Source organism: Puntigrus tetrazona, chromosome 7 (assembly GCF_018831695.1).
Source record: "Puntigrus tetrazona isolate hp1 chromosome 7, ASM1883169v1, whole genome shotgun sequence".
NCBI lineage: Eukaryota > Metazoa > Chordata > Actinopteri > Cypriniformes > Cyprinidae > Puntigrus > Puntigrus tetrazona.
This window is the reverse complement of record NC_056705.1, coordinates 20,606,943-20,679,031: the sequence shown is the minus strand read 5'-3', so window position 1 is coordinate 20,679,031 and position 72,089 is coordinate 20,606,943. Positions and strand designations below refer to the sequence as shown.

Genomic DNA, 72,089 nt, shown 5'->3' with positions numbered 1-72,089 from the left:
GAGCAGCTAAACAGCACAAGTCACAGTGCTAATACCGGCCAATTAAACAGGGAGGCATGTGAGCATATGAAACATAGGGAGAAGCAATTAACACGCTACCAAAACACTATGGAAACCCTCATGGAAATCAGAGGGAGATGATCAATCTACTTCAATTCTGGCGTGGTGTATTTCGACAAATAAAAATGGACAGATTTTGTTTTTTCACTAGTGTGATGAAACTGTGAAAGGCTCTTAAAAGTTGTTTTTTTGTTGTGAATTTTCTTTATGCAGACATTTACACATTTTAATCAAGATGTAGTCTTCACTGTAAAAGGTGGTTATGATTATGTTTTTGAAAGAGGTTATGCTCAACAAGGCAGTATTTATTTGATTAAAAATGCAGTAAAAACAGTAATATGGTAACTGTGATTCAAACCATCGCTCTAGTCTTTTTCAGTGTCACATGATCTTTGAAAAAATTGTAACATGCTGATTTGGTACTTAAAATGTATTTTTATTATCAACATAGAAAACAGTTGTGCTGGGTTTTTGTTGATACATTTTATTTCAGGATGCTTTGATAAATATAAAGTTCAACAGCATTTATTTGCAATAGAAATCAGTAGCTCTTTATTTTAGAGTACTGTTCCCCTCATACCTACTATACATATTATAGTAATTACAGTAACTAGGTAATAACTAGGTACTAACCCTGAACCTATACCCTTAAACCTAACTCTACCCCAAGTAGCTACCTTAACAGAACTTTCTTAAATAGGTACACTGCAAGTGCACTGTAAGCACATGTAAAATAAAGTTTAATCTTTAGAAATTTGAAACTTTAAAATGTTAATTTCTTTTGTTTTAACCCAGCTGAAATCAAACTTTTAAAGTGCATGTCAATGTTCTGTCTGATGGTTCGTGGACTGATGCTGGGTTCTGCAAGTGCACCAGCGAGGTTTCTGAGGTCTAGTTTAACTAGCTGGCCCAGTATAACACACATGATATAGCCATTGCTTATAATTGTATATGCATGCAAAAACACTATATTCTTTGTTCTCTTTTTCTTCTTTATGAACCAGCTGTGTTGAAAGATGAAAACACAAGTTGGTCATACACAGAGAGACACCTGTGCCAATTCAACAGTATTAACAGCCTATGAAATCTCATTTTCCAGTCTGAAGTAACTGTGCGTGTGTTGTTTACGTGCATTTGCCCTCATCCAGAGCATGTCCACTTGTATTAACACAGTTCTCCATCTACAGCTTGTCTTCTTCAGAGCACAGTTCTGCAGGACAGCTCTCACTCATATAGGAAATAAAAAAAAGGAAAATAAAACCACAGAGAGAAAGCAACAAAAAGTGAAAAAAAAAACGTAAACAATGTAATAAATATAAAAATACAGAAATGAATGAATAAACATTTGGTATATAAAACACAAACATTTTATGTGCATTTAAAAAAAAAAATTCTCCCTTCTGTTAATTCCCTGCCACCCTGTAATTTGATGATTTGCACGCATGTCAAGAGCTAGACCATCGAGAATACCGAGAACAAAGAAACAGACAGAAACAGAGAAAGACATTATAGCAAAAACAGAGGAAAGGATGCGCGGAGAGAAATCTTATTTGAATGTGAATACAGGCATTACCCACTTATTGTTTCTGTGTGCACATTTGTGTACAATAATTTTAAGACGCTCATGTCTTTCCCTCACCCGTATCTTCTCCTTTTCCGCTTCTTGTCAAGACAGTCTTGTGTGTGAGAGTGTTTGGTCTGCACTGACAGCAGCGTGTGTGCCATCCATCTTGCGGGCCACAGTCAGGGCAGTTGAACAGCTCTATCTGCTGTGGGGGGAGTTTGGGATAAGGGTGATTAGCTGCGGCTCACACATTCATCCAGCCCATTATCAACACCTCACTACTGCAATCTGTCTCTCTCTCAGCCCTGCAGCCCACGAATGCTTCCACCACTTCAGAAAGACAGAAAAAGACAGAAAGAGGTAATTAATGTATTAGCTCGAACCCACTGAGAGGTAGGCTCAATCTCAAATTTACAGAGGAAGAAGAACGGGGTCTGTCTCACACACAATTCCTTATAAATCTCTATGGGAAGGATACATGCTTCTGCTGCTGCTTGCTAGTAAGACAAAATATTGGCAGAAGACAATTTGGGCCTGCAATTAGATTAACTGTAGAAATCTGATGAAAAAAAAGACTGTTTAACCACTGCAACAATGTCATATGCATGTGTTGAGACGAAGCCATGTGTATGCATTTGTCTTATGTTTGTGTGTGTGTCAGCATTTACAGAGTACGCTTGTCACTTTTCGAATATCTAGTGCATGCATATGTAGGCTTTTAGCCTCAGGGCATGCAAACACATTGAATACAAAAATAAACAAACCACACAACTGCCGTTTTGCCCCTTTTTCACTTTGAAAAAACATGTAAATGACAGCAATGCATGTCATCTAGCACCACTTTGAATACAGCATATTGATAGATTAAAGATTTTACACATTCATTTTTTCTCATAGAGTCCAAATGTCATTGTTTGAAGATCTTGCTGCTTAAAAAAATATTAGCTAAAATTAATTTAACTTTTTCAGTAAACTGCACACAACAAAAATGTATTTAAAAGTCTTTTAATCTTTAATATATGCCACTGTGATAACATCATCCGGTAAGTACAGCTAATCACAAACTTTTGTATACATTCATATTCTTAAATATTTTAAATGAAACCCCAAATGGCTCACTACAGGATATCAGCCGCTATTTCTGTATTTATGGGAGTCTGAAGGTGTCATTAAAGTCTATAAAAGCTCCTCTTAAACCATAGAAAGGCATGTAACCATGCATGGACTTGAAAATGGCATTCAGTTCTGTTTAATGTTTTGTTCGATTTACCATAGTGCTGTACAATTTAGCCTGAGAGAGGGCAGATTTGAGTGTAATCTAGTCTTGCTTGATATTTTTGTTGTTGTTGTTGTTTTTATTGTTTTTATTTTTGCAAAACTGGGAGTGCTAGTGTTTATTCTGGACATAATAATTTTTTTAAATTATGTTTAAATTATGAGATTCTGAATTAAATCAGACCTACGATTAATCGTATTTTTATTTTCCAATAAACATTACACAACATAAAATATTTTAATTGTTTATAAATTGTAATGTCATATTTAATGTGGTGTAGTTACAGTTCATTTTAGGATGTATTCTGTACATTTTAAGAAAGCTAATGTTCAGTTTATTGGCCATTGGGATTGATTACACTTAAAACACTAGATCACTAAATTCCTAGACAGAGACAGAGGTCAAACACCTTGTGGATGAGCAGAGACCTCTTTCCAACTTCCTCAACCCTACTTCTAAGTGATACGGTAAAGAATCATCCTCTGATTCAGTGAAGGTGTGAGAGAGAAAGAATAAAAGGTAAAAAAAAAGTGGGATCTGTTATGGTGATCTGATCAATACAGAATCAGTTTCCATCTCTCCCTGACCTCTTATATTCCAACTGGGATTCTTCTTCCGTTCTTTCTATCCCTCCATTCAGCTCATCCCTTCAGGGCCATGACTGTCCTCCCACAGGAAGGGAAGTTCTGATCCTCCCTTTCTTTTTTTTTTCTTTTTCAGTCGCCCCATTTCCATCCATCACATATCCCTTGTTTACAACAGTAAGAGCTAATACACATGGGAAACACATAGTTACAGAAGCTCCACATCACTATTTTCCATGTGAAAAATTACCTTCAGTCATCAAATCTATATTTAACATCCAGCGTGGCTATTGTTTGGCGAGGTGAATGAGACTATCATCATTTAGCTGAATGGCGTAACTGTGTCGCAGTGACAATGAGAGGAAGTCATTCGTCAGGAGGCTGGCGGACGATGGAATACAGTAATACACATTAATACACTGATTTAGCAAGCATCTGGAAACAGTAGTCACCTTTAGAAAAAAAAATAGCTAAATAAATTCACTGTTCATTTTCATTTCTCTGAGCAATTTCACTAACATTGTAAAAATATACAGGAGAAAAAAACCTGACAGATGTGAAGACTCTAGTTTATCTTCTAATTATGTCCTCGTTGACCACTTCTTTTTCGTGATACACGTTTCTGTCTCCTCCTGCCCTAAAACCTAAAATAAGCTCGGAAAATGCAAAGCACTTTAATCACACTGTACAAGGCTGCTGGGTTAGCTTGATAAATGAAGCCATTGTCCCGTGATTATCGCAGTTATTCACAGCGCACGCACAACAGGGGAATCTTGCATTTGTTGCATTACATGGAAGGAGTCGCTGCTGCGCTCCTCACATGTTTCTCTGTCACAGCAGATTATAGCTCTGTGGTAGACATTTATAAATATGAGGTAATCTGGCGTTCTGCGTTAGCTGCTATTATACCGTCATTATTTCAGTGGTGGCTGGAGTTCACACATGATTCATTGAAAGAATAGTGTAAAGAATTGCTCTCATTCTGTAAAGACATCCTTAAAGTATGAATTAATCACCCTCACACTGAGTGTGAAATTGGCCTACTGCACTGCACCAGTATTGACACTGAATGAGTTAGTACTGCTTTGGACGTTATTGCTATTTAAGTGCACAGATTTCTTTTTTAAAACAATATAATTAAATGGATAATTCATCAATGTACAAATCTGTATCTTTGAATGAGCCAATATTTTTTAGATTCCAGCATTCTTCAAAATATCTTCGTTTCAGTTTGTACAGAAAGAAAGTCATACAGGTTTGGAAGTAACTACTCCTAATGGTCACCTCTTTCTTGCAGGATGGTATCATTTAGGATCCATTCTCTGACCTCGGAGCATGTCAAAGCAGCGTTGTGTGAGTGATGAATGGCTCTGATGCTCGTGTGGTGATGTGAGACGCTGTGGTCCGGCTGTGTGGCATTAAGAGGTTTATTTTGTTAGCACCGGCATAGAGACATCTGACTCTGAGTGTACACACAGACAGCATCTATGTGTGTTACACTTCTCAGAAATAACAAATTATGAGTGTACATGCAATTGCTAATAATATTAATCAAGCCAATGACATTTTGATAAAACAGATTAAACATACTTCACCTAACATCTAGTGGATGAGATGCATATCAGGGTGATGTTGTTGTTGTTATTATTATTATTATTATTATTATTATTATTATTATTAAAGACTAATTAGTCCATGCTGGATATATTAGATTGGTTAGTTAATTGATTGGTTAGTTAATTGTTCAAGATCATTTCCATCTAATTACATTACTGACATTTACACTATTTAATGTAATTTAGCAAATCTCATTACAATACTTTTTAGTACTGTATACTAGTGTAAAAAATGCTGTAATTATGCAACCAGTAACTGTAGATTTATATTCATCAAATGTAGTAGCAAAAGTTTGTTTGAGTCTTTTATCTTTGCAGAATAAAACGATTAAAAACAGCATCATATAAAGCAGAAATTCTCATCAATTTTTGGGTTTTTTTTTTATATAGATTCCCAGAAATGCTTTGCATGAGGCTGTTAATTAATTTAATATTTGTTTATGTTTGAGTAAACTGTTGCCAATAAATAATTATTTAAATCTACAGTAAGTTACAGGCAAACAGCTGCAAGTAATACTGAAATTTCATTAAAAAAGTTAAGTGATAATAAATAAAGCAAAAATCAATAAAGCATTGGAAGATAGAGTGAGTTTTCATTTCATGACAATTTTAGTATTGTGCATCCCCAAGACGAGGAACAAAGAACAAATACAGTTTTTGCAAATGACAAAGACCGTTCTGACAGTATTTAAAAAGAGTTTACTCTCATAAAGACACAGCACATTATGCATATCAGGTCCTCCTTTACCAAACTAATGAAGCCTGGTAGTTTAGACTCTCTCTGCTCCTCCTGGGACCCTGAACTGAATATCCTGAACCCATTAAAAGTTCTCTATGGTGTGATCTGAGGGGATTTTCTAAAGCAGGTCTTTGAGAGGGACATTAAACAGTCTTTAACAGAGCTTTCATCTCTAAAGCGCTATCAGTAGGCGCAGAGCAGGCTGGCACTGCCTGGCATGCTATGCTGGGCTACTGCCTTTATCAGTTCACTTTAATTAGGATACAAGCTTCTGTTTCTGTATCTGCTTAACCAGCCATGTGCCACACATATAGAGAGCATACACACACTCACAAACACACACACATAAACACATGGATACAGTCATTCAAGCAGTGAATTTAATTTATGCAAAAGAAAAAATAAAATCACACAAAAAAAGACCTTTTTATCGCATGTGTTCAGGAAAACAATAATGTCACTTCTGGGGAAATTACAAAATAGAAGTTGAAGTCACAGTGGCTCTTTAATAAAATGTAATATAATGTAAATGCAATGATTACATACAGTTTGATAAGCGTATCCAATTGTGTACTCTCATAGTCTCTCTCTCTCTCTCTCTCTCTCTCTCTCTCTCTCTCTCTCTCTCTTTCTTTGTTTGCAATATCCCAAACTTTACATGATTACGTGGATGAAAACTTTACTGTGTATGTGTTTTTTGTGTGTTTTTACTGTTTATGTATTTAAAATGACAGCATTTACATTACATTACTTTTTTTTCCTTTCTCATTATTCTTTCTAATCATTCTTATTTTTGGTTTATACAAGCTACCATTTACAACATAAATACTCTTCATCTCCGTAAGAAGCAGTGGGAGATGCGGAGCTCTAAAAGGGAGAGCTGAGAGGAACTGACCGACCTACAATCCCTGCTACACCCCTCAGGTAGGTGGGGATACTCCCTTTTTGTTACAGTGGATACAAATACCCTTCTTTCGAAATGGAAACACACATGGTTGAAAATAGAAAGGAAAAGGTGTCTTTATAGAGCTTATCCCTTCAAAAACAACACAGATAAAGATAGATTGACTGTGTGGAACAGCCTGTTTCCCAGCACAGGGTCAGAAAGAGCTTGAACTTCAAATAGGAATAAAATGTCAAACAAAAGAATCACACATAACTTTACGTAAACCAGTGACATGTTCCAATGCCCTCTGTGCAACTTTCTCGGCATCGACGTGAAAGATCACAGGAAACATGTCGAGTGTGACGTGACAATGTGTGAGAAAGAACACACAAACACACACCTACAGCCTGACGCACACAAACACGGATCACTATAAATGCAACAATGATGTCAAACTGAACCGCAAATACAAAGTGAGGTGTTTGTGCCTTCCTCTCCACCCGGCCATTACGCCGAATTGTTTTCCTGGCTAAAGTTCCCTCACGGTAAATTTCACAAGCTGACATTGATAGCACACAGTCTCGTTCCGTCTTTCCCCCTGTTCCTCACAGTATATACACACTATGTGGACTCACGGGATCATCTACATTATCCAGGGCTTTAGTACACCAAACTCATTTGCACTTCTTATGTGCAGAAGGGTATAAGGCCTTCAGAGACCAGGAAAGAGTTATTCTCACCAGCCTTCAAGGTTATATACGTCATTATGAGTGGTAGTAAAAAAAAGAACAAGTTTTCATGTTCAACAGTAGGACACTGACATACCATGAAAGAAACCAGAAGAGGCCAAATGTCAGGACAAGGTTGGGCTCAAACATATGAATGTATGACAGTTCATATGGTTTATCAATTACACTGAAGCGGAGTGACACCAGGAAATGTTTTAAGAAGTCCAAGCTCTGTCTGGGACTAAAGTTACCCGTAATTATTACGGGAGGAAGGGTTGAGAGAAGTAACTGATGAAGTAACTGACTCTTGACTTGAACCTTAATGTAACTCACACTCAATATTTCAGCCAAAGTGGAGTTTCAGACTAGTTACAGCTGAAATAAAAACAGCCTTTCTTTTTAACCTCGTGTCTGGTTATAAAACTGAGCCCAGCCGTAAATCAAACTCGTGTCCTCGGCAAAATGTCTTGAGTTGCAAACTGTAAATAGTACTTTGGAGACTTATATTTTTTGACAAGAGTACACAAAATAAATATCTAAATCATTTTACATTTTGGCACTTCTAATTCCCTAAAAAGGCAGAGGTCTATCAGGCAGAATTGTGGTTCGCTGTAAATCTATCTGCCCTGACTGTGGCCAGCCGAGGGTCACTGAGGAGTCAGAGTTTTGAGGAGGTATAAAGCAGTTACTTTATGGCTATCCCAATTGTTGTGCATTAGAGTTATGTGCATTGTATTAGCTCTAATGAAGGGCGTAAATTCTCAGTTTTACGAGCAGACCTTTACGAGGAAAGGGAAATTGTAAAACACACGCTTTTTGCGTTACCAGTGTTTGTCACCCTGCCTCTGGAGTTCACGCTGCACACACGCTGTTTTCATTAACCTGTGGATGGCTATGAAATGTGTGTGTGTGTGTGTGAGTGTGTAAGGACTGAGTCTGGGTAAGAGTCTAGTTCCTCATCTGGAAATCAGCATCTAGTTGGTTGATAAGAGCCAGCACATATGAATTATAATTCAGCACGTAGACTTTAAGGCAGACTGTGGTCCTGAATTCAGGGAGGCTGATATGTAAATCAGTATCAATCAAACCATTAAAAGACTGTAGTAAATTTGATGTATATTCATTTTCTAATAAAAGTACCTCAGCTGGTTTAGAGATGATATCCTCTCATAAAACTTTTGTAACTAATAACACTGCAGATGAACATCTTTCTCTCCTTAATTGTGGTATTTTGACCAAATATTAAAGTTATGTTTTAATTACATTTATATATATTTCATTATTTTTTTTATTTAATTTATTTTTGTTTGTCATGGAAGCTGCAATTACTGCTTTAAAATAATCTTTCTCTCTCTTCCTCCACCACAGCGTGGCGTGTCACAGTATCACCTCTCCAAAAGGTCAAACATCCTGAAACGGTACGCCTCTCTCTGGTTGATCTCACTCCCAAATGTGTAATTTCAGTTATATAATTTAGCACGCCTTGTCGCATGCTGTATAATTATGCATAGGATCAACATAATTTTTTGCAGGCGTGCAAACCCTTAGCCCTCTCTCTGTGGCTAGTTAAGAAAATGTAATGAAAGTGGTGATCCTGAAGGAACCCCCCCCCCCTTTCCCACCCGGCCCAAAATACAGATCCTCTCCTTTTACAGACTGACAAATCAAGCAATTATGTGGGAGTTGATGATGTCATCATTTCTCCGGCCCTGTCTTCATTTATAAAGGTCTCGGCACATTTCACATTCACCCGTTGCCCCTAAATGAAAGAAAAAGATGGGGTGAGAGGGAGAAAAAGAGAGGGAGAGCGACAGAGAATAAAGATTGAAATATCTCCTCGGGACATTCTGCTTACTATTTCAGAAGCTCTCTTATCTCTCTCCACTCAGCTCTGTTAATATAATGGTGAACAATATTTCATGAAGGGCAGCTGAATACTGCCACGCTGACACACAGCAGCTCTCTTTCTCCTCCCCGTGCCCTCATCTGTCTTTTCTGCCCCTCTTCTTTTTTCCCCTTTCTGTAGGAATCGAGGGACAAGGTTGGAAGGAAGGCTGATAAGCTCTCTTAGCGCCTCCGCGCCCCTCACCCCTCGCGTCACCAGTTTCCCCTCGTTTGCAAATATTTTCATATCAATAATCGGGCAATTTCCGTACATGCTAATCCATCAAAGCGAGGCCACGGGTAATCCAGCGCGGCTTCAGGTGAAGCGCTCTCTCAGGCAGACATCTGTTCCTGGGAGCGTCGCACAAAGGCCTTCTCTGTCAACCTTGATTGATCAGGGGAGGGTCTGGTAGCACGGAGGAGGCGCAGCGTGTATCAGAGATGCTCGACACCGGCACCTGAAGAGGTATTCTCTCTGGCTGAGAGCAGAAAGGGCTCCAATCAGTGCTAAACAGCTTTCAAAGCACCGCACTTTGTCTGTGCGTATCAGGAAATGCTCGCTCCTCTCCTATAAGCGAGAGAACAAAAGACACGGGAATGAAAGCAAAGAATATTCGGATCAGTATAATATCTATAAATGCTGACAGGGTGGATTTTGGATGCGGGATTTTAGATTACGGAGGTTTTAGAGCAGCAGAATTTGCAGAACAATGAGATTGTGTGTTTAATTTTAATTTCCCTATAATCTACTCAGCATGTAAAGGATATGCTTTCTCTCTCTCCCTCACTCTCACTGTAAGATCACAAACCTAGATGGAGAAAGAGAGGGAGGGGAAAGAGAAAACAAAATGAGCAAAGCAAAGCGGAACGGGAAATTGTGAAGTCTCATTAGTACCACATTTATCATCTTCTTTGTATGGTTTTAAACACTGACTAGGTCAGATCTTTTCAGGCACCTCAAGGGAAATCAGCATTTGTCAGCGCTGAAACCAGCTCTGTTCTACACACACTCTTAATTCATTCTGCTAAAGAGGCTCACCGGCCGCCCGTGGCACCGCTGATGATTTTACACACATCCTGGTGAAACCTTGGCTGACTGTCGCTCTCAATTGGCTGTCTGAACACACGCTTGTCCTTTTTAATCTCGAGTCGGGACTGTACCTGGGGTTCCGCACTGTCTAATGCAAATGATCTGTGTTGAGACAGCCATGCATGTGAGACATTGCAAATTATACTTCCTACGGCCGGTAATTACAGCCGAGAGCCTTACTGACTCCCTGGTAGCGAGAACACGATGTGAACAAGACAGATATTATATATTATAAATGCTATTAATGTATCCTCATGCAAGGTCAACATAGGACAAGATGTTGGAGGATGAGAATATGTGCGTGCTGCAGCAGGTGAATTCTAATGGCTTCTGCTTTGTGGTCACCTTCGCAAAGTTTTGTTAATCGAGCGTACGGAGCCGGTCGTAATTATTATCTTCAGCCGGAGGAGGAACGGCACCCCTTCCTTTTGTTTATCCCTTGATTTGTCTTTGTTTACATACGGATTCATCATTACATCTCGTTTGCGTATTTCAGTCAAATGGCACTGATCATCCCCGATACCAGTCAAACACGTCTGCACCTAGAAACTCTTCACGAGCCTCCGCGCGACACAGGGAGGGAAACAGGCTCTACAAAGAAGGAGATGACAAAAAGAAGAAAGAGGGAGCGATAAAGAGAGTGCACGACTCCGAGTGGTGATGTTGAGAGGGAGAAACGCCTTAGAAAATCTCCATTTCATGTGAGTTCAGACAGAATAGTCTGCCATATGTAAATAGTAGTTCAATAATGAATGCCCTATCGCTGCTTTTATTTGCTTTAAGCTCCGCACACACACACTTGCAGTGTGCGAGACACAAATTAGAAGGCATTTAAAAGGAAATATTCAAAGGCTGGCAAAGCCAGAGGAATATCAGTTATTATTTTTGATGTTGCAATTTCTGTCACTTTGATGCAATCAGTGAGTAGCCTGGGCGTGTAGGGCTCTCAGGGGAAGAGGACTGTCAGAGTGAAGAAGCTGGTGGGAGGGTAATTATCACAGATCAAACCCCGCTAGTTAGCAGGCAGAAACAGGAGGCAAATGCCAAAAACCAGCCAATGTTTCACAAACGCTTGTTCAAGGATATCCTAATTGCTATAAGTGGTTCCTTCAGGACTGACACATCAAACGCAGCCAGCTGCGTGATGTCATCACTGTGTTGCTGCCGTGATGCTCCTCAGCAGGCAAATTAAGGGAAGAGGGCAAAGCGAATGCACACAAGGACAGTTTCCTGCCATGTGCGTTGTGTTAGTACACACCCCCTCTCTCACACACACACACAAACACAAATGTCACTGACACATACCGGTTTTAGCATCAGGCCAGGCGTCAGGCCTAAACGACCCTGTTCTAATGCTGTATGTGACAGGAAATTGAATTGTTATATAAACACTTTATTTACTGCAAAATCTTTTGAAACTAAACAGTTTCGTACAGACCTCACACAACACGGAATGTATGAATCACAGTCGAAAACATCACAAAACACGGTATGTTTCTTTTCGACAACAGTAAATATTTTTAGTAAAACTTGTATTCTGTCTTTATTGTGTGTCCATTGAAGGAGAAATTGTATGAGAGACATGCTGAAGTAATATTTGAGGGTTTTAAAATGAAACTAAAATGAGTCTAGAGCATATTACAATGATTACTAGGCTTGTTGTGGTGCTGTCTTTTTGTCTTTTCAAAGACATACCGCTCAAAAGTTTGAAGTCGGCTTTTGAGGCTGCATTATTGTAGGAAATTATTAAAAAACAGTTAATAAAAAAGTCAAAAAACCTAATTGAGTGTATATTAAAATGCATTTTATTCATGTGATGGCACAATGTTCAGCATACACTACACCTTAGAAATCATTCTAAAACGTTGATTCAGTGATCTAGTAACATTTCTTATTATGTTTTAAACAGTTCAGCTTTACTGTTTACTTTACTGTTACTTAAATAAAAACATTTAATTCATTCTTGCTGAATAAAAGTGTAAGTGTAAGGCAAAGAACTCCAAATAAATCACCATTAAAAAAAAAACATTAAAAACAGAACAAAACATTATAAGTTCACCGGTCATAGATCCCCCTTAAAAGTAAGACCTCAGTGATTGCCTAGAAAATGAATTTTACTCTTCCAGTAGTGAAGCAAGAGAGACGGTAAGAAAGTGATGGAGAGACAGAGACAGAGGGGATTACTGCACACAGACCACTGTGTCATCCTCTCATTTTTTCCCTCGCTCGGATAAAAGCAATTTTCATCAGAGACGAACTCCAGCACGGCTTCATAAAATGTGAATTTGTCCTGTGTGTATGGCTGTATATCAGTATAAGTGAAGTAATAATCTGGTTCCTATCAGCTTTAAGTAATCACCCTTGTGGCGGCGTCTAACGACCGGAATCAGAGACTTTAATACCTCCCATAAGAGCAGATCTCTTTAAAAAAGTCAAATAAAACCCAGTGTGTCAGTCTCCCTTAAAACCCGAAGATAAACTCAATTATTTTTCCCCTGCCTCAGCAAGAGGACACAACACAGAGCCTCTGAAATGACTCGCTCGCTCGCAGGGACTGTAAAAAGGCCAATTTCTAGAAACACGCTGTAAATGTGACGGAAGGCGAGAAAAGAGACTCTAGCCGTCCGCATTGTCATAACCGAGCTCGGCGTAATGAGAGCGACAGAGACACGAGTCACTTCTCATGATAGCGAGGTTTAAATCAGGCCAGGCATCAGGGCCGAGCAGAAAGCAGTAGAGACGGAGAGCTATAACAGCTGACAAACGAAGCCACTGACAGGGGTAATGGATGGCAGGCTGTGGCCTATCTATCCGTCGAGGTGCGGAACTTCACGGGGACTCTCTGATGCACGAGAGAGCTCGTAAAGTAGCGCGGGGCACCTGACCTCTACAGCAGACAGCGGACTGGCAGGGCCTTTACGACCCACGCTGGATTTAATGGCCAATAATGACTGGAATAACCGCTTAAACCTTAACGGACCCCGCACGGCTTTGAGCGGAGAGGGAGATGATATATTTGGCCTGTGGAATGACAGGGGCAATGTATCAAAGGGAAGGAAGGAACACCCTGGAATATATTTGTGCATGTGTGGGTATGTGCGTATAGAGAAGAGCAGAGAAACAAGGGATGAAGCTTGTACGATAGCAACGTTTTCATACACAACAACAGTGTCACTCTCGTTCTGTGATAAAGTGGGCACAAAATGTGCCTGTTCAGAGCTACATAAATCCACCGAATATGCAATATAAGGCCTTGACACTTTGATACGCAGATTTATTTATTTTTCCCACCCAGACTTTATTCAAATTTATAGCACCAGCATCCTTTGGCCTGAGATCATAACACCAATTCATTAACTATTGGCACCAAAGTGTTTTCCGATTTTCAATAAACTCGCTCGCGCTTTCTCTCTCTATTTGAGAGCCTGGCGCGTTTTCAAGCAACATATGCTGCCATAATCTCTTAAAAAGCACCATCCAAGTCCAAATTTAATTATGTAATAGCAGGAACGCAGTCAGAGTGCAGACACAGCAGCTTAGCCAGGAAACAGCGTTCCGTCGTACCGCCACCGTTCTTTAGGCATCCACACTAAAATGTCAACCACAATAATGATGTTATAAACACAGCAATACAGAACAAAAATAAAATTTTGGATGAGCCAAAATATAACAGAGATGTCATTTCAGAAGAAAAAAGTGTTGTTAAAGAAAAGAAAAGAAAAAAGTGTAGCAAAATTCTTCTTAAAGGGACCGCATCATCCAAAAATGAAAAATCTGTGATCGTTTATTAACCCTCGTGTCATGCCAAAATGGAATGAAAAAACGAAGACATTCAGAATTTTTCTTCCTTGTATTAAATAAATAAATAATACCTTCTGTTGTGTTCCAACTCATACAGGTTTGGAACGACAAGAGGGTAAGCAAGTGATGACAGATTTCCTTTTAATATTTCATTGCAAAGTCTAGCTCTTCTTCTCTTTTAGAGTCTAATATCATTAGAGTGACATATTTCCAGCATTTATGCCACTAAGCCCAAACTAAATCCCTAGCATGCAGTAGTGGTTTCCCACATTCTCTATTCTCTGGTTTTGAGGATTGCTTATGTTTATGTGACGGTTTAAGCCAGGACTGCTGGGTGGTGGTCTAACCCCGGCCACACTGGCTCCGTGTTCAATGAATCACACATTGTGATTATGTTTTCGCATGCGTTTTATTGCTTTCACGTTTCAGCGTAGAGGCTCTTGTGCGATTTGTCCCTATTTTAGGCCAGAGGAGAGGAAAACACACCCGGATACACGAGGCTGGAAATGGGGGTACATCCAAATATATCAGTGATAGGGGGTCACCTTTTGATTTGAGTCCATAAAGAGCGTGAAGTAGATAAATCCTGTGAGCAAACTGTATTCTTTAAGCAGTTTCGAGGGTCCTGTTCGCATGCTGCCGTTACACCGGGGAGTCTGTGCTTGGCATGCCTGTGATAACGTTCCCTCTGCACAATAGTGTAATCTCCGTGGCTCAGGTAGTGTGTGATCTGCACTCTGCAGTCGGTTTGTCCCGGCATTAAAAACACTCCCCATTCTTTGTGCTTTTACAATGAATTAAGAGGATTCCGTCAGGGAATGCTTATCGGAAAAATTTTGCTTCATTTCCGAGATAAACAAATCAGACTAAATAAGTTTTGCGAGAGTTTCACTAACTCGTTCGCTTCCTAATCTGTAGGACTGCTTAAGATTACACCTCCAGATCATTTTCCAACAAGAGAAAAGAGGGCAAAAGTTAAGCTTGTGTGAAAAGAGCATATTGTTGGAATTGGCATAGACTTCTGCATGAGATGGCTTACTTTAGCTATTGTATTTATAGTAACAAATCAAGATACTTGTGTCGAATCATTTTTTTTACATTTTATTTTTGAGAAAAAAAAAAAATGTTGTATTGTTTGTAGATTAGAAAATCAGGTCACGGGTAAGAAAAAAAAAATAATTTAATTTTTTTAATCTCACACATGTTTGTTTTTGCCTGAAACTCCGAGACGCTCCCAGGCAAAACATAAAAAGCATTCCTAAGCAGTCGAGTTGCTCTTATAGAAAATACCTCAAAGCATTTAAGATAATACACAATCGTGGATTGAAGCTCAATCTCACTCCCTCTTCCTCTTCAGATAAGTGCTTCCATTGATGAGACCTGGCATCCTCCTCTTATCTCCAGAACACTTCACGGCAGGAACAGGGTGCTTGAATAAGACTTGCAAGATTGTGACGGTAATATATCCGCTTAATCGCGGCTCGCCAAAACTTCTACAACTCCCCATTTTGCCAGTAATAATAAAGGACTTATTTTATGCACATAAGCAAAATTATTTCCTAACTACATTAGGAAGAGGTTGTCTGCCCCCCTCTGATAGCTCCTAACTTGGAAAGCTTTTGAAGCCTGTGTTACGTGTTCTCTATGGGCTATAAAAATACATAGATGTTTCTATATGCATCTAGTGCCGTTAAAAACAATACTGTATAACAATTAATATTTTGAAAAAGTTTCTGCTGCCATACTGCAAATAGCATGTATTTTTCCACTCTGTTTAGTCGATCCCAGCAGGCTTTTGTGGCTCAGAAAGCAAGAGATCCACAGCACTTTTCCTCCGCACCACAAAGCGGCACTGTGCTGTGCGCTCCATCGCAATAATGTGACCCGGGAAAGAAGCACCTCCTTTTTGCTCAGACTGTCCCTGTTAACGCTGTCAGCACAGCTGTGTGTTTATGTTTCAGTCTGCCTTTCCACTCAGACTCAATCAAGCAATAGAATGTGATCTGCGGTCATTACAATTAGCCGCTTGCAGGAGCCAATTCATTTGCATTCTGCGAGGTGCGTTTAAATAATTACTTAAATGGCATATATATTTTTCAAATGCCTCCCGTCTCAGCTTTGCTCTGTAATGCTGATAGAGGTTTGGTTGTTCTTTCACAGCGAGGTGCTTTCACCTAATGAAACTCCAGATCAATAGAACTGTTCTTTACTGTCATATATGCCGCACACACACACAAGGGAAATAAGGTTCTATTTTTCATTCTCAAATGTATTATGGATGTCATTCTTTATTTAGTACTTTGTTCAGTTCCAAACATGGTACATCGGAGAGATATTTCCTTGGTCTGCATTGCCTACATAAGAAAACAAGATAAAGAAAAACAAAAAGGGAAACGAAGAAAAAGAAAGCACCAAGTCTAAGGAAGAAAGGAAGAAAGAAAGAGACAGAATCAGTGAAATAAGTGTTTCACATGAAACGCTAAGCTGCTCCCTGAAGGATTATTCAGAGTTTCTGTTAATCTTACATAATTAAAAAATGTACAGACATTTACATATTAATCTAGTCTCAGAACTGACATATTTCAAATCAAGTTCTCAGTCGCAGAGTAAAAAAAAAAACAGAGAGAAAAGGTTGCGCGACTGAATAAAAAGGGGAGATAAGGGCTGAAAAGAAAGAGCGAAAAAGACAGAGAGAGAGAGAGAGAAAGACAGAAAAGGAGAGATGAAGACAGAGCGAATGATGTCCTTCGTCTTCAGGTGGATGTCTTATCTCCAGTAGAGGACCTTTCTTATGTAATCAGTGTTTTCATTCAGCAGCTGTTTCAGCTGATTGTGCGGGGGAAGAAAAAGCCATTTGGAGCGGTGCTGCTCGGAGGGGCCCCTGTGAATGGATTCTCTCCACCGCCAAGAGCCCTAACAGGCCCAGAGCCCGCGAAGGTCAGTGCTATTATTTGAGGAGGGAGAGGCTGCGCTATAACAGACAATGATAGGGCCTTAACCCTCATTTAGAGGTGCCATTTCTCCACCTGACCCCCTTGCTAAAATGTTATTTTTCTCATGTTCTGAAACGTGATAGCACCACAGAGTAACAGGCCCCTATCATCAGAGTCTAATACTGGTCTGTTCTGTTCTAACAGCTCTTGACATTGATGAGCTTCACCCTAGACGTCCAGTTTATCTCGTCAGTTGACCATGCCTGTTTCCACGCTCACAGTTCAATCGAGATATACGTTTATTATTCTGGTGATGGTGTCCAGATAGAGAATCTGCAGCAAACTCGCCACTGTTAATCCAGGTTTTGTAGTTTCGCGTTTTTTTATGCGCGTTTAACAATGTTAATCTAATAAATTCATATTAAAATACACCATAAAATAATATTAAAAAGATTTCCACATAAAAATGTCTAAGTGGTGTAACTGTATGGAGGTTAAAAAGAAAAGGCTTAAAAAGAGATTCTTGGCACAAGTATTTGTAATAAGTTGTTAATAAGCATTTCAGTTTAAAATATAATAAATATTTTTTTAAATGTTTGTACACCTAATCACTATTAATATGCAGGAGAAAAAATAACACAAAGTCAAATGAACTCGAAAAACGCTAAAAAATAGAATAGAATGAAATACTACACATTGAAAAAAAAAAACATTTGAACTTTTTTACATAGCTTGACATTTCTATCACTATCATCCCTCTACAGTACTGAATATAATCAATGAGGAAAAATTTATTTGTGATGTTTTTTCCTACTTACAATTGGACGCTATAACAATATCCACATCTCACTGCACATCTCATCTTTAATGAAAAGTAACATTTCATAGTCAGCTGTTGTTCCTGGGCCACACTGTAGCATCATGTATCACAAGTATAACTAAACTATCATATCTGTTGTCATACCAAAACATTATATTCAGTGTTATGAAAAATCAGCATACCCTTACAGTAATATGCACTTTATCCTTACAAGTATGCACATACACACACAAGCACATGTGAATGTTTTTCACCAATGCACGAAACCAACATATATACAAATACAAACTGACAAACTTGTTTTCGTGAAAAAGTCAAACAATATGCAAGTTCAGTAAAATTCATATTATGCTTATATTATGATTTACTTCAAACAATTATTTATATAATATAAAAAAAAATTATTGTATTTTTAAATATATCTTTTCCGGGGCCCTCAGCGCTCACTTATACACAGCAATGGCTCCCCTCACAGAGCCATGCTCCCTGTGCTGTCCCCCTGAGGTCAGAGGGCCAGAGATGATTAGGAGACAAAGGTGTTGAGGTGTCACCTTTAGGGCCAGACTACTGGGGGGCAATGGAGTACCTTTAAAAAGAGTGCCCTCTCTCATCATTCAAAGCAGATGGGATTTCAGTGTGTGTGTGTGTGTGTGTGTGTCAGCTCTCGTTTGGGGGACGCAGCCGCTGGCAGACCTCAGCAGTAAAATTTATTAGGTATGCAGTTGCAGCGCGGCCCAAACCACACTGGTTTAGTGAGGGAAACCGCTGATGCTCTAAACCACTGTCACTACAACACATACACACTTCAGCCAACACACACACAAACTCAGACAAATAAGTAAACACATAAGAGCGAATACATCAACAGCTCCTGGCTATCATCTGATATAATGGAAGATTCTTGCAGCAGTCATTCAAATTGCATTCAGTCTCCCAATAATGCCCTGGGCACAAGAGGAAGGAAGTGATTGCGATTGGATTGCACTTGTGCAGGAAAACAAAATCGGAATCAAGCCATCTTATGGGCTTTCATTTCCCATCAAATTTTCTAGCCCACTTTTTAAAAACAAAACCTTTTTGACTTTTTTTTTTTTTTTTTTAAATAAGCACAGAAAATCAGAACAACTAAAACTCAAAACAAAATAAACAGTAAGCAGTTAGTATGGTTAAAAAGCATTTTAGTTTAACATTATAAACGAACAGATACTATCCAGAATGTCGCACATACAGTTATGTGCACATCTCATAATATTTTTAAAGGTCACCTGTGGTTGAAATATGATATTTACAACAGGGCAGATGGGTAAAAACCTGATTTATTATTTTATTTTATTTCATTTTATTTTATTTTCTGACTTAGAATAAAGAGATATAGAAAAAAAAAACACAAACCAGCAGATTAAAGAGAAGAACAGTGTGGTGAATTTGGATCTGAGAGAGAGAGGGCCACAGTAAATATCCATAAATGTCCATGAATATCCAAAACACCAAAAAACAATAGGCAGGATTTCTGGAAGACTCCTCTAAAGGGTCAAAAAGCAAAACAAAAAAATGACATCTCATTATAGCTAACGAGGGGATAACTCTGGCACTGTTTGTTTGTAAACCACACCATCTATTTTCTATTTTCCATCTATTTTTCATTTGATATTAACTTTGACAATACTTACAGCTCATCTGCTGAATAGAGATTAGAGATCTGCTTGTTTTTTTATCTCACGATACAGCACCCCCGACACATGTCCGTACAATATAGGAAGGAAGAGAGGAAGAAATTAAGCATCTGAACAAACATGGACACCGAATAAGTGTTAAAACTTAGGAGTAAAACAACCACACAGCTGAACTGTACGCAGTTGTGTTTCCCCATCCTTATTATAGTCCATAAATGCTTATTCACTCTTCATGTTTATACTTTAAGTAGTAATATTACCAAAAAAAAAAGTTTCCCATGTATACAATATTTCCCAGCCACTCAGACCGAATGTGAGATTTAGACAAGATCATATATCACAGAGACTGAATGAAGGAGCTACACAAAGGTCTAGTCTTCATTGCATTCCTTTTTCTGTCTCTCTCTCTATCCCTGATAAACATCTGAGGTTAAGCTGGGAAAGGTATAGCATCACTGAACCTGCACTAAGCAGTGCAGAGCTGTTTGAGAAGGAGGAGTTCTTTACACAAAGTGCAGAAAGCAGAACTAAGGCACAGTCTGCCTCTAATTAATCCAAACACAATCTCTCTCAATAACTGCCTAAACACTGTGGTCATGTGTTATGGTGTCAGTGTTCAATTCTAATGTACTCTCTAATTTTGACATGTAACAAAAACGCAAAACTATATTAATACCAACACCAAACGAGAAAATTGTCACTTTTAAAGAAAAAGTCATCAATACTGTGGATACTGCGCATTAGCAACACGTAATGGTCAACAGTATTTTGGCAGGAACAAAAAGGGGGCGAAGCGTAATGTTGAGAACTAACTTGCTTTGGAAAGGTCTGTGAAAAAAAACTTTTTAAGGCCTATGAAAGACTGACATCCTCAACTGCTTTTCGGATGTGTAACGAGGCCTAAAGATGATCTGAGACTAGAAGACATGCACAAGTAGACATCTCTCAGGTACAAACATACAGTATAATTGTTCTACAGTTCAAAAGTTTAAGGTTAATGAGATTTTATAACATATACACACAATCAGCCTTATTAAACTGCCTTCAACATTAATAATAAAAATAAAGTCAGAATGATTTCTGAAGAATAAAAACAATAAAACAGGCATTTCTGTAATTTTTCAATGAGCTACAGGAAAACTAAACCACTCTGTAAATGGTTGTGCACACTTTTAAGTAATATTTTATGCATTTATAAAAAAAAAAGCAACAGGTGGCCTGGCATGCATATCGGTCGTGTTGTTTATCATCAGATAAAAGTTCATGTTGTCAGCCACATTATTCCAAAAATCCTCTACATTAACATGATTTGCAACTGATGAAACTGCTTTTAAAAGTTTAAGAGTGAAAAAAGCGACCAAAAATGAATGATATTGCATATTAACATTAAAAGGATCTAAAGGCACACACACGCACACAGCTCTTTAAATTTCACTCTCCCTCTGTTATGAATAAATAAGAAGGAAATGATATTTCCCTATTAAGTTCATTTGCCTTTTTTCTCCTTTGAATAATGAATATCTAATGGAATAGCCAAGAGAATTATAATTCGGCCTATTAATTCAACATATTTTTTTAAGGATTACATTAAATTTCTCAATTGTTCTTGCATATAATATTTAAATCAATCAGGGAGCTGTGGATAGAGAACAAAGCATTGTCAGTTCAAAGAGACAGACTCTCCTCTAAATGCTTTGAGCTCTGCATGGACGTCTAATCACAATAAATTAATAACAATGATACAAACAACAGCTCAGTTTAAGTACTTAGACAAAGGCATTCCGCTACATCAATAGCCGATCTGTAAGCCCGAGAGCTGCTCGGAGAAAGTAGGGAATCATCTTTGGCGAGCGCGATTTTTTTTCTCCTTTGAATTCTTTTTTAACGGGCCCTGAATATATGCCACCTAACACACACATACAGAAACAAAAGACACACGCATGCATACACAGTGAAGAAGGGGAGGGGAAGATATGTTCATAAGTTCACAGCCTTTTTGCTTTGGTCTCCTACAAAATTACCATACGAGAGACTATTTACTCCCTGACAAAATTTCAGTGTGTTTCTATGAAAGTTCAGTCCATCCTTATGATGGTACAAAATGAAAAGCCTGCCTTACTTGTTGCATGCAATTAAGCCGGCGTGAGAGACAGCGAGGGCAGTTTAACATTTCATACAGGCTGTAATTATGCTTTAACTATTAGAAAGTGCCGTCCCCTAGGAACCAATTACTTGAAAAGCTCTCATCACACGCAGGATATATACAAACAAATCCTTCAAGCACAAAGTCAGTCTTTAAACATTAAAAGGGATGAATTCAGGAAGCCATACCAATCAGTTTGATGTAGCTAATTACTAAATAAGAGAGCAGCAGACCAACCATATTAGATAATTATGACACAGACACACACCTCAAACAGAGCGAGTGAGAGAGAGTGTGTGTGTGTGTGTGTGTGAGAGAGAGAGAGAGAGAGAGAGAGAGAGAAGATGCTTGTAAAAAGGATTGGATGATATGTAAGAAGAGGGATTAGTCAGTAGTTTAAAGCAATGCAAGCTACAGAGCTCAGGACATTTTATAGAGTGCTAATCAATGAAATTATGCCTTTTACCCTTCATGATCTATGTAGAGTCTCACTAAGGTACTTAGAAAAAAAACTGAATGGATTTCTTATGACTGAGCAGAATCTTATTAAAACTGGATTGTCCACAAAATTATTTTTAACATTGTTGTTAGTCTTTAATATTAATTTGTCTTAATAAATAAATAAAAAGTCCAATGCATTTGGTCTACACGCTATATGTACCAATATTGCTTTTATTATACTATTTTACAGTGTGTCCTTGCTGGATAACAATCAGCTTATGCCTACTTTACAATGCAACAGACAGTTAAAGCTTTAATAATATCTGCCAACTGGGTTTTGATTAAGTCAGAAATAATAGGCTAATTTAAAATGGCCATTATTATTTTTACACATGTGCCACTAGGGTCACAAAGACCTTTACCAAATTCAATCACAGAACATTAGAGTTGAATCATCAGTCAAACGCTGCCTCTCTCCATTACTGATTACACTTCTTCTTTTGCCTGTGAATATTAGTCAGAATCTTTGATTATTACTGTACTCTAATTATTATGATCATGTGCTATTATTCACTCTAGCATGTTACCTGAGCTGCTGAAAAGTGTTGAAGTATGCTTAGACTACTTAAAAAATTATAATAATAATAGGAAATATTAGAGAAAAACAAGCGCTGCTGATTAAGTAAGAAAGGATGAGAATACAGGATGTAAATGATAACACTGGCGGTCAAACCTGAGCTGTAACATAAAAAAGGGAACACTTGTAAATAGAGTTATAGAATTATACATCAAGGGGTGACCATACAGTACCAAAATACATATACAATAACAATAATGTTTTTCAATAATCCACTGAAATGTGTTGATAACTGAAAAAATGTCTAAATAAATAGCATTGCTGAATTTGTCCAGTTAATAATTCACAGCACAAAACTATTCATCCTTTATTTAATGTAGTAGTTTGTTCACGTTTTTTGATAACAAGGGTAAGTCTATAACAATTGGTAAGTCTATTTATTTTGCTATTGCATAATTAAAAGATCATTTTTAATTTTATTAATAATATGTTTTTCCCCTTCTGTCCATGAGCACGACCCACTAATTAAGAACAACTGGCCTATAACACAATCTGTGTAGAAACAGCACACACCTCTTCGCTGCCCTTTGCCTCTTTCCATTCAGAGTTTGGAAACTGTTATTACAGACATGTATTTCATCAAACGTCACCACAAAGAGTGTGATACTCCAGACTGAGGCCGTGCGTTCTGCGATGTGTTTGTGTGGCATTCCCGTCTGCGAGCGTCTGAATGAGACAGGCAAAAACAAAGCCGCCTAAATCCCATTTGGTTTGGAGGCAGCACATATGGAAACGAACCAACTCTGCTGCTAATACAGCTAATAGGATGTTCCACTCTAAATAGGAGCTCATGGTAATACCAGCATTTTCATTCAGGCTAGAAATTGTAGTTTTAAATTACAGTTTAATGCTTCAGATTTTTATTAAAAAAAAAAGCATCACGGCAACACAAAAATTACCAGTGCTGCTGAACAGTGTCCCTGCTTCCTATTGTTAGCCAATTACTGTGCAATCTCTTTCTTCTGACTGAATAGCTCACTGTTAGCAAATAATGAAAAGGCAATTATGGCAAAGCTGTGTTCACATTACGCTCTTCATTTTGCGTGCTGGCGTAATTATTGTCAATCCTAGAGGCTTACTGTTGCATGCAGGAGGCAGCAGGGAAGAAAATGAACTGGGCTGGTGCATGGAAAATTAGAAATGTCACAGTTACCTTTTATATCAAGTGCTACTAGACCTCTGCGCATAAACATATGGAACCTTAGTGCACATTCACATCTCACACACACTCACAGCAGAATGAGAGAGTAAGAGGTGGAAGAAAATGTGTGTGTGTGCTGTTCTTATACGTTGTGTACATGCACACACACACACACACACACACACACACATATTTATGTGCATATTTTGAGTTGTCTTAGAAGTGTCCATGCATGTGGACGTGATATGTTTTATATTATGTGTATAAAATCAAAGAAGTGTGTGTGTGTGTATGCGCACACATGTATATACTGTACATGCATATTTCTGTCTCCAGTGAAACACATGGACAAGTTATTACAAATGGAGATCTGAGTAAAGATAATTAAAAAGGCAAAGGAAAAAAAAAACTGTGCTATTAAAAATATTTTTTTCCAAAAAACATTTCCGCAGCAAGGTTCTTTAAAATATTACACTATTGTTCACAATTGTTCTTCTACAAACTTTTTATCAAAAGGTTCACTCTGTAACCAAAATGTTTTTTTGTATGAAATTATTTTTAAAAAATAATACAAAATTTAAAGTATTGTTTATCCAAAATGAAAAGTATATAATCATTTACTCACATTCACTCATCCTTATGTCATTCCAAAAAAAACATCCTTCTTCTGTGTTACTTAAAAAAAAACAAAAAAACCAACAAACAAACAATAATTATAATAAATGAAAAATATATTGTGGAGAATGTTTTAGTTGTTGTTTTTCTCCTCATACAATGAGAATGTTGTTTTGGATCCCAGAATTCTTCAAAATATGAAGAATGACTTTCTTCTTTGTGTTCCACAGAAGAAAGTCATGCAGGTTTGGAACAATTTGGATTTTCATTTTAGGGTGAATTACCCCTTAAGACTCTTCGGTAAGAAGCTAAGATACAAGAGACACACAGGAAGCACCAGCGTGTCTCGGAAGAGCACATCTGGTTTTGGGGGTTAGATATCTTTTGTCAACACTCCTGCATGCATCTTTGACAAATCAAAGTGAATAAACAATGTTGTGATTCGGCTCCTTGTGAGAAAGAAAGCAGGAGCGCTAACACAATTCAGACAGGAAAAAACGTCTCAAGGTCAGACTTTAAACACTTAAACGACACCATTGCAAACACCGCTCCAAATTCAACTTGACATCCTCCTACCTGCCAAGCACGATTAGAAACATTTTTTGAAAGTTTCCTTTTTCTTTCTTTTTTTTCCTCTTCCGCATGAGCCTCGCTGCTGTGCTTTTTGTGTTTAACAAGGTTCTTTAAAGACGGTGCGAGGGAAAACTGTATTTCTTAAGAGAAGCATGATGCGCTCTCTCTTTCTCGCTCACGCACACACAAACTGCCAATTCCAGCCCTCAAATGCGTACAGAAGGCTGTCAGAGTCATACTAACATCGCTCACATAATAGCATCGTCTGGGAGTCTCGACACCAAAGCCGCGCAGGAAACATCACACTGGCTCCTGAGAAAAAGAGCTCTTTTAACTTTCAAAACTCCTTAAGTTCTGAAAGCGCAGTGCTGGTTTAAGCTGTCTCTCCGTGAGTGAGTGAGTGAGTGAGTGAGAGAGAGAGAGAGAGAGAGAGAGAGAGAGAGAGAGAAAGACAGACAGTGAGAAGAGAGGAAAGAAGAAAAAAATAATGACAAAACAAGGCAATCATTACGGTCTACTTGTGTGTCACTCTTCCAAACAAGCGAGCAGATGCGTTTGACGTCAGACGACTGCCTGGAATTGTACTTTGTTTTGAAGCCTCGTGGCTGTGAGGTGAACTTACCCAGCTAGCAATCAAAAGCAAAGATGCTAATTTACCTCTCTGCTTGATACAGCCTGTTTGTGAGCTCCCAAAGCAAAATGTTTTGATTTTGTCACAAACACACAGTGAGCGAGACAGTCAGGGCATCAATCACAGACAATTTGAGCATGTTACTCTTTCTTTATCTTTTGCCCCTCTACGTTAGTCTTTTTAGCATTCATGACATGACACACAGACAGAAACAACAGGGTACACACTGCACCCGAATCACAGCTTCCTTGCCAAAAGGGTAACTGACGGAGGCGAAGGGACAACGGATACAGTGACATATTGTAAGATTCTTTTGTCATAACTAGTGCAATTTGACAGATTTATTTGGAAAGTTAAACACTTTTTGCTACATTTTGATGCATTTTTTTTTTACTATAACAAAATGCATCACTTCAAAAAGTTCAAAAGAATATCGATTTATCATTTCCTCTTGGCTGCACAGAAATGCAGTCTCGTCTGTATTCAAATCGAGCATCCATGCCCATCTGCATTCAGATTTATCAATGGGAATTTACATTAATTTACATTACAACAGGTGGAACGTATGTCCATTTGTTTTAATAAAACCAAAACTTACAAATGACAAATAAGCAAACAAACAATAAATAAATTAAACAAAAAGACGATAAGACAGGAGATAGCACTAGCACTGTTATCTAAGTGGGAAACGGCTTTTATCTTTAAAAGACTATAAAGCAGTCAGACAATATATAACCAGGTGCTCTGTATTGTCTTTTATAAGTGCATCTACTGAAAATAAGCTGACAAGAAGAGATAGACATATCAAGAAAACCGTGTAGCGGTGTTTATTATTGTAGTGCTGAGTGATATTTCATCGCTGTAAAGATAACTTCTTGTCTGATGTATGCTTAGATTCATTCACACAGGCATAGATTATGTTTGCATTTCAAAGAACTATGTCTTAGGCAAGAACAAAGGAAAACCGGTTACAAAATTAAAAATAAACGTATTCAGTGTTTCTGCAATATTACTGTAAATTCCACAACAGAGGCCTAGTAATCGCTTCGATTCCCATTAAGCTATATTTATAATAGCATGTGTTTATACAACAGATTTATTTCAGAGGTCAGATTCTATTTCTATCGTTAATTCAGACAGGAAACACGCAGGTCCACTTTCATCTGGAAAAGACAGGATTTTCCTCCTACGCTTTCCTATCTGTCCGTCCTCAGCTACGCCAATCCGGAATTCATTTACAGCAATACTACCGTTTTCTTTTTTTTTCCTTTTTTTTTAATATCATTGCATAGTGCCAGCACTGTACTTCAAATGGTGTGGTAGAGAGACAGAGAGGTGATGGTTTGGGCCGGAGGGAGGGTAAAGCCAAGCCAAAGACAACACGGCACAGTCCCTACAGCAGCAGGACATTTCCTCCCACAGACCTCTGATCTGAGATCAGGTCTAATCACACCTTTAAACATGAGACAGAGCCGCTCAACGGCATCCATGCATTAACCACCAGGGGGGACAGAAAGGCAAACATACATGAAACTAATGGTCGGAGAGGGTAAGAATGTGTGTGTGTGTGTGTGTGTGTGTGTGTGTGTGTGTCTGTACAAATGTGTCGAAAGCACATTTAGAATATATATTCTGGACCGGTAATTAAGCTTACAATCTAACATATTGTAAACAAAAAACACACACACACACTAACCCACCACAAGCATCCAAATACACAGCCACAGATCCACATGTAAACAGAAAGAAGACTGGACAGATTGTAAGAGCGGAAGGGGGTAACGTTCTGTAGTAAAGAGCTTCACACTAATTGCTTTGGGTTAATTGGTATTTTTACTGCAATCACACTGAGAGAGACGCTGTGCTTAAACATTAAACACACATCACACACACACACCTGCACACACACACCCATCTTTTTTTTTTTTTTTTTTTACCATTTTACCAATCTTTTCTAAAACAACCAAAGGTCATTAAAGTTGACCTTTTAGATCTATTGATTTATTGAAAAAAAAAAATTGCTATTTCACTAACAGGTGTGCTCTCTTTCTCTCAAACATCACCTTTTGTGCAAATCAATTATGTAAGTTACTAAATATTATTATTTTTATTATTGTTAATTATATATTATTCAATATAAATATAATAAAAAAATGGACAGGGGAATAAGAAATAATAACAACAACAACGGCACAGAGACAGAGATCCCACTCAGATTTGGCTTTCGTAGCTAACTCATCTGACCAGAGTCATCCTCATTTTCATCCTAGTAAATCTCTTCAGTCAGTTTTCCAAGAAAAGCACAGCTCTCCGTTCTAAAAATACAACACAGGGCACGTGGAGCGTTAGCAGCATCTCTGTGATGTTAAGAAATGTTAAGTTGAGTTTCAACACTGTGGGACACAGTGGAAGTGCCACCTGTTCTCCAGATATGACGGATTTGTTGACTGTTTAAAAAAAGGGGGTGGAAAGAATGAAAGGGTTTACTGTCTTCCTGTGGCACAACTTCAGAAGACTGGGTATATTTTTAGCTTCTAATGTAGAGCAGCCCGGACTCATCTAAAAATCCCCACCACCGAGTTACCAGATGTCTCCTAGCCGATAAAGGAGCTGCCCTGGAGGGGTCCTACCAGGTATCAACAGGTGACTGGTGACAAAATCAACTTGCTCAGGGGTTAAATTAGGGGAACACAGATAATCAGACTCATACATATACAAACTGAACTGTAAATAGAGATATGAGGAAATTGCACGTCTATGGTGAAAGCCTTACAATAAAGTGCACAAATCAGCCATTCTTTTCTTGTTTATCGCTCTTCAGTGTGGGTCCAGACTAGGCCTTCATGGTTCTAACAAAGCACATGTTTAATTCATTATTAATTGATAGGGGCTTGTATATTCATGAGTGTGTAGTCCTGCCATCATTGTAAAATGTGTCAGCTCTCAAGGAGGTCCGCTTTGAGACCGCTCAGCTTGTGTGTGTGTTTGTGCATGCGAGTGTTTTGATGTGTAGGTCATTACGCTTTCACTAGCCCTTTGTTTGGCTGTGTGAAAAATCGTTTAGAAAGGGCAGTCTGGATTGAGACGCCATGTTTATGTTGCAATCAGATCTGAGCGATGAGACACAGGAGGGAGGCTAGCTGTGTGTGCTATTTATTCACTGTTTCCCTCACTCTCTATTCCCAAGAGCCCTCAAACAAACAGCACACACACACACACACACACACACACACACACGATCACACTCACATACACACACACGCACCCGTATACTTTGGTAGTCCGATACAAAACATCCCAATATAGATATGCCCATTAGTGGTCCATGTCTATGTGAGAATGGCTCTGAAACAGAAATAGAAAACATCATTACAGACTGCTGCAGGAATGTTGAAACACAAGAGTAATATGACAATATATATATATATATATATATGAATATGTCTGTTAAAGATGGGCTTTTTTATATATATATATATATATATATGTATTGTGTATTGAAAAATATATATTATGTATTAAAATGTTTTACCAATGTCATATACAATAATAGAATATTAAATCAATTTTTGGACTACTAAATAATAATACAAATAAATAAAATAATTAACATTTAATAATAATTAACAATAATTAACATAGTCAACATTTGAAGTGGATCAAAAACTTTGTCCTAAAATCAAAACAATACCCATTCCTGTCTTAGGACGACTTTGATTAACCATATATATATATTAAGAAATAGATGACGCATAAAACACACACACTAAGAGTGTACATGAAGGAGTGTCAGTCTCTCTCTCTCTCTCTCTCTCGTTAGGGGTCTGCTCTGTATCCAAGTCAAAGTTGTGAACTTGGCACAGCCATAAATTCGGACGCCCCCTTCATCAGAGCGGCCACTGGACCCTGCCATAACTCATTTGCACTTGCACACACACACACTTACACACCAGGAACCACTGGGTCCAACCATAACTCACATACACTCTCAGAGGTCTTTAGATCCCTCTCAGAGGTCATAAACCACATTCTCTCTCACACACACAGAGGTATGTGGGGGTCCTAGTTTGAGGTCAGGTGATGGAGCTCTCGGGGTGATATACTGACACCCAGTCTCTCTAACTGAGGTAATGAGTCACAGAGTACGAAACAGAGCCCAACTTGTTATTTTTTCATTTTGACAAGAAAAACTGCTCTCAGACATCAGGTGATATTTATGAGTATCAGCAGTCAGACAGAGGTTATGGACACAAAACACAAATGTTGCCCTTTGACGCTGTGTAAGCAGAGTGCAAAAGCCACAGTATGAAGTGCACACCAATTCTTTCATCTAACATGTCAAATATTTCTTACTTTTGACTTCATTTGGGCGAGAGAAAATTACCTCTACCTGAATACGTCTAGCAAGGACAGCTGGAAGAAAACAGACATTCAGGATAAGATAGTTAAACTATTTCTCTTTAGATGAAGAAAAGAAAAGAAAAGAAAAGAAAAGAAAAGAAAAGAAAAGAAAAGAAAAGAAAAGAAAAGAAAAATGCTAATATATAGAAAAACTAAGAAAAAGTTAAATTCGTTACATAATAATAATAATAATAAATAAAAATAAAAAATAAAAAATAAAAAAATAATAATAATGTTGGTGTTGTTATTTAAAATGCCTTTGTTTAATATTTAAAAATAAATCAAACAAATTAAAATTGCCATTTGTGATATATTTCGATCCCAAGTTATATCAAGTCTTATATTGCATCCTGATTTGCTAACCTTTGCGTAAATCTTAAATCTGGGCATGCTATAAACATCATTGTACATTCAGTGTGTGAAAGTGAGCAGGTGGAGCAGGTGATAGAAACTGAAGGAATGTATTTAAGAGCTGTACAGCTGAGTAAACATGCAGATTCATGGGTAATGGAGTCTATATCACAAACACACACACTCATGCATGTGCACACAAACATGCAAACTCTTACTGGGTAATGGAGTCTACCAAACTCACTCTTCTTCTGGCTCACATTCACAGTCTGAGAATTAAATACTCATCTAGGGCTCCCAAGTGGACCGGCACAAGCTTAAATCCTGAGTCTCTGTCTTAAGCAGCTCTGGGGCTCAGTGTGTTGTCTACAGGTGAGGAAGAAACAGAAAGAGAGAGACAATGAATCCATTTAACCAATACTAAAATTGCATACTAAGAAAATCACTGTGTGTTTACATGCAGAGCTCTAGAGGAAAGAAAATGTGTAGAATCCTGCAGACCATTTGACCCTCAAGTGTATTTTTATTATAATCACATGCACCACCAACCGCATGGATAAATTATAATATTAATGATCTGAATAGATGAAAATATATTTTCTATAAAGACTGATCTACGTGAATTTGTTAATGTGGCATGAAAGTATTTAACGTTTTACTAAGATGCTATTTCTAAAATATGCAATTTTAAAAGCTGTAGCAAACTATATATATATATATATATATATATATATATATATATATATATATATATATATATATATATATAAAATGCATAATGCGAATAGAACCACTCAGTGGCTTCATATCAAAGCTATGCAATAAGAATTGCAGGGTCACTCCAGTAATTGTACACAGAGCTATGTAAAACCTATCATTCATGCATACATATTTCATGAATGTCTCCCCAAAAAAACATGTTAAAATGGTAAGAGTGTGTCAGGGAAAAGAGCCCAAACATTCAAAAGCGTACACAAGAATGTGGACAGTATAGGTCACACACAGGGAGACGTGGGTCACGCTCAAATTGTCCATCAGTCAGACAGGCAGAACTGATTTAGATGCTAAATAATGGTTTAGATATTCAAAAATTCCATATATATGCGAAAGGCTCCAGTGCACACCAAGGCGGACCCATCAAAGAGCCCCTCACCAGCACTAACACTACAAAAACTGGCCTCGGAGAGCCTCTTTGTGTCTCTTACATTTTCTCAAATCCACAGCCAGTGTGATCTGCTATTAAATGAAGAAATTGCATTTACATTCATTTATTTATATTTATATTATTAAGTGACAGTCTCTTAACAAAAAAGGAATAAACAAAGTAAATAAATCGCATAGATACAAACTACCAGGACAAATATTTGACAGTGTGTTCTGTTGTACTCAAAAACCCAAAAGGAACACCAAAGAAACAGCACAATAAACTAATCAAGAGGGGTTTTTGAAGATGAACAAGTCAAATTGCAAGGTTAAATACTTGAGGGCCATAATTCCCAAAATGCCATAAATCTGTGCGCGTAGTGCATTACAAAATTCAACAGCAATGCAAACAGATCTCTTTTCCGAGAACATTGATTTGTATCAACATACAACTGAGGCTTCCCTCAAAAAAAAAAAAAAAAACAAGAAAAAACATATAAATAGATTATAATGAAAAGATTATTTTATAGAACAAAATCAAAAGGACAGGAAGTCCATGTTTAGACCAAAGGCAGAGAGAGAAAGAATCTGCACATGGACTTTTTAAATCAAACCCATGTCCTGACACAGGCCTCCTCCACTGCAGGTCTGCACACTCAGGATAAAAAGAAGCAGATGATATGCGTCACACCCTGCAAGCACAAATCAGAGTTTTGAATAGGCAGGTCAGAGGGTTTTAAAATGGCTGACTTGTTCCAATCACAGTTTATGGAATATAATCTTAAACACAAGCCTTTAGGAGCCTTACTTAGTGACATGGTACATGTTAACAAATTTAGTTCAAATGATAGAAATCACATGGCAAAATATTAAATGTTACTAATCTGCAAATAAAAACAAAGCTATAACGTAAAATATAAATCTATCAAAAACAGTTTCGGTTTGCTGAAGCTTTAGCCGGAAAAATTTCAATGATCAACCAAATAGAATAAAAATCGATTTCTATCTAGTCAAAAAGCCCACAGTTTCTGTCAGTGTTTTATTTGTATTTAGATCACACATCCGGGGCCTCGCTAATCTTCAAAGATTTTCCAGAGAATAGAAATCCTAAGATAATCTTATCTGAGATATTTGTATGACATTGAAAAAGCAAGGTGAATCAAACTAGACGTAGAGCGGTGTGACAGAACTGATTGAGTGAGCGGTAATGTTGACGGACAACCAAAATCTTGTGATCTGACCCCAAAGACAAAGGTTTAATAATAAATATAGCAGTGTCTGGATTAAAAAGACACCACTCTGCATTTTTAATGTAAATGTGTGTCTGCATGCTGTTAAATATGAATGATCCCTGTCTCACCTCAGGGTGAATGTGCAAGGAATGAAGAGCGATAGTCTGTGTGTGTGCGTGCGTGCTAGAACTAAGCTGCTTCAGTTGGCCGCAATTTAAATAAAAGGGTCTCCAAAGTTCATATGCAAGGAATGTCTGCTAAATCAGAAGGGTCTAAACTGAAAGCACCCCTAAACTTCTGCAGTTTTAAAGAAACCTCAACTCTGATCCTAATGGGCGGTTAGAAGGGCACGAGGGATTTTAAATCTCCCACAGCGAAGAGAGAAAGATAGTCGAGTGTTCCTCTGCTTTATTTACACCCTGTTGCAGCCAGTGGTTGGCAGGTACTGATGGTGTGTGTGTGAATGTGAGTAGGGCACTGGGGCAGGGCTGAAAGGGGTTGGAAGGGTAATGCAAGGGCTATCACATTAACCTGACTGGAGCTCCTCTAATAGGCACCGCGGCTTAAATTGATATATCAATTTACTCCCCTCCTGCAGGACTTCAAAGGCCTGCAGTCTTGTTCCCTTAGCCTTTACCCGCCCCACATCAATCTGCCTGTCTACACTGCATGAGCCTCTCACAACACACAGCGCAGCCAATCACATGACCTGCTACAACAGAAACAGTTCAAACCGGCCAATCGGAAAACACCCAGGAAGTCGAAAATCTGCTTATTAGATCTTGTATTGGTTCAATTAATAAAAGCATATTAATGGAACTGCAACCGCGTAATTCCTGACCAAAAAATAGGATATTGTTTTATAATTTTGCCTGTATTTAATATTAAAGTGTCCTCCAGGAAAAAAAAAAATTGTCAAAAAATCTAATTGTATTGTTTTGTATACAAAACAACTAATTTTGCTGCTTGATACTGCAAACTGGTATGTCTTACTCTCACCGTATTATTTTAATGTACTGTCTTAATTTTAAATACAGTTTGTAGTGCAAAAAGTTTTACCATTTACTGCAGTTTGTTATTCTTCTCGCTATTTCACAGCTGCTTATTAACCGGAAGTCTTTCACATACACATACACTTACTGCAATAATACTATGGTAATATTAATGGTAAAAAGCTCTGAGGGCTTTTTTTTTTTTTTTACTACAGTCAGTAACATTTATGTCTATACACTTTTTAAAAATTAATAGATAATAAATGAATATATAAAATTCAAAAGCATATATTTACAGTTTATGAGACGTTTAAAAAAAATACAAATAAATAAAAAATACAAGAATCTCTTATTTGCCATTATTAATTTATTGGTTGAATGAGAAATGTTTGCATTTAGTGAATGAGCAATTTAAAATGACAAAAAGTATTGTTACATGGGAATTGTTAAAGCAGTAGTTACGAGAACTTAAAAATCTGAATGCGTCAGGTTGTTTTTAGAGTATAAGACAAGTGAAAGAAAGCGTTGCCTCGGACGAAGATGAACGCATCAGACCACTGAATGGCACAGCTGACCAGTCAGAAACGAAGATGCCAGAAAATCCTGAATCAAGTAAACACACTGAATCGTAATTATCTGCCTAATAAAACACATTACCCATTAGATTCAGCCGAGCTCATGCGCCTTTATTCAAGACCCGTAAACAGGAACAAAAAGGCTGTACATTTGTTTTGACATGCACCTGTGAGCTGTATTTGTGTTAGCAAGACATTTACAACAGCTGAGATAGAAGCAGATCTTCACAGTTAGCTCCAGACTCTGTTCTTTTACACGGAATCAAACAACTCGTCTTCCCAGCACAAGCCCTAGAGGGCCATGATGTCATATCCAGTGTAACACCTTGCGGATGACTGACACATGTTTCCCATGGAGAGACAGACACACAAACACGCAAATGCACACACGTACGCACACAAATTGAAAGAGTCTTTGTTTTGTCTGACATCTCCCACCTTATGCTAACCTGTTTTGTCAAAACAATTCCCACAGAAATTAGATGACACAGATTCAGAAAGATAAGAGCCTAAATCTGCCAGAACCAAACCAACAGTGACAAACAACACCTGCTTGCAGTTTTCACACAATGCTTTTAGTGCACATATCCATTTACATACCGAAACACTGTCAACCGAGACAGATTTGGACAAAAAAAAAAAAAAAAATGTTATCAATGAACAGCCTTTTCTAAATTGAGCAGTGATACGAATGAAGTACTAACGCCACTTACTGTTTACTGCACATTTACCAAGGAACTTTCAGATTAAATCTGAGAAAAGAAAAATCACATTGTACTTATTACGCCAGACTGACTAAGAAGGAGTGCTCTAACAGGGTGAAAACGACATTTGAAATGTTAGGACGGATGAAGAGGAGAAGGGAGTGTGTTGTCAGGTGAGCTTCTCTCTCAAACCCACCTGATCAGAGAGTTTAGACAGAGGGGGGAAAAAATACAGCAAATATTCCAGGAAGAAAGGGAAGCGTTGAAGAGGTTGAAAGAGATTGAGAGAGTTGAGAGGATGTGGAAAAAGAGAGAGAGGGTCACAAAGTAGACGAGGGCCATGAATACAGAGCAGGCGAGATGTGAGAGAATTTTACAGCAGCTATTGTCTGTCACTCACCCTGTAGATGTGTGATCACAATTTCTCCCCATCAAGTGTTTCACTTTCACCTGAAGTAACTACCCAACACAAATATGCTTTTTACCCATCTGCTTCTCTCACTTAGTCTTAGAGCGAAACACACACACACACACACACACACACAGTCTGCTTTTTTAACACACAGACAGCAGACAGACAGTCTTTACTGCCAGGCCGTGCCCTTGCTGAACATGCTACAATGCTCGCTTTGCTTATGCTGTTTTAAAGTACTGCTTCTGATTATTAATATTATTTTAATGAGTATATTTAATTATTTTATGCATGCTATTTTTGTTTAGTGCTGGTGACCTTTACATTCAAGGTCTTAAAATGAGATCCCACTATTCATCCCGCTATTCGATCAGTGTGAAAAGGTCAAAAGTTAACAAGTGTTCACAAGCACGTACACATCCATGAAAACCCGCTCACGGTCCGGAACAAAATTAGCTAAGTGCTAAAACAGCTGTGCTTGGTCATTTATTCAGCAAACACACACACAAAATAACCTCACTTTACTGTAAACGATCAAGACCACCCAAGCCAGCCACAGGTTTACAACAGATTTAGACCAGATGAGGAACGATAAACTCATTTGACTGCTTTTTTCTCTGTTCTGTATGGCAAGTTGTTGTTCAAAACAATATCTAAAGATATATATATAATGTCACTAAACATCTATTTTAGTAACAATATTTTCATATTATTAAGCATGAGTTCATGACTTACGGTCCAAATCAAGTCCAAGTTTGGCTTTCAGTCCAAATCAGTTCATTTCTTTGAGTTTTTTGAGTGTCAAATTATCTGAAGTAGACTGAACCATTCAAGTATTTTTGCATTAGATCAGCTTTTTTTTTAATTGCTGGCCTCTGTCAAAGAAAAAAAAAAATAAAGAAAAAAAAAAATAATATAATAATGAAATCTATAAATATATATATATATATATATATATATATATATATATATATATATATATATATATATATTCAAAACAACTACAATACATAGAATTAAAATGTAAAATTCACAACCATTTTTAATCTGTTAGAAGAGACAGGTGCTGTTCGTGAACCAATTGATTCATGCAGCAACTATCAGCAGGACTGAATAAAACACTTTAACATGACATACTTAATCAAAAAGCATGTAAAGGCAGCACTGAATACTTATTATTATATTGCGTTTTTTATTTACACATTTACTTTCATTGAAGCATTGTGTTGCGAGAAATATAATAATGAAATGTTTGTTTGATGAAACTTGTCAGTCCTCTGCCTATCAGTGCATTTGAAAATGATGGTCCAGCACTTGCATTGTCTGCAACGACTTCAGCCAAAAGGCAACATGCTCTGGATCTTCTTTTCTTCTTCATTCCATTCTGTCTTTCTTTCCACTTAGTTTATCATTTGTTGGTAAAGAGCAGAAAGAAGGAATGGTACGGTCACTGATTCGCCACAATAGGTGCCTGTGGGGGTTGACAGGAGGCACAGTTTGTGGGTGAGGTGTCGAGGCTGGGACAGCGCCAACTCTGTGTCTTTAAAACCATCGCTGTTGTGCTACACTAGGCTACGGGCCAGTGAGTAATCTTCACACAACAAATGTCACAAGGAATTCTGGGTAGCACACACAAAAAGACCAAGTCTGTCAAGAGAGGAGAGAGGAAGTGAGACAATGATGAATGATTGGCAAGAACCTGTTTGTCTCTCCCTCTCAATCTCTTAATTTTTGGCACTGGTCTTGTAAAGTTTTTTCATTGACACTATTGCATGACAAACTGACAGTAACATTATATCATTTAATGATGTGTGCTTTACAGAACAAGAGTCGCAGCTCAGAGGTCTACTTTCCTCTTCTTTCTCTTTCTCTCTCTCTCTCTCCGTCTCTCTTTCTCACGGTGCTCCTCTGTCGGTTGGAAGCCCAGAGCAGGGCTGCTGCGGTGAAGCTCCCGTTACACTCTGCCTCAGCCTCTCTGTCATCTCTGCTAAGCCCAGTGCACCCTGGGAAATTAAATAACCCCATGTCTCAGTTTCTCCCATTGCCCCAATTAGCATATTTTCTGTACAATGGGCATGGTGTCTAGGATGTAAAAGGACAGTCATTTAGTTATATTTTTCTCAATTAAAGGGACAGTTCATGTTAAAACAAAAACTCTTTCATTATTTACTGCAGGACATTATTTCATCTGTTGAACACAAAGAAAGAATATGTAGTCACAAATGTGTCAGCAGTGTCTGAGAGGGTATTGGTTTATTACTCAAACTGTTTTTTTTTAATAATAACCAATAATGAGCAATAATATATACTGTATATATGAGAATAATTAAGCAGATTTACTAATTCTGGGTGAACTATCCCTTTAACTCCTTGCACAAAGAAGTACCATAGCTATTTCACAGAATTGCCCTCTGTTTGGGAATTTTTAACATAAAAAAAGCTTTTTACACGAATGCTAAATTGCAGAGTACAAAGATACTGTATGGCTAACTAGCTCCACTCTGCCTGCTCCAAACCCAAGTGGGGCTCGAACAAGCAATAGTCAATACGGGAGTTGGGTGCACTAACAAGAAGGTTAAAGACCGCCCAAGTGTCAGACGAAAACATGCCTGTTGAGGCCAAGGGAGCGAGGATTACCCTGCTATAACATATCAGCATTTTACAGTGATGCTACATGTTCAGTTCCTTGTGAGCCGCTTACACATGCATCATTTTAAGGTATTGCGTTCATTATTGAAACCAGTGCGTTGCAATAATATCAGCAAAATAATAAATCCGAGACAGCAGACAAGGTGAGTTTTTATTCTTTAAATTAAAAATACTTTGTCATACTGAAAGGTATTGCCGAATGCATTTTAAAAACTGAAAACTGCCACTAAATTGCAGATGCTAGGCATATTACTATTTTTTTTTTTATTGCTTTCGTATTGTCACAGAAGCACGCAGAATTTTAAATCATGAAATTAATCAAAATAATAAAAACACAAGTTTAACAATCTCAATGCAATATACATTGTTTTGAGGTGATTTTATCAGCTTAGCCTAAAAAAATGAAAAGAGAAAGACGGTATGAGCACTTTCCGTACCGCCAAACATAACGGATATATAGAGAAAACTGACTATTAAACACATGGGGAACGTGTAATTGACTACGGTGGAAATTATTATGGTTTAACAAGGGGACTTAACAGAGCAGACTTATTCTTTCACACGTCCTCTATGCAATCCACATGACATATGTCCACACACACACACACACACACACACACACAGACGGGCAGTTAGAGGCAGTAGCAGGCAGGCATTTAGACAGCATGGTATAAGAGCTCAGTTGGACTGCCACACTCAGTCCAAACCAAATGAGACCATGCTGCTTCAAACTAGCCCAGCAGTCTCCAAGGACTCCACACTGATTCTCCACAGCAGATCATTAAAGTCTTGTATTCTCCCTTCCCTTCTCTCTTTCTCTTCACACTCCCTTTCACCTCCTCTCCCTCCCAGCCAACCCTGTACTGGAAAAAAAAAAGAAGTCTAAATAAAGTTAAAGTTTGAATAAACAAAGGATTTTCTCCTATTTTCCCCGCCGATTCTATGGGCTGTAGTTTCCCTGAGATCTGTGTGGAATCTCATTGGCTCTTTCCACGCTTGTTGCAGTGGTAGCTGGTTCTCAGTTTAATTGGAAACTTAAATACTTTGGGTAATGTGTGGCCCCTGGGAGCCCTTTCTGCCATATCCTTCACATACACACACACACACACAGAGAAAGAGAGAGAGAGAGCAGACAGGGTGTCTCTCTCCTTTGCACAGGACCTCCAAACCCTCGACACCCCCACCCTCTCAAACTACAGCTGTCCTCAACGACAGCCCCGGCCCTTCATTATCAAAATAGAAATTTGTGTCCTAAGTGCAGCAACATTGCTAATGCTAAATATTCAACTCCCTCAGGAGCTAATTACGCCTGAGTACTGGCAACATGGATTCCATTTTTTCACCTCCAATAACAACTGTAAAAGCAATTTGAGCATTTTTCAATTAATTAAACACATAGTCTCCCAGTAACCTCTTGTCATTTTGCCCTCCAGGACCAAAGCTAATTTGTGTAAAATAAAATGAGAGAGCGTGAGAGAGAGAGAGAGAGAGAGAGAGAGAGAGAGAGAGAGAGAGAAAGAGGGGTGTTTTTAGTCATCTTTGCCACTTAAGGAATTAAAAAAGCACACTATTAATATTTTATAATAGGGAAAGACGTGTAGTTTTCAAAGCAATCTAAAGCCAGGTTTCAACATTTAAAAAATGTTAAACTAGGTTGATCTACTGCAACCACAAGTAAGCTACAATAAATCAACTAGAGTTACATAGTATTTTTGGCACCATATCGATTATCAGTAGCTAATAATCAAGTTTCCATGAATTGAAAATTGAAATAAAATTCCTATTTTAAATAGAATTTTGCTATGTTTATTGTATATGATTCATTCATACACAAGATATTTTTTTAATCGCATGCCTTTGTAATCTTTAATAAATAAATGCAATATAATTTTTTTTATATTATGAATTAAGTTACGGTTTATTTTAAGGTGTCATAACTATTCATTTACTGTACCGAGGAATATTAATTAACTACATGTACTTAATGTATGATTAGGGTTGCTTGCATGTAATTATGTATCATTTATTGTCATTATAATAGTAAGTAAAAAATATTACGAAATAAAGTGTTTCCGTAAATTATAATATTGTGCTGCTTAAAATCCCACTGTTTTTCTATTTATTGGTTATAGCAAAAATAATTACTTACTGATTTCAGCCATAATTTTAATATACATCCCTAAAATCAACCCTCGATGAGTTCAATGCGTACAATGCTAGACAATAATTTTAATGTTGTGCCTTTTTTTGTCAAAGAATAATAATGTGTGAGGAGAATATGTGTGGGTGCATGCATCAAATCAAATATTTTCTGTCACAGCTGATGAGCAGAGCACATAAAAACTGCATTCACCTAGACACTGATGCACACACACACACACACACACACACACACACACACACACATACACACATCCAGAATCCTGCCAAACATTCTCATTATTGTCTCTTAGAGGCTTCTGTCAGTGAGTCAGATCAGAGAGAGTGCGTGAAATCTTGCTAATGGGCATTACAGCATTACGGGCTTTCCCTCGTCCTCTCCCTCCCACTCCCTCTCTCTCTCTCTCTCTCTCTCTCTCTCTTTCTCTCTCTCCCCATCAGGACCTGTGCAAAATAAAGAGAAACGCTCACACAAAAGGAACACACACAGAAGGAAAGGTAAGGAAAACATTCGGTGAATATTTACAACAGGAAATCTGGCCTATGAAAACACGAGATGTTTTTTAATGCGGAAAGCCATATCCCTCCCAACCTCCTCAATCTTCCTCTCTCTTTCTCTGTGCTCTCTTGCTCGCAGCAGCAGTCAGAGAGATGACTCCCGGTGCTGTCTAGCTTCACTTTCAAAGCGCTGTTTAAATGGGCTCCCTCAAGGACGGAAGCGCAGCCTTCACCTCTGCGCACCTCTACTGTCTCCCGCATGGACGGCCCTCTTAACTTTCCCTCCTTCCCCCTCACTCAAAATATTCAGACGCCGGCTCTGCTTTTCAACACATCCTCCCAGCGTCGGCAAATATAGGTGCGTGGCGAGCGTGCCGTGTTAAGCTATGAGATCCGAGGCTTCTGCTACAGTCATTACACGGTGTGCTGCTCACACGCTGATGTTGTCTGAAGAGCGTCTCATCTGCATAGGGACACACTTCATGGGTTACACTCACTGCACACACATTGCTCTTTTGCCTTCATTAACAGGCTACAGGGAAACAAATATGTCTGAGACGATGCAATGTTTTGATAGTGGGTTGCTGCGCTTAATTATCATAATGTAAAAAATGGCAATGCTCAACGATGTGAAAAACGCATTGCATAACAAAATGGACTGACACCCTTCAGTTAAAAAAAAAAAAAATTGTATTTTTGCATCATAATATTGACATACCTCATCCAATAATTAAATAAATAAATATGTTTGCACAATCATAATATTGACATACTTTACCCAAAAAATAAATAAAACAAAACAAAAAATCAGTCATCATTTAGTAATGCTCATATCATTCCAAACCTGTAGAACACAAAAGAATATATTTTTTTAAAGAAAACACACACAGACGCACGTATACGCTTGTTTTCTTGTTGCTGTTTTGCAGGAAAAAAAAGATTGTGATCTAGTGATCAACACGGAGGTGAAATTTCATTCAATTCAGTCCAATAGGAGTAAGAATGGAACTCTGGCGACATCTTCCTGGTTTTGTAGTGATGGGACTATAGAGTAAGCACAGGTGTGACGAGTGGCTCTTTGATCTCACTGCTATATTTTTATTGAGAGGGTGGAACCACATTTCTGTGGGTTACAGATGCTTATGGGAAATGAAAGGTGAGCACACCCGCAGATACCAGTGTGTCACACTAAAATACATCCTCCCTGAGGGAGAAGGGAGGCAAGGAAGAGGGTTATGCAAACAGATCATCAGCAAATAATGCCTGGGCCCCAAGCAACAAAAGTCAAATGCTTGAATGCTACAACTGGGAAATAGATGCACACACACAAAATAGAGAAGTACCTCAGAGGCATATGGACAGATACCTGCAGCGAGACGTCCTCAAATAGTCAACCAGGTGTGCAGAGACAGACTCTAGGAAATGTCTTTGGAGAATTCCAGCTTCATAATACCCCTTTTCCAAGAACATTTAACATGGTTTACATTTCTATATGATTACTGTGTATTTATTATTCAATTAAAATGTACTCCAGTGTATTTCTAGAGCACTGTGTCAGACTGGCGTTCTCTTTCTAGATGTATTATGAGAGGCTATATCATGTATTATTGCAGCATAACAAAACAGCTCATTTGGATCCAGCACCTCGGTGATATCATCCTAATGAGGAGCAAATGGGGAACGAGGCCTCGCTCGTATTGTTGTTGCCACAGATTACACCTGACACCCAAAACACAGAGGCTTGATCGGGTAGCTGTTCAAATGTATCAAAGGCAGTGGAGAGAAACCCAACACCTCTGCTGCGAAAAAGCGTTGTGGGGAGAATGTGAGAGGGCAAGTACGGTATGCAGAGAGGCAGGCAGAGAAAGCCATCTACATTTCAAATGCAGAGGATGTTTTCCGTTGGATGTTTATGAAACATGGCTGCTGGGATTGAGCAACTGTAAGAGGATATGGCATCAAAGAGCTGCTCAGAGAAAACAAAACAACAACACACCATGCTCACGGAAGAGGAGAGACGAACACAACTCCTCCTAAGAATTATGCAGCAGCTTCAGCTGATTACCTGCAACCGTGGGCCTCTGAAAGACCCGCTCGAACCTCAGGACCAGACGCAAACTCTCTGGATGGAGAGTGGGTGTGGCTTGATTCTGACCAATGACAGGAGGGCTCTGCTTAAAGAGGGAACGAACTGTGAATGGAAGGGTGCACTGAACGCTGCGATGACAGTAAAACAAGGATGCTACAGCCTTGACATAAAGCATCTGCATGTATGCAAAAACAGTCCAGGTAAACATCCTCAAAATCTAAAACCTATTTAATATGTACACTTGTCCTTTAATCGTTTAATTTAATGAGTTCAGTTAGGCACTGAACCAATAAAATAAAATAAAATAATGTTAGCTTACCATACCGGGCCAAAGAGGTTTAGAGTAGAAGAGTTTAATTCCATTTACTGTAATCCTCTGGAGGTCATGTTAGCTTGCTCGGTGTATATTGACAACTGCAGTCAGAAATAAAACAACTGCGGCCGCTTGTTTTCTCACACCAATTAAAGGGCATTGTGACAGATCAGGGACTGCTAAGATTTTGAGTCTCAGTGAGGCTTTTAATGAAGCCGGTGCCTTTGTTCTACAGCAGTTTATCAACTGCCTATAACCTTCTAGCGCTGATTATTGGCATATATTCCTTAAAATTATCTAAAGCACAAGTGACAGTAACACTTTAGATTGGGAAAGACATATATATTCACTAGGTATGGGGTGGATAAGGTCATGAAGAATATGTCATATGTGTATAATATGTGTTAGTAGTGAGAATTCAGTCAAGGTTGTAAGAGATTGGACAGATGTCATTTTTGATGGGACGAGAATTTTAAGACTCCATCCAAACAAAGCTCATTAGTTTGTATTTACTTTGAATGCACAGCGGTTTTCTTGTGACTCCTTGCCAAGAAATATTTAGAAAACAAATATCATCATTCAAAAACAAAACTTCTTAAAATCAATAAATCACATACCATTATTTCTATCTCAAATGTAAAGTGTTCTCAAAATGTATTTAATTTGAAATGTTATTATTATGACTATTTTTATTTCCATTGTTGTTATTGTGAATATTAAAGTGTGTCGATGTAACAACCCTTTAAAATATCAGAATCTGTTGAAGGTGCTTCTACTCACACTTTATCAGACTGAAATCGCTAGGTTCATTCTGTCGTTGCACCCAAAGATAATAAATAAATGCTTAAAACTATGGTGGATACACCAATAATTTCATTTTTTTTAATACCAGTTGTAAAAGTTGCTGCTATGCAACTCTTTGTATACATAATGTAAAACTACTAAAATATAATACCTAATGGCTATTTTATACACTTACAAAATGTGGTAAGCGTAAATATTGTCAGGTGAGATTTTAGTGCAATGCCGGTGGGTTTGATTTAATATTAGCAGACAACAAATGAGCCCTACAAGGCACAGGCATCTGCAGCAGTACAGAGTGTATTGTATCGTTGTGTGCCTTGGTGCTGATAAGAGATGCGTCGGCAAAAACCTGAAAAAGCTTGTTTTCCCAACACTCAATCCTCATTAGGCTCAATCAATACTCCTTTAGTCCTTCAGCTTACTGACTCATTTCAAAATAACATTACAGGTCATTTGTCTCATCATTGCTCGTGCCGCATTACGGTGCTTTCTCGCTCTAAGAGCAAAGAATGACACGGGGAGAAGAGAGAATGTCGGATATTGAGATTTCTATGTTGTGGATACAACTTTAAATATTTTTTTTTTGGTGAGAAGTCATTGAAAAATCAATGTCTGCTTCCTACAATCCATTTCAACCAAATCAATCATAATCTTGCCGGCTGGCAGGGGAAAGAGAGAGCGAGAGAGAGAGAGAGAGAGAGAGAGAGAGAGAGACAGGGGGAGGGAGATGAGAGAGAGAGAAAAAAAAAGAATGAACGAGAGAGAAAAATGCACACAATCTTTGTCTGAAATCTCTCAATTCTAAATCCATTCTCATAAAAAGCTCATCATCACATCGTTTAGCCTGGCTAACGGCCTGTCAGTCACCAGGGGCCTCTGAGGAAGACTACCGGGAATATGGAGCCACAGCTGGGGGACCCAGGGACCCAGTCTATCTCTGCTATATGAACACTTTAAAATTGACTGGGGTGGTAAAGGCTATCATGATGAGAATCAGCAAGTCGATTAAATCTGCTAGAAGTCCCTCATGGTATTTTCACACCTGTTCCAGGGGGTAGAAAAAAATACCAGAGTAATCACGTTTAAAATAAATGAGCTCCTGCATCAACATTCTAGGTGGTTTCAATAAAAAGGTCCTCGGCAAACCTATAGAGTACTGACAGATTTAGATTGCTCTTTTTAAGGATCAGCATTGCCCCTTTTGATCTTGTGCCCTACTTACATAGATTTTTGGCTCATGCTCCATTACAAGCAGCATTGTTCTGAGTGAACACATGGTTGTGTACGCGGCCACTCATACTTCAAATGCTTACACGCATAACATTGCACGGAACACAACTGATACGAATGTTTTACCTGGGTTGCGCACATTTTATTATTTAAAGTAAAAATGAAATGCACAGTTTTCACGTTGTCGAAAAGATGACAAACATTAACTTGTACTTCACTTTTCATATTTGCTTTGTGAGTGTTACACACAGCTACTTCACGTTTTTAACATGGTTCATTTCTGGTTCACGTTCTGCACTCAATAGCAGATTTGATTAAAAAATATCATCGTTTTAAAGCATAAGAGCAAGAAAAAAAATCATGATGATTTTTTATTGTTTGCATGGATTCTGTGCTGAAAGTGTCCTAGTGCAGAATATAAACATTTAAACATAAATGTTTATTTTGCTGTTTCATGCTTTGTTATTATTATTATTATTATTATTATTATTATTATTATTATTATTATTATTATTATTATCATCATCATCATTATCATTATTATTATTATGTTGCGTCGCTGCTTAGGGAACGGGGTTTACTTGTGCACATGTGTTTAATCATTTCATAAAAATGGCAAGGTCAAAAATAAATCACATCCATTATTCGCTACGGATCTCCCCAAAGCATTAACGGCGGACTGTTTAGAATTTCAATTGGCTTCCAAGTGGCAAAACCCCTTAGCTAATACATCAAAGAATATTTGGCGTCAACTAATCGGTTTAGGGCAGATTTGGAGTGGCTAAAATCCGTTTGAGGGGGACGGAAAGAGAGGTACACGTTACCGGCTGCCCACTGCTGTCGAGAAAGACACGCCTAACCTCGCGCCTCGAGGAAACCTGTCATGCACTTCACGTTAACTAACTTTGTTTAACCAGCCCATTCTGCGCGCGAACGCGAGAAGCAATTAGTCTGCTACAATAGATAATGCTTTCTAATAATAGTTTCTAAATCCAAATTAAATTACGTCGTTTCCCTCAGGCATTTTGCTCCAAAAGCACCACTTGAAATACCTCCCCCTACTTTTTTTTTTTTTTTTTTGGTTGATCGTCCTTGTTATATTTCCTTTGACGTATTGCATTATTGTGCAAAGATTCAGACTCTTACATATCCGCACGACCGGTCACGTCGCAAAAATCGCGCGTAATTGGAAACGTCCGACAAAGCGTCCGTCACAAAACAAGCAGGAGAATAACTTATACATCAGCGAGCGCACATATCCTAACATAAGCCTACACCTCCCCTTGCCGTCCAGTCTGGGAGTTCACGGGAGCATTTCGAGAAAATAAAGCACTAAGTATTTCAATGCAAGGACCCTCTGCTGAAACGCCGTGTTCAAAAGTGCTGTTGCTCGAGGTGCCTCGATTAGGTCATTATATAAAGAATGTCATTTGAGTTAAATAAGCGGTTTCCTACCTTTATGCAATGCAGCGCGAGCAGAGTGCGACTAGTCCCTGCTGCATTTCTCTTTTCCGAGCTTTCTTTCATTCACCCCTCCACTATCGCTAAACAGACCGCTTATCGAATCCTATTGGCGAAGAGGAACTCATTACTGCCGATAATACTCTATCAATGAATATTGACGTCATTTAAATGCTACTCCCGGGTATCCTTGGAAACCGATACGCTATTTAGAGGTGACTGTGCAATGGCCACTTCCAACTGTGCTTCAGCAAAAACAAACAAACAAACAAAAAAAAACAGGAAACATATTATATCAAGTTGGGTATTTAACGAGGTTAAGGATTTAATATGGATTATGTTTTGGGGTTTTTTTTCTGTTGTATGCACTCGATTCAAAATGCAAAAATAACGATAAAAACGTGCATGGCAATTTCGGTTCGCTCGTTAATAGAAATGACACTCGATTTTATGTATTTGCATTACATTCAAGGGCGGTGCGGATATAATAAAAACGCTTCGCTATATCACAGTCGACAACGCGGTAATTTCGTACGTCTACAGTTTGTTTTGCTTTGAACTTAGCATTGGTCCACCGAGTTTGAGCGTCATCGTTCTTCACTCCGGAGAGTGCGGTAACACGTGACATCGTGAACACGCTCTGTAGCAGCGCCTACAGCGATCCCTTTCGGCTCAGAGAGACTTTAACAAGTGAGCCGATCTACGGACTCCTGCGTGAACTTCCTCAGACACCACTTTTGTTTTTGCTTCTTTAGGTTTGCTTGTTACTGAACGCTGGATGTATTTATCGGTTCACATGCCGTTTGTAAACGTGTAAAGGAAAACTGGCAGATTAGTAGATTTTCACTTTTGTAAATTTACTGCAATTTCCAACATTTTACATTATTTGGGTATGTGTGGACGGCAAGTGCGTAATTTAATTAGCAGAGCGCGCGCGCGCAAACACACTTTGCTTTGTTTTTATTAGGCTTTTGAGTAAAATGTATTAACTGTTGCGATGACGTGTAGTAGCCTATGTAAAATATTTTTTATATAGGCTTAATAATATATTTAAGATGGCTCTCTTGTTATTTGTTCGTATATACGCACACAATAACAAATAAAATAAAACGCACGAGGACATTCTCCGCCGCAGAGGAATATATCTGTTTGAATCAAAGGGGTTTAGAGCCCCTGGTCGTGATGGATTTGCCGTGGTTCATATGGTCTTAATCTGTCTGCGCTTGGGGCTTTGGTGTAAAGGAGAAGAAGATCTGGTTTGTTCCGGGATCTAAGGCGAAAACTGTCCAGCGGACAAATCAGTTAACACCTGTCAAAAGTTACTTCTTCACTTTCTTACCGCTGAGACTTGATCTAAGCGCGCATGCAGTCACTTTAGGTTCTTTGTTTTTGAAAAAAAAAATGGGAAAAACGTTTTGCAAAAAAATATATATTTTTCCCCAAGCTATAGATTATTATATAGTGAGGCGATAAAACGGATTACTTCCAAATTATCCACGATTATTTGCAAACGCGTGACACTTCGAAAACGACACCAAAACAAATCCGTGCTGGGCTGACTTAAAGCGCTACGGATCGCAGTCTGTCGCGCGTTCTTGAAAAGAAATGTTTCTACAAGCTTAAAATGAGCGTCAAGAACAAAAAAAACAAGGAGAATGAAGAACTGCAAACGGTACTTGTAGCGTCTCCTGTCGTATTTGGCAAGCCGTCCCCGAGAAGATAACAGTCCATTTGTTATTAATCATGTGTGAAAATGAAGGCTTCGTGTATTTAGAAAATGAGGAAAGTTGAAGTTGATGTACTGGCTCGTATGAGACCGCCATCCAGGGGCTGTAGCTGTTCGGTCTAAGGCACTGAGGCTTGTTAGAGACAAAAATAGGGGGATAGCGGGGGAGATTGTTAGTGAGTGCCAGGATACGAATGTAGAGAAAGAGAGAGAGAGAGAGAGAGAGAGAGAGAGAGAGAGAGAGAGAGAGAGAGAGAGTGTCGATTCAGGCAGGGCTGCTGTAACCCAGCTCCAGCTTGCCTTTCCTTCGATGACTACACCCCGAGAGGAGGAGCGAGAGGCTCATAGTAGGCGTCAGAATCCTCAATTTCCAACTTAGCATCCTGGCAGGACACTCTCCGAAGCAAAGCCCCATCCGAGAGCAAAAAACTTGTCCCGCGCGCTCGGCATGAGAGTCACAGCGCGCGCAGAGTGTGAGAGAGCGCCTCGAAGATCCGCGTGCGAGTCCGACAACGACTGATTAACGAGTGCGAAGTCTATGCATTCGTCGTTCTCTTTCATTTCCATCACTGCTATCGACGCGAGGAGGACGGGACGGAGGTCTGTTTACTCGGAACTCTATGAGCGAGCGCGAAGAGCGCGTGAGAGTTTGAGGGAGAAGAACTCAAGTGAGAAGCTTATATTTGGATCTTCACCATGGCGTACCCTCAGGGCTACTTGTATCAGCCATCCGCCTCTTTGGCACTCTATTCGTGTCCTGCCTACAGTACAAGCGTGATATCGGGACCCCGGACAGAGGAGCTGGGGAGATCTTCTTCTGGCTCTGCTTTCGCTCCCTATGCCGGATCTACAGCGTTCACCAGCGCCTCGCCAGGCTACAATACCCATCTCCCGTACAGCGCTGATGCGGCCGCGGCCACTTTCACTTCTTACGTGGTGAGTGCGCTATTCACCGTCTTATTTTTCTACTTTTAGAAGTAGTTGCCGGATCATTTTTTTTTACGCTTTGTTGTAATGCACGTCGTGTCGCAAGCCCGAGACACAGCGATCATTTGCGCAACATCTGCGGTTTTATCAATGAAATATGCATTCGCGGAATTGGGTTTCATGACACTTTTAAATAAAATATAGTGCGGTACAAATATTTCAAACAGCCCCCAAAAAAATGTTCTCAAACAGACGTTAGCCTACAACAAAAAGGCATTTGACGATTGCATTTGCGCCGTAAATAAAGCAGTTAACTTCGAATTCTAGAAAAGCGAATAGAAAAACACGCAAACCTGATTTCGACTATTTACTGAAATAAATAGGCCTATATTTATAGCCCACGAAATTATTTTGTTGTCATTTTTGGCAACGCGAATTCAATTCGAGAGCAATACTAAATTGAAATTTAAAAAAAGAAATAAATGATCAGCGGTTCCCCCCATTTGTCCTCGACCATGTATTTAGTCAAATGGGCTACTTAAAAGGAAACATGTTCTACCGGCTATTTAAATGTAAAGTGCGTGCACGTAGGCCAGCGCCGGTCAGTTCGTGCACAGCACACTGTCAGATGACCCCACGTAAAGCTGCGACTTCTAATTAGCTGGACGGTCTGAAAATAATCGCAAAAAGTCAGTTTAGCTGTCGAAGGGAGATTTGTGATCGTTAACAAAGAGGAGGTATTTCTGATGGAAAGTTGTGAAATTGGATTTCACAATAGCCTAATTCTTTCTGAGGGGAATGAGGCAACTGACAAAATCTAAATGACAGAGTGCGTAGCCCCACGGCCTTGCGCTTTACCGTTTTGATGAATTAGATTGAAAGTGTGTACATGTGGCGTGCATGTGTGTGTTTGTTTATGGTGTGTTCGCGTAAGTGATCTGTAACCGATCCTACATTGTGCGCAGGTGTCCATAAAGTGATCTTTTGCTAATAAAAACCATTGGTTTTGGCTCCTTGCAGAGCTCCCCGTATGACCACACGACAGGCATGGCCGGATCTATAGGGTATCATCCTTACGCTGCTCCCTTGGGCTCGTACCCGTACGGAGACCCAGCTTACCGCAAGAATGCTACCCGGGACGCCACGGCCACTTTGAAAGCCTGGCTTAACGAGCACCGGAAAAACCCGTACCCCACCAAAGGCGAGAAGATCATGCTGGCCATCATCACGAAGATGACCCTCACTCAAGTGTCCACCTGGTTCGCCAACGCCAGGAGGAGGCTAAAGAAGGAGAACAAGATGACCTGGACCCCGCGGAACCGGAGCGAGGACGAGGAGGAGGACGAAAACATTGATCTCGAGAAAAACGACGACGACGAGCCAAACAAGCCCACGGACAAGGGAGACTCCACAGACACAGAGGCAGGTCTGTGGAAAAATCATCAATTTTTCATCGCAGTCGTTTCCACTCCGGGCGCAAAATTGATTGCTGGTTAATGGTGGTATATTATTTATAATGGGAGAATTGCTTTAAATAATAATCACCTTGAACTCCTCTAATTTGACTTCTTATGGACTGAGAATTGCTGGTGACGTATGGTGTTTTGCACTTCATTTATCTCGAGCTGCATAATAAGGACACAGCTGGCGCGCGGCATCTCATTTAGAGCTATAATAACACCAGCCATATTTTATTATTATTATTATTATTACCATTATTAGTCTATTATTATTGATAACAATAAAAATAATACGTCTTAAATTACTTTTACGTGGCGCAGAAATACAATTAATTGTGAAACTGAGCAAACACGACAATTTAAAAAATAAAAATAAAAACGTGCATGCAATATTTACCTATTTCTCAAAAATGATGATTATTGTCAACAATTGTTTTATAATTTTTTTTTTATTTATTTTTTTTTTTTAACTTTCAGATCACAAACTCATCAACCCAGGGGAGCTACCGTGCGACAGGTTTAAAGACGAGTCTCACGCTAAAGATCTCGATCCGCCTTTGACAGACTCGGAATTAAAAGACACGGAGGAGAGGACGGATTTGCTCGCCGAGCAAGCAAAACCCACCACCTCTTCTCCCTCCGTCCTGCAGAGAGGGAACGATCTCATTACGCAAGAAAAGCCCTCAGAACCGGGCCACGCCGCGAGCACGGGGAACAGCAACGTAACGTCCGTTATTCACTCCCCCCCTTCGGCGCCCAAACCCAAACTCTGGTCTCTGGCCGAGATCGCCACGTCCTCGGACAGGTGCAAAGGGAGCAGCGAGGCTCCGCAGGCCGCGGGGTTAGGTCAAAGCACAGTCATAGCCAGCGCTGCCTCGCCGACTCGGTCCTCCCCTCAGTGCCCTCTCCCTAATAACACCGTCCTTTCTCGGCCTATTTACTACACGTCCCCTTTTTACCCGGGCTACACGAACTATAGCACTTTCGGACACCTCCACAGCAGCCACGGCACCAACACCAGCTCCACGGCACATTTCAATGGATTAAGCCAGACTGTTTTAAACAGAGCCGAGGCTCTGGTAAGAGAGAGCAAAGTAAGAAGCCAAACACAGGTAGATCTTTGTAAAGACTCACCTTATGAGCTAAAGAAAGGTATGTCAAACATTTAATACCGGATTCACGGCCAATCACACGGACATTTATTTATTATTTGTGGTTGCTTAAAGAAGAAGCAAAAGAAGACGCATTCTGATTTAAAAAAGAAAAAAAAAGAAAAAGAAAAAAAGGGGACAATTATTTTCTGAGTAAATGCTTATCCTCAAAATCTTAGTTTCTGAATGGTTAATCAAGAGGATGTAACTTCTAAGAATTGTCTTAAACGCTGCAGCCGCCTGAGTCTATTTGTATTAAAGACTAATATGTATATTTAATGTAGCATTTTGTATTTAAAATGGACAATACACTATCTTTGAAGTAAATTATGGAAAAGAAAATGTGTGCAGCGATTGATTTGGGAGTTTTCGTGCACGTTAATGGCGATTTGATAGCTGCACGATTTAAAGCGATGTTATTTATCCGCGGTTACGTGGCGTCACGAGCGGACGGAAACGCAGTGTGACGAGATGCTTGGAATGAGCGCGGAAATGCTTTACCCCTAAAAAACCGAGCAAGGGCGGCGCATTTTAAAACTCAGGCGGTTTGGGAAAGACGGGTCTCTTTATTTGCCCGGTTAAGTTTTTACTCAAGTTTTTTTTTTTTTTTTTTTTTCTCCCGATAGCATTCGGTCGGGAGAGCAAACAGAGAGATGCCTAGACGGATGAATATTGATATGACAACACCGGCAAAAGTGTCGAGCAGTCATTTAACCCAATTACATTCCAACCGCGTCGTGTTATATGCAAAGCAATCAGGTGGCGAACTTCGGTAATGAGTTCGATTTTATGCCAAATTTAGACCTCATTACTATTTCCTAGGCGTGGCAAAGTGGTTAGAGCGGCGCGGCGATGCGGAGTGGGTCTGGGAGCATACTGCTCTGTTATATCATTAAATGGTAGGATAGGCTTAATAGTGCTTTGGATTATAGACGCTGATGGCTTTCAAGAGTGTAGCCAAGGTGCCGTGACAAGCAAATGTCCCCCTGGCACGGCCTGTCCCCTTAGTACTGTCCTGCACCTCTACCCTCACCCGCAGGTAGGTGTCACACTTGCTCTTAATTTCGAGGCCCGACTCTTTAGGAGACCGCGAGCGAAGCTTTTTCCAAGAAGCGCAGACGACCTGGAGTCAATGCTACAGATACGGTTTAAAAAAAATTAAAAACTAAAAATGTTTATGCGCTTTAGCAAATTACAGAAAGAGTCGACGCACCTCACGCAGGGATTGCAATTAAGAATTAAGAAAAATCAGCTTCGTTAACTCAGTTGTTCGTTTTAAACGAATTTGTTCTCTAAATTGCGACACGGCGAGTCTATAAATTATGCAGCTCTCTGGGACGTAATTAAAAATAATAATTAAATAATTGTTTGAAAATTAAAAAAAAGTTGTCGTTCGTTATATGTGCGAATCAGCTATATTATCTAAAATGGTTCCGTTAAATGTAATTATTATTCAATATTAATATCATTAATACAATTTATTTTCAGTATCGGTGGCCTATCACATGGCCTACTTAAAAAAGGACGAGGCAATTACATCGTTTAGCACGTCTTCTACGCAAGACTCTTATTTCATCTAAAAATTAATGCATTGAATTATAAGCAGAAATGTATTAAAATAATAATAATAATAATGATACTAGTAGACGTGAGGACGGGAAGCGACTTGATTCAGTCGGAGGTCGTGTCATTAATCTCTATAGTTTACTTTGCGCACTCCAGTTGAAAAGTCCCCTGGGTTTCATTTAATTCCCCTGGCTCTAATGTCCTTCCCCGGCAGCGGAGCGGGTGAGGGGGGCAGCTATATTTAATCTCTCGGAGTGGGACGGAGCTGCCGCTGCACCACATCAGCCGGCTAAATAGCATAATTATGTTTTTCTTTGCTGATCCCTCTAGGAGTTCAAGCATTCGATGCAATGCCCCGCGTGTGCGCAAGCCCTTCTAGAAGTTTAAAAAGCAGCAATTCATATTCTCCAAGACAGATGGTCACATTCTCCTCCCGAATTAATCTAATAATTTTTTTTTTCCGAATTGTTACTTTTTTCTCTTTTTTTGAAAATACGCTTTCTTCTAATGCCGATATGCCAGGATTAAATACTGAAATATCGATAATAATTTACAATCTCATTTTACGCATGATGGAAATCAATTTCAAACGGTAGACGGGGATCCCGTAAAAGCTCATTTCTACGCCTATAGACAAAATAGGGCGAGTCTTTTGAACACACTCAAGATGCCTAATGCACTCCGTAAAGATCGCGTGAACTTCAAATAAAATTGCAGACTGTAGCGCGAAAATAAAACATCTTTAACTTTCGGAAATTTCCGAAGGTCAATCACTAACACGTGACTTAAATCAGCGATTGTCTATTTTAATTCGCTGTGTTGAAAATGGCATATTATAATAACGAAAGACAAATAGTGTATTGTTATTCAATGTATTGTCGGTAATAGTTTTAGTCTATTAAAATCGCGCATAACCCAGCCTTTTTTTTTTTTTTTTTTTTTTTTTTTTTTTAAACACAAGCTTCAATTATCTTCAGCGTGACTCAATGTATTAATCCAGTAAGCTTTTAGATTCGGTTCTGCCGGTCTGTGCTTTTGTAAGAATGAATAACCGCACGAACCCCGTAATGATCCCACACGACTTTGTTCAACTTTTTTTTTTTCCCGCGTCTGTCTCCCTCTCTCTCTCTCTCTCTCTCTCTCTCTCTCTCTCTCTCTCTCTCTCTCTCCCTCTTCCAGTTGAATGGGTCTCAGTCTCATTGTTCGGAAGAGATCCACAGTCGCTGTGTGCATGTCAAGTGAGAGCGAGACAGTTCCCACGTGTAAAAAAGAGACTGAGACGAATCTAACCGATAGGCCGAATAAAGAAAGTATATGCTGAAATAAGATTTTAAAATGTAAATGTGCCGTTTTGCGAAGAAGCTTTACCGCAGCTCTGCGATAAAAGGAAAAGAGTAGCGTACAAAAGAGCAATGTGACCAGAAACGACTTCATTTGCCTAAATAATAATAGGAGGGAATGCGATGGGGGCGAGCTCTGAAAAGGTAAAAGTGCCTATTTTTATTTATTATTAGGATATGCACCTGAATTCATTTAGGTCTTAGTTCGTGGAGAATAGGCTGTATCGAACGAGAGTATGGGAAAACGAAATTAGAACGAAATCGAAATGGGCTTTAACTCCTAGCTGTTAAAAAATAGGCTACATCGGGAAAGCGAGTGTCGACAGGCCCCTTGCAACTATTTGCTTTCATTAGAAACGTGACATTAGCTTATTCACGCCGCAGGAAAAAAAAACTGGACAAACAAGTCAGAATAAATAGAGGAGAAAGTGGGACGAAAACAACCCAACTAATGATTTGGGGCACATTTACATTAACTTTTTTTTTTTTTAAATATAACGGGATTGGAAATAAGTTAAAACAAATACATATAAAAAAAATCTGTGTCCCAACAGGCATTTATTAAGGCGCGCGTTCATAACGCACGCGCCCATAATTCCACAAAATCCCTTTCCTCTTTCTAGGCTGCATTTTTAAACATGACAGGAATTGTCAGTAAATTTGTAGGGGGAAAAAAAAATGCAGAACCGATCCTGTAAAATTCAGTGTATGGTAAATATCCTCTGGGTGTATTTCCTAAACGCGTTTTGCATATACCACAGCATTTCCACACTCTACAACCTCACAAAACCGAGCACCAAATTAACATTTTTACGAACGAGATTCTGTTGCATCTCTGCTTAATACGTGATGATAAATGAGTTTAAAACAGAAAATTCGATCTTAAAACATCCACGCGTAAAATTACACCTGCCACGTGATCGCGCGCGGCGAGCGGCCGGGCCTCTCCAGAAAAGCAGGTAAAGTCTACGGCGTAACCAGAACCTGTTGATAAAAAATAATCGCTAAATCACCGTTAAAATGTACCGGACCAAGTGTTCCAAATCGGATTTCTGCATAATATCGACAGTCCACCTGATAACAGCTAACTACTACTTGATCCCTCCACACTAACGCTGGGCTGCTCCAGCTGAGTCGAATCAAATTCAGCTCGAATGTGTAAAAGGACACCCATTTATTTGACCTGCTTATAATATGCACTGGGACATCTGCGCGAGGCAGCAGAGCAAGTGTGGCCAAATACTCTTTTTCTTCCCTCCCTTGTCTCTCCTTGAAGTGAACAATATGTCGGTTGATTACGGCTAGTTAGTTTAGAAAAATACATAAACGAGAAAACCGCTCGAGGGGACCTTGGTCGGAAGAAAAGCGGGCAAAAATGCGTAAATATATATATATATATATATATATATATATATATATATATATATATATATATATATATATATATATATATATATATTTCTAAACATCCTCCTCATCCCCGATAAGGAAACCGAAGTGGAGTGGCCTTTTCAGTACGGCATGCTGGGAATACCTCCTCCCTTTTATTTAATCATCCAATCCCACTGAGGAACCTCTTAATTAATTATGGGTGCTAAAAATTCACACCAGCTGTTTCTCTCGTACTCTCTCTTCACTCCGGGGCGAAGAGTGTGACGCGGCCACGGGGCGTAATTTTCACAAATTAGCCCATTTTCTCCCCCAAAAATCGAGCTCCTGTCAGGGCCGTTCTGACGTATATCATTTCGCGGGCTCCAACGGCAAGCAGACGAGGGGGATGGAGAAGCAGAGAGCGGCTTTTCGGCAAAGCCACGGCCCGTTCGACACTTATAAATCGTTCGCGTTAAAGGAACATTTTAGATAGGCAGACGTACATCGTAAGTTGAGCCAGATGAAGTGACAGGCTGTGATTTACTGCTATTTACCCCCACTTTAGCCTAGACTTCACCCACTGTTTTCCTATTGCCCGCGTGCGGCTCTCTGGGGAGAGATTACACGTGTCATTTTCAGCTTTCTGATGTTTTAAGTGAAACCTCCTTTTTTTAAAAAAAACGTTAACGAAGAATAATCACCCGAGAGCGTTTTTGACAAAAATAAATAAGTAGCTGGTTAATTAATAAATAAGACAATAAAAGTAAAGGCACATTTTAAAAAATATCATTGGTGGATTTATTGAAATAAAAAAAAAATAATTAACTTACAGAACACATGTTGGTAGGGTATATATTGTGATTTTTAGGTTACTCTCCTTAGGTTTATGCTTTTTTCTGTACAAACTGTACACCAAGCCTACCCCTAAACTTTCCCTAATAGGAGATCTTCTGTTTTTTTTTTTTTTTTTAATTTAACACCAACAACTATTTTTTTCATTCACAGGAAAAGAAAAAGTGTCACACTCCATGTCATGTACAAATTTGTGTCTTCATAAAACATGAGTGTGAGCGCAAACACACACACATATACAAACACACACACATATACAAACACACACACAAATATTTTAGATTAAAGGACGTATCAAATTTAAAACGGCTTTAAACAAATCTCCTACTCGAGCACTGACTGTTGCATTCTCTTCACATCCAAGTAAACTATTACCAAATTAAATGATTACATTTTAATATTACATTGAAATCAAAGACAATCAGTATCACAAAGATCAAAACATGTTTTATGCGTATTTATTATTTAATGTGCGTAGTTACAACAACATTTAGGAAAAATATCAGGACATCCCATTCATTTTGTCTGATAAAGCAATTGACAAACAAACAAACAAACAAACACTTTCACTAAAAACTTCACTTTCACAATAATTGTTGAATTATTATGTTTCCCTTGTTACCGCTATCAATGGCAAGCATATGTATTATGAAGTATCAGCCCTGTCGAAAGACAAAGCCACACAACGATGGAAACATTTCATTTTAATGCAGATATAAATGCTTTTTTCACTGCAAGGAAAGAAAACAGGGACAGTTTTCAACACATTAGGCTCAGGTCCTAAGAGTCCCACAGCACCACTTTGCCTAGATAAGCGGCTAGTATTATTACATTCTTAATGGTTCAGATTAAGATTGATGAACTGTTTTCTTTTGGGCACTACACAGGGTCCACGAGAAAGGGGGGAGAGGAGAGGGGGACGGAGGAAGAGGGGGATGAAGGGAGGTCTACAAGCTGCCTGTTTATTTACATTTGGCCTTTTTAAATGATCCCTTTCTTCTAGACATCTGTTCCACATTATGACACTGATATTTAGCCTAATGGCTGTTCTGATGCGCTGCTCTGCGAGATAGCAGGAGTAAGCGGCCATTATCTGCAGCCCACCTGGGGAAGAAAGCCAAGCCTGATGATGGAAGTTATGCAGGAGAATGAGGGGCAATCATCTTTTTTTCTCTTTTTTTTGGGGGGTGGAAGAAGCTGACCAGTTTTTCACTGAGAATGTTCCCCCTCTCAGGCTGATGGATGCAAATGTAAGCTCTGTAATTGGATCAGTTCCCCAGATACAGATAAATGGCTGCTGCTTTACTGGGGTTATTTTGAGCTATGTGAAGACAGCAGCGTGTCTCTATGTGAGTGTGCGTGTGTGTGTGTGTGTGTGTGTGTGTGTTTAGGCAACATTAATGAGAAGGAGTTGAGACACGCTTTACTCAGTCACAACACTGTGTGCCTGGACCTACTGTACACATTCACACACTAAATGAGGAGGAGACAGCACTGCCCTGTGACTGTTTTCTTTCAGGCGCTTCACAGGGTGTTGAACTCCCACACACACCAATTAAGAGAAGGCACTTGCTGATGATGTACAACTAGCAATTAACAAATGTCAGGACACAAAAAAAGACATTAAAATACCTCCAGCAAGCCCAAAAACAGGTATTTCAAAAATTCATTCACAGAACAGTGAACATAAAAAAGTGCAATATATTTTCATGAAATGATTCCTTAAAGGGACAGTTCACCCACAAAATTTAATTATGTTGTCATTTACTCAACATCATTTTTTTCTTTTGGTCCATATGATGAGAGTTGGTAGTGAGACTTTATTAGGAAATTCAGAATTTCATTTTTGGCTAAACTATATCTTTAAAATATTAGGTCTTGTTTTTGTTTAGATTTTTTTCTCTACATTATCTGGTTGTTTTAAACTATTTTCTGTGACTGTACTTCTCATCAGACGTCGCAAGTAAACACCTAAGAATAACAAAGTGCAAAAAAAAAAACTGTAAATGTATTGCTCTACAAAAACAAATAATATAACAAATACCAATATCAAGCCGATGACACGGAAAGACCGTGCCTTGTCTTATGTTAAAAATAGGTGGACATGTCAGTGGCATTCTGTCTTCCTGACAACCGAGGATCTTTGTTCTTTTCCATTCGTTTGCTAAACACCTTCTAAACTGAGTATTTTGGTTGCACGCCAGCTGAGAGAGTGTTGGCTAGCTCTCTGATTAGCAGTGTGCTTTACAGCCAAGTGGAATAGGTAATCTCATCAGCCAGGCTTTTTCAACTGATAAAACGCCAACTGTGGCCTCCCCTCAACCTCCCGTGCTGGGGCTCGTCTGCATGCTGCCATCCCCCCCATTACAGGACACTGCCAAATATATTAATACCTGTTACACTGCAGCAAAGGGGGCAAGCCTCAGCCCAGGCTCAAATAATCGATTGACCTCATTTTCGATGAAGGCGCCATTTCCAGTCTGAGGAGTAATTCTCTGGCGGAGAATGCCAGAGCCATCTGGGCAAGATAGGTGTAGCGTGGCATGATTTCACCTGCCTGCCAAACACAGAGCAAAGGGGCCACAGTACAACATTGTGCTACAGAACACAGGAGAGGTTTCAACACAAGCTCATTTCAGTCTGATTACCATTCAGGTGAGCCCTGGCAATGACGAGTCACTAAACAGAAACAGAGCTTTTAAGGAAAAAATTGTCTTTTCAGTATAGCAAGGTTTCACGTTCTGCGTCGAATAATATGGTTTTGATAAATGGGATAGTTTGCCTAAAAATGTACAATGACAGTCAATGGGGTCTCCTGCTGTTTCATTGAACGCACTGCCTCCATCTTACTTTATGTTCCACAGAAGAAAAGAAAGTCATAGGTCTGAGTGATTAAACAACAAAATGTTTATTTTTGGCTGAACTATCCTATAGCTATAAACACTAAAAGAAAAAAAAAACATTACGTTCGCAAGTTACTGAACATTTCTGAACGTTTTGTGTGCGAGAGCCGAAGTTGATGCTGTTGCTCACTCTTAGAGCAGCATTTTTAGATTTTGTCTGGATCTGATTTATTAGCTTGTCAGGAGAAGCATTGTTGGAGAAGGCAATCAAAAAGCACTTACCTAGCCCCAACTAAAATGAACACTTTTTCACTAGCTAATTTCTGCTACTCCCATGGAGGGGTTGGCAACTTGTTTGATGAGGCATAAAATGATGATAAATGAATTTATTGCTCCACTGATCATCAAACAGTGGTAGTATATACTTCTTTTCTGATAACACGTTGCGTAGATCTGTCGTCATTCACGGATGGGCAGTGGGACTAGTTTTTACCCCCCTTAACCTGTCTGACCCCAGGTCAGTGTGTGTGGAACTGAGCCCGCGCCAGTGGAGAAGCAAGACAAAGGACAGTTTAATAGGAGGTTAAACTGGAAACAGGAGTGAACTCCTTGCTTTGAGGGACACAAGCTCTCAACTTTCAGTCTCTGATCAGTGTGTGGGAAAAGACAGAAGTAATCAGATATCCAACCCTCTCTTTCTTTTTCTCTCTCTTCACCCTCACTCTTTTGCCAACCATCTCCAAAAAAACAAGAGTGCCCCAAAAACTGAGAAAAAGACACTACTAAATTAAAGTTAACGAAACAAAAAAAAACATTTGTTGAAATGAAAAGTGATATTATTCGGAATATTCGATTCGTTTATTCATTTAAGCAGCCATTCTGAATACCAACAATGATTAATGACCTCCGGGGCGGTATGTAAGCGGTCGCTGTGAGGTCAAAAGCATTTCTGCATATTGGTTAAACAATCCCTTCACCCTTCCTGTGCCACTCTCTATGAGCTCTTGCACAAATCTGTGTATTAATTAAAATAATAATAATAGTAATAATAATTAATATTATAATAGAATAAGATTATATTTATGTAATTATTCTTTTTTATTATTCATCTGAAAAAGTGTGGAAAATTTACTATTATTATTATTTATTAATTTTATATATATATATATATATATATATATATATATATATATATATATATATATATATATATATATATATATATAAAAAAAATAATAATATATATATATATATATATATATATATATATATATATATATATATATATATATATATATATATATATATATATTTTTTTTTTTTTTTTTTTAACTCAATATTCTTAGATAAGTTTTTTTTTTCCTCAGCCAAGGAAAGGCAAGAATGCACTGGCACATATTTTTCCCCCACCTGTCCTCTGGCTCCCCGTTCTTTTTTGGCTCATTCTTTCCTTCCCTCTAGTTCTACAAATAAAACTAATTAGATTGGTGCTTTAGATATTCAAAAACACTCAGCATCAAACAGCAATAAACAGCAAAAGCAATTACTGAAGGGATATGTACAGATGGAATATGTGACTCTTGTATAAGTGTAAAATATAATACTGAATAAGCTCAACAATAAAAGAGTCGCAAGATACAGGTTATGACGCGTATTTTCCAACATCGGTGTCATCAATCTGTCAAACCAGCAGCTACTATGTGATGGTTTTACTGAAACATTTAATTTGCATTGACCTGACTTTACAGACTGTTGCATTCGATGTTAAATGTTGGCGCTTACAGCTTTTCAAATATGAATTTGCTCCAGAGTCTTTATGCTGAGACTTGCTAGAGAGAAAGATGGGCAGAGGATTGTGATCATGATAACCTCATTCACAGTGATGGTGGATATAAAGTGCATTTGTCAAGAATTAGAGAGATGGAGAAAGAGAAAGTTAGGGAGAAGAAAGAGAAAACATTAAGATTTACTAAGCACAGACTGATATTGCTTTCATTCTTTTGCTTTTATTCACATACTGACAGAAACCTAATCAGGGGAATCCGAATAAGCAGACAACTCAAATAAATTGTTAATAAACATCCTAATCTGACTAAAGGAGGGTGGCTATTAAAGATTGAATCATCAGACTGAGCTACAGCATTGACAATTATCTTTTTAAACAAGCGTTTTGCTTGACAATCCATTTCAATTTCACAAACGGTGAGAATATGAGCAGTGTTATTTAACGCTGTGCGTCTCTTCAGCTGTAACTGTGCCAAAACTCACTGCAACTTCAAATACAAAATATAGCTCTCATACAAGGGACCGGTCCTCTGCTGAAAAACCATGTGAAATGTAGATTCGAGACGTTGAACTACTACCTTTTAATGACAGGAGTATAATTGTATTTGCAGCTATAAACATAGATTGGTGCAAGAAAATGCATGTTTACAAGACAGACTTGCAGCTATAAACAATAAGCATAATAGCTGTTAAATTCTTGCTTAACTTAGATAATATTAAAACCCCAAACACTCACACACACACACACACACACACACGCAAGCCATTACTTCTAAAAATAATGACATATCTCCCCTGTCCTTGACCTGTAGATTGACTCGGCACAAATGTAGCTCGTTCATTAGTGTTTCTGCCTGACATTAGTTTATACATCACAGTTATTGACACACATATAAAAAAAAACCCATAGAGGGCTCGGTGTCTATGAAGATCTCCATCATAACACATGCGCAAAACCCCTATCACTTGAACAGCTCAATACTGGGCAGATTTGGGCTGATTTATGGGCCAGATTACGGGGGTAAATCACTGAACATGTATTAGGCTGTGTAATATGCATATGGTGAGTCGGCCTTAGTTTGGGTGCGTAATTGCTTTGATGTGGGCTATTAAGACTAAGAGCATAAGATTTTAGTGTCTGCCCTATATTCTTAACAATGATTATGGTGATCAATACATATGATTTGTATGTAGCTGGTCATCGATCGGATACAAGAGTCTTTGCCCTTCCCTGAAGGAGCTTTATAATGTCACCTACATTAGAGAAGGATATAGAGAAAGAGACGGAGGACAGGCTGTATGCTCATTTTAACCCTTTGTTGCGGAATGTATTCAGTCAAAAAGGAAAAATAACTGGAATTTAGAAATATAATCATTCCCAGCTTTGTATTTTAAGAGCATTACAAATCTGACAACAATAGATGCCATGCATTGCTTGCAGTGTAAGCCAATAGCAATTTAGGGGGAAGGAAATAACAATCACTGCGATTGTTGTAAAATAAAGTACAGCAATAGAAAAAGTATACAAAAAGTATGCATGATACTGCATGACAGTGTTTAACTGTTGTTGTTTTTTTATAAGTCTAAAGTACTGAAAAGACATTTATGTCTTGATACAAGCAGAACTGAAAAATATTTAACCTGTACCTTGTGGGGGTAAATCACTGAACATGTATTATGCGTAATAATATGTATATTGTGTGTAATGTGTAATACGCATATGGAGAGTATGCGTCCAAACACTTTTGCGGTCACTGCAAGTACACAGAATACGAATGACAACCCATGAAAGTATATTTTCATATTGCAAAAAGAAAAAAGACAGTAGTCAGGTTTTTGCAGTTCATGTAAACACAGGCAGTGTTTACAAAGGCCACACACACTGGGATTGTCTGGGTGTCTGTCTCACATACTGTGAGACAGTTTGTTTTTTAATGCAGACAATGTTCAAATCTGTCTGACTCTTGGTGTCTCCCCAAGGGCATCCTTCAAGAAACAACATGTGCAGAGATGTGCATTCAACAGTTTTTCCAATATCATTGCAATCTTTCATGGTAACACTGCAATAAGTATTTTAACACAAATGAATAAATATATAGCATAAAAGTAAAATATGCAATATTGTTGTTGGTAAATTTTGTAATCAAATCACGCTATAGCACTCCCATCCACAGTATGCAGACTTGCGACAAAGTAGTTAAAGAGAAAAAAAAAGACATATTGTTTTGGCTCTAAAAACATGTGCACTCCGATCTAAAAAGATGTTACAAGCCACCTGGTAGGACTGCGAAGACATCTTTTGTGTCGTTTTCTAAGGCTATACAGCTTAAAGCATGATTAATAAGCTTGGCTGTCAGAATAATTAATATTCAATGAAGCCAGCACGGATGTCTGCAGGATGATGTGGCTTCAGAGGAGATAGGCCTGAACAGGGAAGCCCTCTGGAAAATTCCTTTACATCACACACTCTTTTCACATCTGCTGCATGTTTTGAGCATTTCACTGAGTGAGATTTTGACAGACACAACAAGAATGACACCTCTATGTTCCCTCCCAATCCGACCAGACTCTCCCACAGATGAAGAAGAGGATAAGAGAGAGCGACGTTTCTGAAGAAAAGGTTCAAACTACTTCAACTGTTTTGGAAATACAAGACCATGATATGTGAGCCGCGTTCACAGATCACGCTCATAACTTTGTTTGTTCTTCAGTAATAATTTAAAATGGTTGCGGGGGGAAAGGCAGCATTTGAATATGTTACTGTAGTTATATTAACATGGATTAACATTTTATTACTGTGATATGTGCATCTCTCTCTTTCGCTCTCTGGCAGTTTTATCAAAGTACCTATGTTAGACACGGCTGCTGGGGGACCTATTAGCGGGCAATGCTGTGTAATCAATAAGAAACACATCAGAGAAAGAGAAAGAGAGGGAGAGATTAGTTTCAGCTTACTAGCTTCATTAGTAAACTCACACTTAGGTCATGACCTGCTGGTTATTCCCGTCACTTTTATGTTGCCTGGATCAGAGTTGCAGCTCTTTCAGAAATTCACTCTGCATTATATGAGCAGACTCCTGCTGCTTCCCATCGCTGTGAGGGGCATAGCAGAAGTTTGTTTACAATGCGGCTTTCTAAAAGTGTGGAAATGTTTTATTCTTTGCTATCAACATGGATGAATTTACATTATTCCTGCGCAACTGAATATCTGTTTGTACAGTATGTAGCAAAGACGAAATGTGCTGATAACGTGTTTTTTTATGCATCTGTGAATTCTTTAATGATGATTAGGGATGTACCTGACAGATATTTCATTATTTGATTATGATTCAATTAGATTCTGATTTTTTATTATTATTTCATTTTGTTTAAAAGCTTTTTTTATTTTAATGCTACTATATAAAATAGAAATATTTGATATACTATAAATATTGGTAACACTTTATTTTACGGTTACACCTATTAGTTGTTTATTAGCGTGCATTTAACTAGAATATTAGCTATTTATTAGTGCTAATTAAGCACATATTAACGCCTTATTCTACATGACCTTATTCGACATCCCTAATCCTACTCAATATCTAAACTTAACAACTACCTTACTAACTATTAATAAGTATCACATTTCAGAAAAATAAGCAGAAAATTTGTGTTACCTATTCTGAAGTGTTACCTAAATATTTATTTAAATATTCCATAGTGTTAATGCGCTAGGCTGTGATTCTCAAAAACATCTGGCCGTTTGAAATGGTACCTGGTTTTAGAGTCCTGAATGAGAATAATTTGTTCGTTAACTGGACTACTGGAGAAAAGTTTCACCCAGCCACACATCAGAGAGTATTCACAAGGCAACAATTTCATTTCATGCACACACACACACACACACGCAAAGACTCTCACCTGTGTTTCGACTTGTCAACAGTCTCAAGTTCCACCCAGTCCTAACATTAAGCAGGCTGATTTCTGTCTGCAGGGCGGGTCAAAGTTTGAGTGAATTCCACTGTCCCTGTGTTTATGTGTAAACTTTTCAAAGGCTGAAAACAAGGCAGAGACACCTCACACCACAGAAGCACTCTGCCATTACCAGCTCCAACACAAACCAGACAATTACAGCAGACTGATACAGTCTGAGCCGCTCTGGAGACATTGTCTGCGGTGAGGAGGTTTGCCATTGAGAATGTAGAGAGAGGGGGAGTGTAACCTTTTAAATTTAAGCAATTGTACCACACAACACTGGATACCCGGCTGGTGCCCACGGCTCCCTCCTCCCGCTGTTAAATTCCAGCTTAAGGAGCCTGCCAATCATTACAGTGAATGCGGTTCTCTCCAGGCTTGTGCTGGAAACACTGCATCTCTGTCAAACCCTACATTAACCCAAACACTATCGGCCTGCTGATCGCTTGCATGTTTGATTGCAGATGGTTCTTATGTCGTCGGTAAAGGCATATATGAAAAAAAAAGCTGGTGAACGGTATAATCAGACATCTAACCGCAGTCTGGGAACACTACTACAGGAAATTGCCACCAGTAATCAGAAGAGAGGACAGGCCTAACACGATGCCAATACCCAGCTGAATTACGCATCAATATTATATTTTAAAAGAGTGTCTGTGTTTGCATTTGCATACCCGTCCACAATATTAGCGTTTAGACGGCACCATGGGAAAACATTCCCAGATATTGAGCTGCTGCCATTGGCTTAATCCTCAAAAATATCCTTTTACAACACATTGACTGCCTGTCAAATGGTGACTTTCCGTGTATATGTTCACCACAGGCTGAAAAGAAACCAAAGGACGATTTTTCAATTGGCGACCTCATTATCGCCGATTCCCCTGACTAGCCTCCACAGAGCGGGATAGAATACAAACGCTTTCCTAGCATACATCGCAGTGAAATTGTACACGGCAGTGGTTCGTTCACACCCAAAGCCACGGTGACAGACACAGTACAAAGCCACAGCACTCATAGAATCCACCCAGTAAAAAATGCATGCAGTGTATGAAATATGCATACCATCCTATGTCACTGTCTGCCACCGCCGCACATGCGTGCCACGCTCGCATGGAGTAGCATCCATGTTCCTGCCCTCCTTCTCTCTATTTCCTGCCTTTAATGTGTGTTGACACAACAGAAGCGGCTGTGGAAATAATTAAACGGAGGCTATTGTAAATCTATTCAGTCGGGACCTCACTACACCACTCATTTGCTTTACTCAAGCGGCTAGCATGAGAATAGCAATAAAAAGCACTTGCAAAAAAGGGAGAGACACCGCACACCAAGCAATATTGTTTAAGAATTAAACGCCCCAAATATCTTCAGGAAATAGGAGTGTTTTGCTATGGATGCAGCCTAATCGCTTAAGTCATGGTGGTTTGAGGGGGAATGTTTTCATGTTTTAAGAGGCTTGGTTCCACTTTCCTCCACCACAGAAATCATTCTACACAGGAGCTTCTTTTCTCTCTCTCTCTCTCTCTCTCTCTGGATGCATGGTAGAGTATACGAGCAAAATCCAAGAGAAGTATATAGAGAAGTATATAATTTTTCTATTAACATAAATACTTTCTATTCTACTCCTAATATCTTCTATTCTGTATCATCTATAATAGAATAGAATGTATCATTCTATGATTTATATAATAATAGTAATAATAATAATGATAAATCTACCATTTCAAAACATTAATTTATTTGCTGAATTTATTTGGTCAAATGCAATTTTTTAAAATATTGATACAATTTGAAACAGCTGTTTTCTATTTGTAAATAAATTAATACAAATAATGTAATTTGTGTAATTTATCCAATGTAATTTTCAGCAGCAATTGATCCAGCCTTCAGTGTGACATGATCCTTCTGAAATCATTCTAAAATATCAAATATTGACAACAGTGAACAGTGAGGTTTTTTTAGGATTCTTTGATGAACAGAAACAATTCCAAAGGAAACCATTTATTTATAGTAACGGAATAATATTTCTGTTACTTTGTAATTTCTTACTTTTAATAAGTCTTTTAATAATTTTGACACATCCATGCCAAATAAAAGTGTCAAATAAAAAATAAACTGTAGTGTATATCAACAGAAGCAGAAAAAAAAAAGTGTATGCAAAAAAAAGCACTGTAACCAGACATAGGCTCAGCCAATAGGACAAACTATAACTTTGGGGTGGAACTATACACATATCCATATATTATATATAGTGAAAGTGCATTCAAACTGCACACTGATGAACATTTTTACATACTGGACTAAGATAACCTTCAATCACCTTATCTAGGTCTTTTAGTCCAACTTTTAGAGAAAAAAAAAACCTGGACTGACAGCACAATTTAAATTTGCTAAAGAAGATATATATATATATATATATAAATATATATATATATATATATATATATATATATCATTTTAGGCTGACAGAAACTGAAAATTTTAGGTGCATGTAAACAAACATGTGATGTTCAGACAAAAAAGACCTTCATTTGCACACAAAGGACTGTGCTGTTATATAACAGGAATTGACGGGCTATCGGTGACTCAGAGATGAAAGGTGGATCAGTTAGTATCAGTTACTGAGGCAGTCAAAGTTTAGCCTTCCCGCTAGAGGCAACACCATAATCCCCCTTAAACCTCTCTTCTACTGTACTCACAATAGCTCTCAAGTGTGTGTGCGATGGGAGTCTTAGACTTGCCCACCACCCTGTGGCCATATGGGTCTGCTGCCCTGCCTCTCAGGTATCTGCTTCAAGTATGTGTTACCTGAAGGACAGGTGTGTGTTACACAGCAGCGTGGCAACAGGTGGCACTAGCGAAGTGTCTGGACTGACTGGCTCCAGTGACTTTGTGACGGTGCCGGGACAGTTTATCTCGGCCTTGTTCGAAAGAGCGCTACACAATAAGAGCTGTCACGAGGCATGTAATGTGTGGTTGAAAGTCTGAGTCTGTTCCTTTTTTTTTTTGGTCGGGAGCACTCAGGCCTAAACCTTGATTGTGTTTCATGCGAAAGCGAACCCTGCTTTCAAGTGCCAAATTTTTAACAGCCATTTAAATTGCCACAAGAGTTAGTTTTGTTTTACTTGCGACATCCACCCTTTCACACTAACCCGAAGCTCACGTCCCACCCTGCTCTCTGTCTCTTTCTTTCTTTCTTTCTCACACACACATACTCTGGAACTTTCATTATGTAAAGTGGATAAAAATACTAACGCACGCTGTGAATTTATGGTTCTCTTCAGCTGCCATGAAAAATATGAACGTTTTCAGGCTGCGCTCTGAAACCGGAGTAAGAAAACAGACCAGACCACAGAGTTTACACACACACCACAACAGCACAGGGCTCTCAGCGAGATCACTCGAAACACACAGACGCACGCACAGAAACACACACTAAAAAGCATAGCACTCTCACAAAGATTTGCTCTAAAACGCACACACACTGCAGATAGCAACATAAATACAGAAACATAATGCAATTGCACAGAGACCGTGGTTAGATTGTAAAACCACACACTCGCACACACAGACGTCTCTTTTATACTTCATGACTCTTCCCCCAGTGCTATTCACAAGTTTTAGATAGCATCAAACCTGGAGCACTCAAGTCTTGCCTCAAACCATTACTGGGCTTTTCTGATGGTTTACTTTATGCCATTTCAGTTCATTCTGCAGGGCATTACCCTCCAATTCCAACTTATTTTCCCGCTCTCCATAATGACAAGTGCTCTTCAGGGAGGAGAGCTATTTGTTTCACTGAATATAATCTAGCGCTTCAGCTCTCTACATGAGAGCAGCGTCATGTAGCTACATGGTGACTCAGCTTGGTAAATCTGTCATTACCAAGCTAATGCTATGCTAATGTGCTCAAAGTGTCTGGCTTTAAAGATGTACGCTGCCAGTTGTGCTGTGACCCCAGGGAAGACTCTACAGAGGAATCAAAGCCCTTGTGGCTCCAAACTAGATGCCATTTTAGCGATTTTGAACGCATGGATAGGGCTAGCATCAATGGTATTTTAATTATTACACATTTAAATACTTGTGGTACAAATTCAGAGCAAAAAAGAACAAATCTAGCCAATGTTCTTTTAGCAGTTTTTAAATACTTAAAGGTGTAATTGAATTAATTTCAAACTGAAAGATTCTGCAGTTAAAGCAATCTGAAATATATCTAAGGCCTACAAACTTTCAAAATTTAAGGCCTTTTAGATTTTTTTTTCAAACGTTAAAACCTTTGGTTTTATTGTGAACTTTACAGTATTTGATTTTCTTTGAACTTACATTTTGTTTAAAAAATGCACTTCTGCATAGTCACTGTTTGGAACATCATTTCAAATTCAGGAAGTAAACGTTAAATTTAACGGTTTAAAATGTTTAATTCAATTCTGAATTTGTTAGTTCATTTATAAAGCCTCGCATGCAAGATAATTATGCCCAGTGACTAACACTGATGCTTTATTGATCAATTTTATTGCTTTTACAAATCACTTTTTATGGGGTAAAATGTAAAGTGAACACCTGCGCATGAGATTGAAAAGAGATGACCTTTGACACCACAGAAAGAGTGATCATACAAATCACACCATTATTAAATTACAATGGCAAGTTAAACTAGAAATGCCAACACCTGTTCAGTATGTGTTTTTGTAATTTTTTTTGGCTTGATTCTATTCAGATAGCAAAGAAACACTCTTATCCTTAGGCAAGATAAAAACATTTCACATACTTTGTGGGTCTTAAAGTAAAGAAATATCCTGTTTTCCACATAATGCCTCTAATGCTGAGAGACAGTCAAAGTGATAAAACGTGTCCTTCCTCCACACCTGTCTATAGGCTCTTACAGATCCACACAATTACGAATGAAACTCACACATAAAACAGAGCTTTACAGAGGAACCCCTTCAGGTCATGCAGATGACATTTGTCTTTGATTGCGTTGTGTGGAGAGCTAGTGTTAGTGACAGGACTTAGGTGTACATGTCAGGTACTTAATAATTATACAGGAAGTAGACTAATATTCTGTGCTGAATGTGTTTATATTCAAGAGGGATTTAGAGAACATGAGCTTGTCAATTATTTCTGGTTTACTCTATGAATAACACTCAGCAATTCTTTCCCATCTTAATCAAACTCACCTGACATTTGGGCCTTTTTAATAGCTTGGAGGGAAAATCACATCAGTACGATTGATTTTTGGAACTGATTGATACCTTTTTACCTGTTGGCTATGGCCTCGTTTCACTGAACTCAGCTGATGCCTTCATCATGAAGACAATGAAATCCAGCCCCTAAGTCAAAATACAAAAAGACAAAATGAACTCATTTTAGATATTCTAAAAAAAAGAAAAAAATTTAATAAATCAAGTGATTGTACATTTATAATTAAACTGATGGTGAGAAATTAACTAACACAGAACATTTCTTCTGACATTCATAATTAAAACTTTTTTTGTCCAACATTAATCAACTTCATGAAGGGTAATGCAAGCAAGAAAGAACCTCAAGGCTGGATGTCTGGATTGCCTTCTTGGGCGAGATAGGAGTCAACATGTTTTGAAACATCAAAGAGGAACCTGATACCTTAAGTATAAGAAGATTAGCACTTGCCATGATCTTGAGCTTAGGCTCCTCCAAGACTCCCAGCATCCAGGCCCAGAAGGTACAATTACCTATGAATTGAAACCAACATCTTCACATTTACGTAAAGAGTGAAAGTCCACATCTTTAAAACCTGCATGAAAACATTGACTAGTAGTACTATTTTGAAGAAAGAAAAAAAAACATGATAAGCATTGACATAAATACAGCTTTATATGTACAGAACGTCTGTACTGTTAATACAATTATTAAAATGGTAAAAAAAATAAATAAATATATACATAATGGAATACTCACACGCATAATATAAGACTATAATCTGGTTTTAGGATATGTCTTGCTTTACATCAATAAATGTTGTATTGTACACATTTATTTTTTACATTGTGTAAAAAACCCATGTAATGTAATTTTAGGTGCGACTGTCAAGCCCACCTCAGACTGAGCCACAATGATAACGTGAAACACCCACACAGTGCAGAAGTTTCAGAGATTAAACTCAACATATGATGACAATCACCCTCACACATCTGGCATGCCTTACCCACAAGCTTCTCAGAAAGACACTCAAATAGTGGGTAAAAATTCAGTGAAGGTGTGTGTGTGTGCGCGCAAATCCTGTGGGCGA

The 72,089-nt window shown here is 38.6% G+C and overlaps 1 protein-coding gene and 1 long non-coding RNA gene across 2 annotated transcripts; one reads left to right on the top strand and one right to left on the bottom strand.

Annotated features, from left to right (window-relative positions):
- Positions 1–16,566: 16,566 nt before the first annotated feature.
- Positions 16,567–71,533, bottom strand: LOC122349167. The gene is made up of 5 exons (XR_006251430.1): positions 71,444–71,533; positions 71,074–71,151; positions 30,832–30,953; positions 29,101–29,180; positions 16,567–16,645 (listed from the first exon to the last, which is right to left on the bottom strand). It is a non-coding gene; the product is annotated as an uncharacterized LOC122349167 (long non-coding RNA).
- On the top strand, positions 48,950–52,455 carry irx5a (iroquois homeobox 5a). Its single transcript, XM_043245107.1, has 3 exons — positions 48,950–49,511; positions 50,523–50,928; positions 51,440–52,455. Exons 1-3 carry the CDS (start codon positions 49,272–49,274, stop codon positions 52,129–52,131), a joined length of 1,338 nt encoding a protein of 445 aa, XP_043101042.1. The 5' UTR covers positions 48,950–49,271; the 3' UTR covers positions 52,132–52,455.
- Positions 71,534–72,089: the final 556 nt, after the last annotated feature.

What these genes read in the sequence shown, in the direction of transcription:
- irx5a (XM_043245107.1), top strand. Translation starts at nt 49,272, where the DNA reads ATGGCGTACCCTCAGGGCTACTTGTATCAGCCATCCGCCTCTTTGGCA. An exon ending in CCACTTTCACTTCTTACGTG is followed by an intron (nt 49,512 to 50,522) that starts GTGAGTGCGCTA and finishes GGCTCCTTGCAG; the next exon opens with AGCTCCCCGTATGACCACAC. An exon ending in CTCCACAGACACAGAGGCAG is followed by an intron (nt 50,929 to 51,439) that starts GTCTGTGGAAAA and finishes TTTAACTTTCAG; the next exon opens with ATCACAAACTCATCAACCCA.